This window comes from Ptychodera flava, chromosome 19, assembly GCF_041260155.1.
Source record: "Ptychodera flava strain L36383 chromosome 19, AS_Pfla_20210202, whole genome shotgun sequence".
Classification (NCBI taxonomy): Eukaryota; Metazoa; Hemichordata; class Enteropneusta; family Ptychoderidae; genus Ptychodera; species Ptychodera flava.
The window spans coordinates 26751274-26823362 of record NC_091946.1 but is presented as its reverse complement, the minus strand read 5'-3'; the positions used below and the strand labels follow the sequence as shown (position 1 = coordinate 26823362).

General features: G+C 38.7%; 4 protein-coding genes and 1 long non-coding RNA gene across 6 annotated transcripts in view; 4 read left to right on the top strand and 1 right to left on the bottom strand.

Moving 5' to 3' along the window:
* Window positions 1-3632, bottom strand: part of LOC139119103 (ankyrin repeat domain-containing protein 39-like) — a 17257-nt gene extending 13625 nt beyond the window's left edge. Inside the window, exon 1 of the mRNA XM_070682738.1 lies at window positions 2787-3632. Coding sequence (XP_070538839.1) covers window positions 2787-3008 — 222 coding nt within the window. The 5' untranslated portion in view covers window positions 3009-3632. The remainder of the gene's footprint in view (window positions 1-2786) is intronic.
* Window positions 3633-6589: 2957 nt separating this feature from the next.
* On the top strand, window positions 6590-10944 carry LOC139119102 (uncharacterized). Its single transcript, XR_011548849.1, has 3 exons — window positions 6590-6835; window positions 8969-9135; window positions 10280-10944. It is a non-coding gene; the product is annotated as an uncharacterized lncRNA (long non-coding RNA).
* A 2862-nt stretch (window positions 10945-13806) lies between these two features.
* LOC139119116 (Y+L amino acid transporter 2-like) lies at window positions 13807-26628 on the top strand. Of its 2 annotated transcripts, none has more exons than XM_070682759.1 (10): window positions 13807-14487; window positions 14963-15088; window positions 15590-15689; window positions 17187-17231; window positions 17643-17766; window positions 18712-18815; window positions 21202-21298; window positions 22013-22165; window positions 22613-22790; window positions 23396-26628. In XM_070682759.1, exons 1-10 carry the CDS (start codon window positions 13971-13973, stop codon window positions 23464-23466), a joined length of 1515 nt encoding a protein of 504 aa, XP_070538860.1. In that variant the 5' UTR covers window positions 13807-13970; the 3' UTR covers window positions 23467-26628. The 2 variants fall into 2 exon arrangements, with proteins under 2 accessions (XP_070538860.1, XP_070538857.1); XM_070682756.1 differs by having other exon boundaries at window positions 13815-14487; window positions 23334-26628.
* Window positions 26629-36795: 10167 nt separating this feature from the next.
* Window positions 36796-43352, top strand: LOC139118118 (uncharacterized). Its single transcript, XM_070681413.1, has 2 exons — window positions 36796-38314; window positions 43038-43352. Exons 1-2 carry the CDS (start codon window positions 37517-37519, stop codon window positions 43350-43352), a joined length of 1113 nt encoding a protein of 370 aa, XP_070537514.1. The 5' UTR covers window positions 36796-37516.
* Window positions 43353-47836: 4484 nt separating this feature from the next.
* Window positions 47837-61862, top strand: LOC139119101 (tryptophanase-like). The gene is made up of 2 exons (XM_070682737.1): window positions 47837-48984; window positions 58529-61862. The coding sequence occupies exons 1-2, from the start codon at window positions 48768-48770 to the stop codon at window positions 59767-59769; spliced, it is 1458 nt and encodes a 485-aa protein (XP_070538838.1). The 5' UTR covers window positions 47837-48767; the 3' UTR covers window positions 59770-61862.
* Window positions 61863-72089: the final 10227 nt, after the last annotated feature.

The following is a 72089-nucleotide window of genomic DNA, read 5'->3' as shown; positions in this document are numbered from 1 at the left end:
GAAACTGACTCTGTTCTGGAAGCGATTTGCAGTATTTTGTCTTAAATAATTCTGGCATCCACTAATCTTTTGTGAAATTCAAGTTAGAGCTAATTGAATTAAGCTTTAAACCCTTTCCTCCAACACAAACAAATTTCATGATTTGAAACTCTGCAACAACCTAACAGCAACAACCTAACATGTACCCTTGTATGTATTGCTTGTGGGCATCAATGAAAATTTCACCATTCTTCTTGAATAGAAAACACTGCGTACTAGTGTACCTTGTGATTGTCAAGCAAAGAGAATAAATTATAGTTTAGGAAAACCAATGGTTTATGACAGAAAATGGTTTACCCACAGGCAACATGAGACAAACGGGCATCTTATATGACAAATTATCAGCAATTTCAATCTACATGCAGCTACTATAAGCATGACAAAGTCATCAATTACTTTGTGACCGAGCAATCTGCATGTTCGTGATTTGCTGCTGGTTTACCGTTTCTAATTACAAACGCGCTCATGTCATCCGTACAACACCTGACCTCAAAATCAGGGCTACTGCATTTTCAGTGATTTTCCTTTGTTTCCGTCAGCAGTAATAATTTACATAATAAATTATGACCAAGATGTAAATTATTACGGGCTAACAATTTTTACAGGTAGTGACTGTATGCTCCCAAGACTGCACACTTACATGTACATGTAACTGCCCAAATTACAACAAAAATTAGAAGCTGAGCATTTTTTTTTTTTTGACAAGGTGACAATGAATACTGGTTTTGAAAGGGACTTGCGTGTAGCAGGAGACAAGATATATGCAACATTGACTATAAAAGAAAATGAAAAATCCCTACCTATGCTGATATTATCTGTTGTACATTCCACTGGGAAGTCAAAAACATCCTGTCCCTCTGAACCAAAATCATAATGTACATTGTACATACCATTGTGTGTCCATACAAGATGATTCAAATTTGGCATCCGGTAAAACATCAGTGCATGTTCTACCTGTCCCAGAATTCACACGTACCAACATGGGGACACTGAAATTCTTGTGTGTTACACAAGACAAAATTTATCTAAGAAATTGATAGATTGACAGCTTTCTTTATACCCTAATATAGGTGTGAAACTGAATGTTCGTTTTTAGCCAATGAGCAGCCAAATCGACTGGCTGTATATATTTCTGTCAATTTTTTTCTGTAATATACATGAAAAGGGATGGACCCTTAATTTGCATCCATCTCCCTCCCTTGGCAGCGATCAATCAAATTTTGCAACCCATCTGAAAATCTTTCTTAACACCAATGATCCTGAGAGTTCACGGTTTCAATAACAGGTTACAGTGTGCACGTGCTCAGTGACAAGGTCATCAAGGTCAATAGGTAACGAATGAATCTTCCATCTCACTATCAAATTAGCATGGCTTGGATATTCCGACTCTGTGAATGAGAAATCCTACCACTGAGGTAAGACCTGAAATTAAAAACACAGGGTTCACTCTAAACCATTCCACAAATCACCATTGTCCTTCTTGGTATGTTTACATATTTTATTTGTCAAGAAGGAACTGCAACCCCCCACACCCGAAGAACGTACAATGTTTTAAATTTACTATATAGCGCCTTGAGTGATGATATATTGACCTATGTGTCTTTTCTGTTTGCATTGTTTTATTTTAAATAGCTTATACACCAAACCAATCCTTTAAAATATACAAATATTTTAATCTCCCAATGAGCTCTGCGAGTAACATCCAAAGGAAATGAAATTGTTATAGAAGCAGTCACATAACATTTATCACAGTAAATGTATAAATGCTGCAAACATGTTTCTCAAAACATTTTTTGTTTGTTACCTAAAGACACTTTTTAGACATATATTTGTGTACCTGGAAAATCCTATGGTATACATGGGAACAAGGCTGTCACAATGCTTGCACAATACAAACATCAGAACATATCTATATGCAAAAGTACATTGACCTCTATGCCACCCGAGAGTGACCTTTTGTGACCTTTACCTTTTACTTTGAAATAACGTTCACTGATTCGAAACAAAATTTTAGAACTAATTAATTTACGTATTTTTAGGGGGGTTACTATCAATTGGCCCAGAGCAAAAGACAGAGATCTTATCTGAAACGTACTCAAATTACCTCCTCTCCTGCCCTCATGGGATTACTGCAACGAGTAATTTTATATTCAGAATGAATCATAGAGATTGAACAGCAATTTTCACACAAAAGCTTAGATAAATTATTCACATTCAATCTCATTTGCAATCTGACAAACACAGGGGAACGACATTGGAATATTCCAATAAAATTCAATGCAGATTCAAGAGTTCCCCCCATGATTGCAAGGTCTGAAACATGGACAACGGTAATCTTTGCCAAAAATTGTCAAATTTACTTTATATTTGCATGTTGTAAATAACCATTAAATCTTGAAGATTAAATGCTAGAATGTGGCGTAATATGTGTGGATAGTTTTCAATGGTTTGCACTCGCCACTTCGCTAACAAAGAAATAAATATTCACCCTACTCTCAAAATTATGTCAAAATGCGAGAGACGAACTTTACAGTTTCATGCATTCATTTTTATAGATTTACAGACATGGGCCGAATCTCAGAGGTACCATTGCCAACCATGGCTCAAGGTCAATGATCTTGCACGCAGAGGGAGGAAGAAAGATGGCATTCATGCTTATGAAAAATCGTGGTTGAACTTGAATTTATCTTGTAAGAAGCTTCAGGCCTCTAGCAAAAATAAATTCAGGCGACTATAACATTACTCACCAAGGCCGTGTATCCGGACGAGTCCTGTGCGTCCGGGTCGCCATTGTCTACGTCCAAATATTTCTTCACTCTCTCAATCTCTCCGTTCATTGCTGCCGACCAAACACCACGTTCGAAGTCCATTTCGTCCAGAGTTTGGGCTATGGAAGAGTATGTCACCTGTCCGTGGCTGCAGCCATTCGAGTGGTCGTGTTTTAGAGCACTATCGGAGGCAGTTGCCATGTCTCTAATCAAACGGCTTGACAAAACAATTGCAGTTTTCTGGTAACACAACAGTCAGGTCTTCGTGCGCTACATTCCAAAAAGGTTTTCTGCAGACTGCTACAGCTTCTGCAGATCCGCTAATCAAATTCCTTCAACAAGAACAGTCGACGGATTGTCTGAAAACGGCTAGCTGTATGCCCTGAATAGGACGGGCTGTTTGCACGGTGCAAAAGATACCACTGTTGGTAAAGCTACGGATTTCTGATCACGTACACCAACTAGACTCGAACTATTGCTTCATGCATACCTTCATTGCTCTTGTCATTTGAAAGACACTGAAATAATGTGTTCCCTATTCCCTGGGCTTGAATACACCAGTGCCGACGCGGTACGTACCACACTCGCGACGCTAGTGCAGGTCTGAAGCGAAGTCTGTATCTGACGACATGCCAACGATAAACAGTTCCCTTTCACCTGGTTTGTTTAGTCGAGGGAAGCGTGCCAAGAAAACCCACAGGATGACTGGGCGCACACGTGATTCAATAAAACACATGTGATTCACGCCGTACAGTTACTTACAGTCTACACGATCACAACATGACGGCTGAATTCACGTTTTGCAGACGAAGTTACTGACTGGTTGAACCGGAAGTACATGTTTAGGGGCAAGTGGTGAGGGCGCCATCATGCGCCCTGAAACTAAAATAAAACATTCGACATGTGCAAGAGGAAATTAAGAAAGAGTATGAAACACTCCTCAATGCTATTCCAGATTCCCAGAAACAAATCATCACTTCTAATATCCAAAATGAAGAGATCTATGATATTTTAGACTTAGAGAATTATGGTCTGACAAAAAAGTGATGTCAAAACCAAGTCACTTTATTGGAAATTAGTTGATAAGAAATGGCATGCAGTCAAAAGTCAGATTGGTCAAAAATGGGCTGAGAATCTAAGTCTCACTGACAGCTACAAAGCTACTTTATTCAGCCGTCTTAATTCAATAGGAATTGTTAGCAATTCAGTAAATGATTTAAATTGGAAGATTTTCCATAGAGGCCTAGTCACAGGAAGCTTGGCCAAAACTTTCAATTGAAGTGATGGGAAATGCCATATTTGCGGCCAAGAAGAAACACTGGAACACATCTTATTTGAGTGCAAATATGTAAAAGAAATCGAGCAGAAATGTATTTCTTTCTTTGTCAGAACACACAACTTTGATAATAATATCAATATCAAAAGATTAGCAATTGCAGGAATCGAAAATGATAATAATGCAACATCTGACATTATTTACTGTATTACTTCCTTTGTAAAATATACAGTTTGGAATATTCGAAATTCGGTTAGTCTTGATGGGATTAAAGTTTCCCTTCAATCCTATGTTATGCCATTACAATTTTATCTTTTCTCAGGGATGAATACGTTATATTTCACTTATAAGATGATGAACAAAGCTGAGGATTTTATCGCAAAGTTTTCAAGCCTTGTAAGACTTGAAGGAGAAGAATGCATCCTGAATGCATTCATATGATGATCTTTGTAATTAAACAGCTTATTATTTGTTTGTTTTTTCAGACAAGTTGCATTGTAATTTTAATGCATTCACAGTTCTGTAGATTTGTTTTGTAAGCGACTATGTTGAAATAAATTTATCTTTATCAAAAAAATAAAAAATAAAACATTCGTCCAATCTCCCCTAAAGAAAGCTGTCAAGCATTCTCTTTCAAAATCAAGAACACCGTGGCAATTTTGGTACTAGACAAAAAAATACTCAACATACACATTACTGATATTTGAAGTTCAAAATAACCGCTATCCCTGTGTTAACGCAAATTAAATTAAGCTTAGATACTGGTCTTTCTAAAATGTAGGGGTTTTTTTTAATATGACGTCATAGAATTGGGTGACTTAAAATCAATTTTTTCTGATATGTAGGAATAAATAATCAAAACACGAAAAGCTGTCAAAATTCTGCGTCATTAAAAGTACGTCACAATGGTATTTGGGGTAAACAAAATCAAAATTGTCAAAAAAATCATTTTAAAGTTGTCCTATTCTATGTACACAAATCTATTTTGCTAAAGTTGGTGTCTCTTATAAAGAACAATGTCTGAGCTTTCCAAAAACGAGACTAAGGTTTATGTTGTTTCATGCTAGTTTACTCAATGTAGGGGAGGATATAGTACCCCTACCCCTATCCATTTTTCGCCATTCTTCGCGGTACGTGCAAATCAAAAATCAAAAATATCCAATGTTAACATCTTTATTCTTATTCAGCAGATCTTAAATATTACCCATGTAGTAGAATTATTTGGGGGTGCACGGTAGGGGTCTCCAGCCCACGGACTATAAAGTTTGAGAGTCCTGCGGAATATATGTCTCCGGGGCGCGCTCTCATTTTAGCAGTACATGGTACACAATACCGGCAACATGCAGCAGTTGATGAGTGAGTGATTGCGTGCTTAGTAGGCCGCTAGGGCTGATACCTGTGATTTAAGTACTCTAGGGGGTGGTGAAGAGCTCGAGAATTCCGTTCTGATAAAAACAAAATAACGATCAACCAAGGCAGCGAACCTGAAGACAAGAGGGACGGTGTGATATTCCACATACATAATAATTTCCTACAGTGCTTTTTCTGCAATAAAATATTCAAAAGCTCTTTACAACAAATATACAATAACAAGTATGCAATGAATAAGAAAAATATAAGGATACAAATTAAAATCGATAAAAAAGATCATAAAATGTTTTTCCGATACAAGGTAATCGGCAGAGATGATCATACAAGTAGTTTAAAAGGTTGCTGTTTGATTCAGTGTGAAAAAGTAAGTAATTCTTTGAAGACGTTTCTACAATTATTCATATTTTGGAGTCACTCAAATAATTATCAAGACAAAAGGAACATTATAGCGGACATAATTTGCCCGAATCAGTTTCGCATAAGTAGTCTATAATACACATAATAATCATAATTTTGAACACGAAAGAAAGCTACTCCAAATTAGAATAGCAGGTTCGCGGGAAAAAAGTAAGCGATTTTTTGCAAATTTCCACTCAGGCCTTCCCGCACCACCCCCGCGTGTTGTATTTGTGACCTCAAGTCAGGACAATAACATGTATATCTGTGTCAACCGTTGCACGCCACAGTGTTAGTTTTAACCTCGTTTTAATTTAACTAATAATACTTGAAGGTTCATGTTAGGACAAATTGTATGGTCCTCGAGATGGAACGAAAAGAACACTATGAGCGGATGAGCGGATCTTAGATGAATGAATGGATGTTTTCAAAGCAAACGACTCAAATTTAAGTTTCCATGAGCTACGACCTACAGGGTTTTCATTTTCTGGCGCGACTGATGATAGGAAGAGAGAAATTCATAGCGATATTACAGTTCACTCACGGGATACATACAACAAATTAAGTCAATGGTGTTGACATTGGCAAGTCAACGCTTGTCCTTTACATCCATTCAGCAGGCATGGCTGCAAATTATCCATACATGGCTATTCCATCTCTTTACCAGGATTGCGAGAACGCAAAATCAGTACTATGCAAATGCGCAGGTTTTATTTACATACGCTATTCATCATCGCACGGTTTTCCAACCAAGTACCCGCAGCATATGTTACATCCGCGATGCTGATACGGGTCGTTGTTTGTAACGGGAAAAAAAATAAGGTTCTGCTTGCCTAGTTCTCCGAAAACGACACTGCACCATTAGTACCGCCGTCACGGTACATTCTATCGTATGTCGGCGGGATATCCGTATAGCTTCAACTGAAGGCTTTCTTCTTGCAGAGAAATTGGAAATGTGCATATACGCCCTGTTTGTTCATTTCAGGTACGTACTGTACGCCTTGCCAGTTACTATGTTATTGCATGGATAGCACAAAAATGCATAACATCATTTACATTTGCTTTGTGCTAATAAAACACCCATGATCATTGTCATGTTCAAGCTATAGTTTAACATTCAAAGCATTTAAAAAGAACTTTAAGTGAAGGATCATGAGTACGCGTACATATTCAACATTTCCACCAAGATGAATAATGTTAACAGGTCTGGCATTAATTTTGCCCTGGCAGCGCGTCATCTGGTCCGCCCCTGCTCTGTTTATGTACGCTATTATGCAACACGCAAATCTCCAAGTTTATTTTGTCGGAACGTGCCATCTCCCGTTTGGTTTACTCGCTCAAATTAATAGCTTTCGATAGATACATGCCAATTTCTGAAGGTTTGATGCGGTTGCGGCAAGTATATATCACTTAAACAAACTCACCTATACACCTGCGATGGGTAGTTTCATACAATTCTTCCCTAAATGCTGTCACTGTGTTAAATACCTAACACGACCGACGAGATGCCCTCTCATCTCACCGTGCTGGCGATCAATTTATGACGCTTACATGTTTACGGTAATACACGCAGCATTGTCTTTGATGTATGACAGCCGCACACTCGAGTACATAAAAAAACAATAAACGGTTCAAAATTACACCGCCAGTACTTTGCTGCCGCCTGTTCCACTGGAACTAACAATGTGAACTTAATATGAGTCTCTCTCTCTCTCTCTCTCTCTCTCTCTCTCTCTCTCTCTCTCTCTCTCTCTCTCTCTCTCTCTCTCTCTCTCTCAATTATGACCTCTCAAAAAAGCAAACAAACAAACAAACGAAACCGAACATCTCGTGAATATCATTTTCCGAATGCAAAGATGTCGGAAATTGGTTTGACTCCCCCAATTAAAAATTGCTTTGCCCTTCCGTTACCATATGCCATTCCCAGCTTTTGACATAATATTACTGTGCCATTGTAGAGGTCCGTATGGGGTAGACATGTGTCATTATTACATAGGTTGCTATTTGGTTTGCTGAACTGCAAGTCATTGAAAGATCCCTTTCAAGAAAGTATCTGCGATAGGATGCCTATTTTCGTCATATTGTCGGCTCTATTTTCTTTTAATTTCATTATTTTTGAATATTTCCATAAAATCTGCAATTTATTGCATTACATTAGTAAGCATAACTTCCCTTCGCAACATGTTGTACACAAAGCCGGTAATGGCTGATAAAATGAAAATACATTGATTGTTATGGCGCCAAAACTGCAAAACCTGTTACAAATATAAAGGGATTCGTAAACAAAACAAAGTCTTTCGTTTAAATTTGCGATATAATTTACACAGCGGTTGCGACTGAGATACAGCTAACGTTACATAAATCTATCTATAGAAAACGATTTTTTTTAGAAATTTATGTTGCAAAGTGCAAAAGGTGCTGGCTGACACATTCAGGGCAGATAATTCTGGCTGAGTAATATATCAGTGGTAGCAAACCGCCATAAATGCATCAAAACGTGAAGTAATTGTATGGATGGTGCTACTTAATGAGTGTCGTCTGTAATATGTGCGCAATGTAAATTGCCAGCAGTTTTTGTATTCTCACACGTTAGAAGTCGGACCACTGGGGCACATGGCCATTTAAATATGAGAAAGAATAAAGAATACTGCCATTGAACCTTGTTTTGTGTACGAACCTTTTTTTCTTGTTCTCTTCTTTCTTGACCTATATGTTTCCTCGCTTTGTGCATCGAATCCCGACGGTTCAGTGTTAGCATACTGTATGCAGTATGTCAGTATGAATTTACTTGTCGAATGTTTCACAAAGGAATAGTTTTCTAATGCAGTAAAAGCCCATATCCCTTTAGAGGGTAGAATTCAGAGAAAACCAGGAGAGAATCGGGAGACATTTTGAGGTCAACAAAGTTTAAGAGTTACAGCTTGTGAGGCTTTCAGGGGATTTTGTTCAAATGACGGATTGTCACGACAATTTTTTTTTTCAGGGTTCACGTCAACCACTGCGCTGATATCGTAGTGTAGACCAGAATTGAACTGATTCAGTTTACCTGAGCCCACATTACATTAAAATCACACAAATATAACATGGTCATGGTTTTGTTTTTGTGTTTTTTTTTCAGTCTCCACGGAAAAAGAAAAAGAAAGCGCCGTCGGTGTCAAAAAGCAAATGAAACTTTGACGGTCGATACCGTCAGCGGCGGTAAATCGTGCGAAAACGCGGATGCTCATGACGTTGTTCCAAATTCAGGCGATGAAACGGTACAACAGACAAGGGTATAACGTTTCCGTAAGTATTTTCCACAAAATGACAGTAATATTTCAATTTTTGAATCAAAATATGTGGCGTATTAGTGTGCATGGTATCTTCTCGAGAGTTAAAGTCGACTAATAATATGAAATTCAATCATAATTAGAGCGATTTGAAGTGAAGCATATGGGTTGTTCGAACTAATGTATCGTTTCATTGGTATTACTGTCCTGCAATCGTCTAATTATGCGTGGGTTTTTTCATCTATTAATCAGACCTTTGCAAATAAAACATTTGTGTTCGTTGATAATAATGTACTTAGCTTGCGGGAACCGCGTGTTTACAGGGTCTCTGTCGACTTTATCTAAGAAATGGTCAGCCCGAATTATTATAGATTGTCACCCAAACAGTTTATCATTTATTCAAATACTCATAAAGTCGAGAATATATCAACTCTTGTCCTCCATCATTATAGTCAGCCAATTCTTGGGATATGAGCACAAGGGCGCCCCTAGCGGCAGTTCACTGAAATCTTTCTACCTCTCAATCATTCTGGGCATTTTTTTTTCAACCAAACAAACATTTAACACATTTTTCAGTCACAAACGATGTTCTGCTTGAACTTTAGATATTTGCCTTGGCTTTGCCAAAGATTTAAGCATTAACTAATTGTTGGCCTCAGGGCTACTAGCTATAGCTAGACGAAAAATCGTGCACAAATTGAACGATAAATAACATCATAAATCGGAGATAAAAAAATTACGGTAAGGTTAAGTAAACAGGAGAGTTGATGGATTGAAATGTGGACTGTTCTTTTTGTTTTGAATGCATTCTTGTTGATGACAGGTAACCTGGCAACAAATTTACTGATTGGACGCCGCATTTTGGGTCATGGCGTTCTTTGACCTCCAGGGAATACTCCATTTTGAGATTGAAGATGAAAGCATATTGCTCAGAGTCAACGAATTCAAAATATAGTAGAAGAGAAGGGCTTCAAACTTGTCAATTAGATCACACTTACAACTCTAATATTATCTGTATCTAATTAAAGATTACGTTACGTGACATAACGAGAATAGTTACCTTGAATCAGATATCATCAAACGTCATCACTTTTGATAATATCTATGTCGGTTCTTACTGATGTAAGTAATGCGGAATACTTTAAATCTTTACTCTATAGGAACCTGCATTTTCTCATCACTATCGAGATGGACTGAGTTGTCCGGAATTGGAGCTATTACATAATTCCATAACAAGATGACGCTGCAGGTTCTAGCGCCCAGTCTTTTCCAGGAAAAGGGAAGTCACATTTCAAAATCTGCCTCGTCACGGTCATTCAGTCTTTTCCAGGAAAAGGACCGGAGTCACATTTCAAGACCTGCTTCATCGCTGTCCCTTCCTGGAAAAAGAGTCACATCTTAGCGTCTGCCTCGTTCGCTCAGTCTTTTACAGGACTAAAGAAGAAGTAATAAAACTGAATCTACTAGCACGTAGACATGATGCACTTGTTACTAGTTTAGGGGGCAGAGTCCAGCATTCTTTGCTACACATGATATGATTCACCATTTTGAAAGGCTGACAGCAATATAGTATGTCATTTACCTTTTATCGAAGATTTCGTTTTTGAAATGAGCTTGAAAGAGAAAGAAAATATAAATGTATTTACATATATCTTGGTTTTCTCACGAGTCTATATGAAAAAATACAAAGTTTACACTGGCAGTAGTATTTCATTTCCTTTTCTAGCTCACCTCTGTTCTATTCCCAAAGGGCATAATTATTATAATTTACAAGACCCGTGGTTTCTATTGCCATTGGTTTTTTGTCATGTTCGAGACGTAAATGAAATAAAATACAAATCAAAAACAAACAAAAGCATCTTGATTCTTTGCTGACCCTTCCCCCTGCTGTACAAATTTGGCAAATCCGGAGATGTTTTCAGAAAAAAATATCTGAACTCGGCCCATAAGTGCTACATATTATTTTGTGATTGATTATGATTTACGTTTCAGCTGTAAAGTTACGATACTTTGAGTTGTTAATCTTATTATTCATATTCACGGGCAAGTAAACAAACCATTACTGTGTATCTGTGGTCAGTCACGTGGTTGAGCTCGACCAATCGAAATGCGACGGGCAGGGTATGGTAATATAATGTTTAATACTGTACCCACTGACAGGTCTGACGATAAAAAGCAAAATACAAAATGTATGAAACAAACTGTTAAACATAAACAATCACACCCTTACCGATACAAATACATCGTTGACAGTTTGACGGAAGGCAGACCTGCTTATTTGTGAAGATGTCAATAGAATTATATTTTCACCTATCATTGCATGCATACATACAGACACACACATACATACATACATACATACATACATACATACATACATACATACATACATACATACATACATACATACACACACACACACATACATACATACATACATACATACATACATACATACATACATACATACATACATACATACATACATACATACATACATACATACATACTTCCGTCTAAATTCCGTCTGACGACTATCGACAAATATTTATTATCCTATATTCTTGGTGCTAAGATTTAAGTAACGTTAGCTAAATGTACATCTCAGTCGATAACTGTCATGTAAGTTACATCATTAAGAGCAAGACTGTTTTGTACGAATCTCCTTATATTTGTCGACGTCAGAGATTTTGCAGTTTTGGCGGCATAACAACGTATTGTCACTTTATCCGCCATTGCCGGTCTTGTGCATAGCTCGTTCACATTGCAAAGCAAAGTTATGCCCATTGTTAGATGTGTTGCACTGAATTGCAAATTTTATGGGAATGTTCAAAAACTAAAAAAGAAAGAAACTAGAACAGAAAATTTGACGAAAATGGGCACCCTATCATAAACACTGACCTAGATCTATTTCAACAGTAAAAATAACAACTATAATTATAATAGACACATTTCTGCTCCATATGGGCCTTACAATGACACTTTGAAATATGTCAAATCCTAGGAATGACATATGGTACCAGAAGGGAAAATAGGAGGTTTTTTTTTTTGGGGGGGGGGGGTTCAAAATAATTTACTACAAGGGAAATAAGTTGGGTTTTTCTGGTTTTGTTCTGTTTTGTTCTGTTTTGTTGTGTTTTGGATTTTTTGTGTGTAAGAGAGAGAGAGGAGAGAGAGAAACAGAGAGAGGTCATATTAAGTTCACATTGTTTATCCCAGTGGAACAGGCAGCAGCAAAATAATTGGTGGGGAAATTTGAACCGTTCCTTTTTTCATGTACGCGAGTGTGCAGCTGTTACATTCAAAGACAATGCTGTGTGCATTTTATAAGTATGACAAATTGCTCACCGGCGCACCGGTGAGCTGACAACGCATCTTGTCTGTACGGGTGTAAATTGGAACATAAATTAAGAGAGTGTGATCGATCTCACAATTGTTATGAATTAAAAACAAAAGGTACCTATCCAATCAAAGTATCTATTATGCGACCATCACGCGTGTATATCACGCGTGTTCATAAACTAAATTACCAAAGAAAAGTTCTTGATATTGTCAGTCAATGCAACAAACAATACAAACCACTTAATTAAACTGTCATCGTCTAATGATTCTCGACTGAGTTTTATTTATACCAAAATATAACGAAAAAGAACTAATTTTGGTGTATTTGCTGTAGTTCTGTTCTATTCTGATCTGCAAACTGCAGTCTTCACAGCTGTTCTCCAAAAGTAAGGTACAAAGCCTAGAGGGTTCAGCTGGTCAACACGGCATGTAACATGTGTGTACCGTCCAAGGTCATCGTTGACAGCCGGGTTCTCTACCATCTGACTAGAATTCAGTGCCCCAGCTATTGTTCCTTCAATCTGTTTTCCATATCGAAGGGACACGACAACTCAAAAAATTGAAACTGAAGTTGTTTTGGACTGGGCCAGGACGGAATCGTCATCTGTCGTGGGTTTTACTGTCAACCCTTTTTAAAATAATGAATACACCCGGTCTTTTATTAACGGACACTTCAATGTCAGCACTCAGTGGGAGTGGGGTGGGGGTAGGGGGTTAGAGTAACCGTGGTCAGCATATTGAGGGATGACTCGACTCTAACCGTTTCCGATATCGACTTCGGCAAACCGAGATGTCTAAACATTGAAATAATAGAATTCTTTTTGTACGGAATATGATACTTGCCCACAGATTAATCACCATCATCATTATCATCATCATCAACATCAAACTATCATCACCATCATCATCATCAATCATCATCATCATCATCATCATCATCACCATCATCCCTTTTGAAGCGAGAAAGGACAGTAAACTGCAAAAAGTAAAAAATACATAAAACAATACACATTTTAAAAGACCAACGTGCCAACGTTTGGACGAAAAAATATAGAAAAAAGTACAAGAAAACACACTCAGAAACAGAAACTAAAAGTCATAATAAAAACTAATTAAACTTAGACATAACAAATCTGGTGATTTTGGCTAGATTCGAAACTTCGAGAAGATTCCTGCCGCTGATTAGTTTTCAAACATTAAAGTGTTTGATTTTATATAATAATAACTCTTAGCTGGTGTTCAGCGGGTCATCAAAGCGCATAAACATGTGTTTACCGTCTGTATTAGATACAGTGATGACAGATTGTGTGGGGAAACTGCTGTTAGGTGAGATGCGCATGCGTGCGGCGAGCTGCTGGCATTTACCTTCAGCTGCAAACACCAGTTTTTTCTGTCGAACCCTCTCATGCGAGATGTTTCGCTTACGGGAAACCTATCTAAACACCACAGGAAGGAAACATGTTCTTGACAACTGGTCTGAATAACTGATGATTAAAAGAGAAACTCAAGATGACATTCCGTTGGTGTCCAAAGAGAAATGGGAAACAGACGGAGCACAGTAGACTGTTGGTTGGCAAGTCCGACCCCGCATTGTCACCACAACAAAACGAGAACAACGTAGTCCTGCAGAAGACTCTAACGACGCTCGACAGCGTGGCAGTAAGCGTTGGTATCATGATCGGAGCCGGAATTTTCATTTCGCCAACAGGAGTCTACAAAAACACCGGCTCCGTGGGAATGACCCTTGTCGCGTGGACCATCGGAGGATGCATCGCCCTGCTTGGAGCTCTCAGCTTCGTCGAATTGGGAACAACCATCCCGAAGTCTGGAGGGTTCTATTCTTACATATTGGAGGCATTTGGACCACTGCTGGCTTTCTTGACCCTCTGGATCACTCTAATTCTAGCCGAACCGTGCTCCCTCGCAATTCGGTGCCTAACCTTCTCTGAATACGTGATCAGGGCCATATTTGCAGGCCAAACCACAGACCTACCGGTAGAACGGATGTTGGCTGTATCCACTCTGCGTAAGTACACAACCCCTTGTTCCATGGCATAGTGTGTACTGCCTTATGATACATATTTGTATTTTGGTCCGCCAAGCCAATAATGGAGAGTGCAGCAGCCACAATATAGGGACAATTAAGAGCTGACAATGCGACTGGGGAATACAGACGTTACAAATCCGGACTTTGTATTTAATAGGTCGAGTTAAATACCATGCATATGGCTAGTGTCCTACATGGTGACACAAAAATTAGTTTTAAACTACATCGACTTTTAGATGACTCTGTCGTTCACTTCTAGGTAAAGAGTACATTTTCAGAACGCAGTCAATTGGCCCTCTCTCATACAATAGAATTATTTCTCTCTAAATTTCTTTCACACGTTCGCATGATCAATAATTACACTTCAACACACTTTAGGCTGTGGCATCATACATCTCTCTATCCCAGAAGTAGTGAACAACAATAGTTTTATTGACCCCTATCCTTCTCCCAGTATTGGTCACCTACATTAACTGCATCAGGGTAAAGACAGCGGCCGTGTTTCAAATTGTTCTCACCTTCATCAAGATCGGGTCTCTAATGGTTATCAGCACTATAGGACTCGTCCACCTTTGTCAGGGTAGGTTTTGCGTTCACAATTACTGCGTTCTTGGGATTTTTTTTCGGAAGGGAAGAACCTAACGTTGGTATAACACCAGCTTCATCCATTCTTACACAATATGGTGAGTGTAGTTGTCCGCATGAATTACAAGTGGAAACCTATCAAGAACTGTGGCGCTGAAGATAATGTGCAATTGTAATCCACTCTTTTTGTTACGAATACGTGCATTTTCTCAAGAACAGATTCTTACACCATGGAAACAAAGAATGAACTTTGAATTACGGTACCAATAAACGAGCGAGTACTGCGCAGGTTGCATTACGTAAATAATACACGGTATCTAATAAAAATGTTTACATCAAATCAATTCTTAACATCCATCTATTTCCATTTTGAGTATTTTTGGGCTAATTTCAATCAATATTAATATCTTATTTAGCGGCAAGTTGTGGTGTTGAACGAAAGAGACCAAATATAACTTATACATTAATTGGGCTTTTTGTTATTGATGTTACACAGGGAACACTGATAATATAGAGGAACCTTTCCACGGAAGCACGGCCTCACCGTCGTTGTTTGCCACAGCCCTACTCCATGCTTTGTATGCCTATGACGGCTGGTAAGCATGAAGACCCCCCATATAGCAATATTAAAAGGAAGCGGTCATCGGAACTGCCCATGTGCGACTTTCTTGTTTACATACGATGTATTACATGCACTATATGTAGATGCATCATGTCAACATAACTGCAACATTTAAATTTTATGATGCACATTATGACAACCATGTTCATTAGACACCAACGTACCTTGGATACAGTGTTTACATCGGTCGTAGGGGTCGCCAGCGACCTATGAGCACAGTACCGACGACCGCCTCCCATTAACCGACTCGATCGCTCCTTTTTATGGTGGTCAACTATTTGGGACTGAGCAAAATGTCTGCTATCAAAGTCGTGTTCAAGTTGTGCTATTATCTTCATTATGGTTACGCCTCTGTCGGTATATACGTGTATATATATATATATATATATATATATATATATATATATATATATATATATATATATATATATATATATATATATATATATTTAATAAAATAATATTGACCGTGCGTGCTATGAATGCCAATGAAACCGCAGGACATCATACATCACGCCGGGGTTCGCAGTTTACGTGCATTGCTGGTTGCCACCTAAACTTTTTCATGTTGTATATATGTGGGAGACATGGAATATCTACTTTGTCAAATAATTCCTCTTTATCAGGATGCCACCAGATTTAGCCCGATCTCAAGAAATAATACAAATAGGAACAAAAAATCCTTCTTATGATGTGGGTATTTGGGGTTAGATGAGCTGCTGGGCAAGGGTGTACAAGGGGTTTCGGCATGCGAAATGGTCGAAATATACTTGTATGTCATCAAAATAGTTTCAAGAGCAAAATGCTGTATTAGATCCTTTATATAGGTCCTATAATTAACCCAAGTTGAACTTTTATATGCTCATATGCGGGCATACTTAAACGAGTTAGCATTTATTTTCATGAAGAGCAAACATAATATAAAAACACCAAGGATATTGTTGAAATTTGAATAAAACTGCTGAATGTAGAAAGTGTCATGGGTGCAACTTCGCCCTTAGTTTGATATTTGTTAGTCTTTTTTATTTAACAGTTCAGGCTGTTCGTGAGTTTTGTTGTTTTCATCGCATGTTTCCCACCATTTTTGTATTTATTACTCTTTGTTTTACTGTTTTTGTTGGTCACTTGTTCAAGCAGTCTAGACTTCTGACCAAAGCCTAAATAAGACAAAATAACATTTTATCCAAATGAAAAAATCCTTCGAAGCCCTTCAATAAGTGGAACACTTACATCCTGATCAACTTGCGCGAGGAAATCATTGCAAAACATACTTTAGAAGTTCAGTGTAAGTACGTATGACCAAAAAACTGCGGAACGAGCACGATTTGAAGACTATTGTCTACTTGACAGTATGTATATGTATTTCTCATTTTCTAGGGAACGCTGACATTTTAACTGACTTGCACTTTCATGAATGTATATTTTATCTTTTCATTCTTCGTTTATTTTGTTTCTTTCCTTTGATGTTTAGGTCTTCTTCGATGTTTTTTACAGAAGAATTAAATAACCCCAAAACGTAAGTAACATTTGATTGGCATCTTCTACATCAAATGCGTAATATATTATATATATATCTCTTGGGAAATTACAGTGCTCGATGCTAAGCAGAGCGTCATAAATGATAACACATAATAGCAATAACAACAATACTAATAACACTTCTGACTGAAGATTGCAGGATGCTTGAAACTTAAGTAACAGATTTCATTACTTTGTACTTGAAGTAATTTGTGTTATTATTATATATATATATATATATATATATATATATATATATATATATATATATATATATATATATATAACTATTGAGAGACAATTTGAACACTTACTACAGATATTAAACACTTACAAAAATGAAAAATGTATCCACATCTCAAGCAACTTACAGTTTGTGACTGTTCTTCGTTTGTGTTTTTCTTTGCAGCGTACTTTTCCGATCAGTTTGTATTTCTGTGCCGTTGGTGACACTTCTCTACATCATGACCAACCTGTCGTATCTGGTAGTGATGACGCCACAACAGATCTCGTCCCATGAAGCCGTGGCTGTTGTAGGTTCACTTCTCTGATGAGACCTTCCTTCACCAGCAATCCCGGTTCATAATATCCCAAAGTTACACGTTTTGTTTTTTTTGTTTGTTGTTCTTTCGACACAGAGACGTGAGCTGTTTACAACTTTCATATCAAATTACGGCAAAGAGTACGTTTTCTACATTTACAAAAGAGAAGGGTTCGGATGACATTTACAAACTTCAAGACAGAGGATAGGTTTAAGTTGGGTTCTAATCGACCTTCTTCCATTGCATCTGATATTGCAAAATTCAACATAATTTACATTTTGAAATGGCTTGAAGGAAAAGAGGACCGCTTTCAAGAGCTTTCATATTTTCTCTTAGATTTCCATATTTTGTGACTGACCAAGTAATCAATCGTATAACAACAGCCTTGTATTATCAGGTTATTTCATTTTAAGGTAGTATGGGCCTCAAAAGTGAAAGACTTCAACTTTTGCTCAAACGTTCCTTAACGAAACTTTCAACCATTCTCTTACCCAATCAACGATAAAAATCGGGGTCGCAGTGCAAAAAGTTGGAACTAGCGAAACAAATTACCCAACTTTTTGCGATATTTCAAATTAAAAATGGCCGCCATTCCTGTGTTGACGCTATGGGTGAAAAATGAAAGTTTGGATTTTCGAAAACCTAAGAAGGTCAAAGTTTTCTTTCCCCTAGAGCTTTAAAATGGGCCCCACAAGTGGTACATTGGAAAAGAATTGTAAAAATTTGAGAGTCCGACTATCTGTCCCCGAGATGCGTTCTACCCTAAATGTCAACAGGCAAAGGTGTTTCAAGTCGAAAGTTTATGAAATGTCATTACTTTCTAACAATCCGTCTAGACTCCTTCGACATTACTCTCTATATAACTTTAAACTGTCTTGTGCAGTTACAAATCCATTTTGTAGGTTTGTCTGTTTTATTGTCTGTTTGCTTTGTCAGACGTTTGGCAACATCACTATGAGTTGTGTGCCGTGGATCATGCCCACGTTCGTCGCTATATCAATACTTGGTTCGATGAATGGTTCGCTCTTTGCAATCTCAAGGTACGTACGCGGAGACTCTATTTCAGAGACACTAAATTATAATCATGCCGTTGGTAACCGTGAAATTTTGTGTGGTTAACTGCCAAGTAGAATGATATTTAATGTTATATTAGAGCAAAATTCCATTTTATGCGTCTCAGGGAAACATGTTCCATCATGTGGACCCAATACCATGGTGCATGGTGGCATCGCCCGTTATGGAAATCACATAAGCTGCATGCTGAACCTATGTTTCTAGATATTTTGACCTTTTTATTGCCATCAAAGGATACATAACCGATGTGAATTATTCCGTCAAACAGCTGAAAATTTGTCCTACTTCTATTCCCGGACGCCGAAATTGATATAAATTATGATAACGACAGGGGTGAACTTTGGTCTGCTATAGAAAGTTTTTCCACAATTTTTTGTTGTTTTGTTTAAATGAGTGTAGCATACTGACATTTCTTCCGGATAAAAATAGATACCATTGTTGGGATTTAGACCAATACGAAAATTATCAAAGGATATAAATATAGCATAGTATTATTGATATGATATCAAATTAATTAATGAAGATACAAATACCGGTATACCAGCACCGTTAATGTGCATGCCATGTATGAAAACCATTTCTTTCTTGTTATGTTTATAAGTTCCGATTGAACTTGTCTTATTTTTCCTTTCGGTTGATGAATAGTTTATTTTTCACGGAAGTAATTTACATACCCCGCCCCTTTTGTCGTCAACCCATGCTATGTTGTCTGGAAAGTGAATGCACCATAGAAATATGTTATTGTCAATCGTTGTCTGACCATGTGTTTCAGTTTAGATGTATAATATGGAACCACATAGCTATCGGCCGTTCAAGTGTTAGAAACGTGCAGGCAGGATATCGCCAGTCATTGCGAACCAAAAAGCAGCAATTGTATAACAGAATGACCATAGCTTTTCCACTGTGGTTTGTGAGGCTTAATTACGTACCGTTCATGTCACAGGAAACAGTTCTTGGAAGTTCCCCTTCATCGTAGCATGCACTACATTATGTTTGATGGAGAAACCAAAAACTTGTGATGTAGACAGTCTTAAGATAGACAAAGAAATTGCAAACATTGTCTAACCCATGAAGAATAAGTTTGTCTTGTATAGGCTTGCGTTTGGAAACGTCACTTATTCCCTTCTTTCGTAACCGCTAGTTACTATTAACGCTCGGATTATGGAAGTCGTCAGGAAATGATTTACACCAATATACTACCAGAATGAATACAAATTTGCCACACTTTTGACTGACATTAAATAGACCGGGCATTTGTCACATATATACTCTAAGGAAAGGTTAATGCTGTGTGGTCAATCTCTCTCAACGACTGATGAGCACACGTAAATGCCCGCCCTTTAATACAGCTTTGCCAAAATCCCAGCTTCTAGATATCTGTAAATACAAGCGTAATGTAAATTTGCCCTTAAGAATTTTCGAGAAAATAATGTTCTCATATTACAAAAATAGCGTTCTAGTTGTGAAGTCCACCGGTTATCGAGGTTATTTGACATTGGTATTGACATGCCCATGAGATGTACTTGAAAACCGCATATCTCCACCCAAGCAACGTGTCAGTGAATGACCCATCACACGTATATGAAAAAAACCCGAAATATATTGAAATTTTGTTTTGGGAGCATTAATTAGACGTTTTGGTATAGGGTTTCCTTGCAAGTAGATGTTTAATACGGCCACGACAACATGTGTTTCTTTCGGTATTCAAAATCCCTCGGTACGTATACCACGAGAAACGACCAGAATCGCTCGCAGTTTTAGTGGTGTCACACAAAATGGCTGCTGCGTTTGTCAGCTACTTGCAAAAGAGCTAATTTAACTACGACCACTTTGTAAAAACAATTGCCGGACAAATTGCACGACAATCGACCTACTTACACTATTACTGAAAGCTATGCCGCTTACAGGATGCCTACCGTTTTATTTTAACCTCACTGCAATATGTGAGGCATGTTTAAACATGTTTTTTTCTTTGACTTGAAAACATTACGAAGCCTTGCAGAGTTACTGGTACTTGGTGTTCGACAAATACTTCAAAAGCAATGTTTCGTTTTAGATATTAAAATTTGTTTATGCATATATACATGAAAGGGTACACACGAATTTATGATTTGCATATTCTGTCACGTGTTTAGACAGCGTAAGATGTTTTGCAGTATATGTAGTTGCGATCGATTAAAATTGTTCAAGTTGTCCAAGTGACTAATGATCTGCTAATTGTGCACTGTATATTCTAATAACCATGTCGATTCTATACCACAAATGTCATATTTACTTACTGGCCCTGACCATTAATACTCTCTGCGCTGCCATATTAAACCGAGATCAACATTTCCGCGTTTAACTTCATAGACTGACTTTTGCCGGTGCAAGAGAGCGCCACCTACCAGTTTCGTTGGCTATGATACACGTTACCCGATTCACGCCAATACCGGCTGCCATTTTCAATGTGAGTAATTGCGTTATTAATGTCATATAATGCCGTTGAAGTTACGTATGGTCAAGTTGGTTTAATGGGAGAATTCCATAACTCAGAACATGTCTATATAGGAAAATGCTGTATCTCAAAAAAGCGAAGGTCGAGCCGGACAGGGTTTTCATTAAAAAAACAATTGAAAACGATCTGACATGCATTAAGAGCTATGAATTATGCTGGCAGATTTTCCAGATGCAAAACTATAAATGGCATCCGTTTTTCGTCGTTTGTAATACAATATGTCAATACGCACATCGCTATGGCAACTTGATGGCTGGCTGGCGGGCTCTCTCTCTCTCTCTCTCTCTCTCTCTCTCTCTCTCTCTCTCTCTCTCTCTCTCTCTCTCTCTCTCTCTGGTTTTGTAATAAATATGACAAGGATTAAATTACTGATAAAAAATAAAAACAGTGAAAGCGTCACTGAAATGAATACAATATCCAATAATCCCTGTCAATTCGAAAAGCATTTCCTACTATACAGACAGTGCCGTGTAATCTTCAACCTGAAAGTTGCTAATTCTTCCTCCATGGCGCCACTTTTGAAAATAAATGTGTATCCAATATCTCTCTATATCTGTGACCAATGCATTTTCCTGAAAGCACCTTAGCAGAAAAATCGACATCACAAGGTATGAATAAATACATATACAGCATGGGCTCTGATAGACTAAATATATCCTCTTGCAGTGTATCTGTGCACTCATTATGCTGACAATCGGTGACACAGTATCTGACATTCTCGAATATACCACAGCCGGGGGTTTCATCGTTTTTGGGGTGACTGTGGCTGGTTTGATCTATCTCAGATGGTCCAAGCCGGAAATGACGCGTCCGTTCAAGGTAGGTACATGTATTAGTTGCTGCCAGGTACCTTGTTGCTCCCTTCACTTGTCGACCAACCCATTGTGTATACACAATGGGTACTGGCTGTACAAATCCAAATGTCTTCCTTGTATATGACGTTTCGCTCCCTTTCATCACTGAAATTACAAATTGTCCCAATGCACCTTCATTTTTATAGCCTGAGGAATATGATGTACAGAAATAAAAAACATAGAATTATTAATGCCATGTGTTTTCATGTAAATTAAAACAGATATGATTAGGTGCAATATTGAACATAACGTTGTTAAAAAATCAAGTATGTGAACTTTAATCGTGTACTCTTAGCACTGGAATGTATAATTAGGACAGTTTATGATCATAAATTTAGCTATCTGCACTTTCACTTATGCTTCGTCAACATTTTCGCCCTTTAATGGAATCTCACTTTATTTTTGTCTTCAGATGCCTCTCATTTCACACATCATTTTCTTTGGGATTTGCATTTTCGTCTCCGTCGCCCCGATGTTCAAGACACCGAAGACGACGCTAGTTGGCGTTTCTCTCATGCTAACTGGAATACCGTTATATTTCATGATCACGCGCGAAACAAAACTCAAGGTTTGGTCTCAGAAATATGCAGGTACGGCCTTCAGGTTTTGATGTTCAGCGCAAGAACCTTGCCGAACGTTTGCGACATTCCGCTGTTTGTAAGCGAAACAACATGCCTAATTCGAATTATTTGCACTGATTGCAAGAAAAAAAGAGCTAAGTTAGAAATTCCAGTACCATTAAATTGACAGAATGTTCAAGGCAGAAAATCTTACACAGTAATTCCTAACCATGAACTTGAAAGTGCTACTAAACGTTCAATTCCTAAGTGTTACTCAAGGCAAAATACTGAACTGAATGACAAATGAAACTTTGAAGTCGAAGTCGTGACTGTTCGTTACTTTCGTTACAGTAACGGTACACCATCATTTGTGACTAAATTTAAGGTTGTTAAAGGTCTAACTTAGGACTATTTGTGGATTCAACAATTTTGATTGTCGGAAAGATTTGAAATTGGGATAATCTCTCTCTCTCTCTCTCTCTCTCTCTCTCTCTCTCTCTCTCTCTCTCTCTCTCTCTCTCTCTCTCTCTCTCTCTCTCTCTCTCTCTCTCTCTCATGGTCCATAACAAATAGATAAATTCAAAATAACACGTGACATTTCAGTCCTTGCCTATATATATATATATATTTTACAGATAAATTCACTAGGCTCGTACAGTTGCTATTGGTTGTCGTTTATCCGAAGGACGAGTTTCATGTCTCTTAACAGCAGTGAAGCTTTTATCATCGAGTTGGAGATTTTCAGTGTCGTGTACATTTACAGTCGCGTGTAGAAGTGATATATGGTACAGGGGATGATCAACATAATTCATAAAGTAAAACACAAGTAACCGTGGAAACATCACCATCTCTACAAATGGGTTTTACAGCTCTATTGGAACTTTGTCGCATTTTCCAGAAACGACAACAAGTCATCACATTCACCGAATAGTTGTTTTTTCAGAATTTTGCTCCTGTTTGTAAAATGAAATCTCTGATTTTGCTGCCAAAAGCATGTCCACATACCCATCGTTCAACTTACCAACACACTCTTGCATAATTACATGTAATATCTGATGTTATTGCTGAAAACTGACCGGTCCAGACCAGAGTTCGTTTGAGAAGATAATAACATTGCATATTGCGCACAGCGCGATTTGACAGGACTGTTACTTTGCGTCCCATCTGACTTCGGGAGAATAATGTTGTTTTCTTGAAACAAAGTAGTGAAAATACCATTAGAGGTTAGGCTGCATTCACAAACACCCCTTGAAGGGGGAGGAATTGACGCGGATGGACTTGAAGGGTAATACTATGCAGGGGGGGGGGGCACTTGAAAGGATTAGAAATTTAAAACGGACCCGAAACAAAACTGTCTCTGATTGATATGAAATATGTGTTTGGTGGTCAATTTAAGCTATAATGTCTAGCTAATTTTGGGTGTTTTTTTAATCCATTGCAGTTTCTTGTTCTACTCCCTAAAGCGTGATGAAAAGTCCAGCACAGCTACATTGTGTACAGTAGTCAGCATTGTTATTGTTTAAAATTTAATTCGAGTCCGGACTAGAATTTATTTGTCATCAGTAACAATGATTATGGTCTTTACATCTGCGTATACAGAGTATTTGCAAAACATAATTTCATTATTGCTGTGGGAGTAGAACAAGAAACGTAACAGCATTCGATACACAGCCTCGCACAAAACATACTTGATTGGCCAAAAGCTACACCTAATGTCCCTTTTATACAAGTATGTTATTGTGTCCGGTTTTTCTGACAGGTGAGGGAAGTCACCCTGTTTCCAAACCTTTCTTATGTGATCACAAACGGGGCAATATTTGTAATGTTTACCTTCATTTGTATTTGGCTTGAAATTGTACAGAGGGCATTAGTATTGTTTATCGAGAAACTTATTACAGCCTAAAAGTCAATATATATCAACTTAAATATATACTTATATATCACAGATATCATGGCAAGTTTTGTCAGTGGAACACTTTACGCGTAAATTACCATGAGAAGTGAAATAATGGTTTTGAGTGAAATTCCAATATCATATTTGAACACCTTATTTGATTCAGGTACACTTGCATCAATTGTCAAACTATTATAAAAACACAGATTTAGTCAGTTTAGTATTGTAAAAACAATATTCATAGTTTTCTCATACACGCCCATGTATGGTGTATCGAAATTTTCGGTGGAATTCCAAAATCAAATTTCTTGTACACATATATGCACTTGTAACCACCCTATTCTAATCGAGTACAGTTATGTCAATTATCCATCGTCTACACAGTATAAACATTAATATTGCAAGTTTTATATTGGGAAAAATATTGTTTTCTCATAGACTCCTATCTATAGTGAATCATCATTTTTGGTGAAATTCAAAAATTAAATTTCTCGTACAGATGTGCACTTGTAACCATCGTTTACTAATCGAGTACATTTATATCAATTCCAATACCTATAAATGAGCAAATATTGCTAGTTTTACATTTAAGCAATAAATCACACCAAGCAACGGTATACCACACGGTTTTGACCAGTCCATGTCATATTTGCGAGTATATATATGAAGTGAACTGGTCAAAATCGAGTGGTATACCGTCGCTGGGTGTGATTGAAATTTTGGTGTGGAACATCAAAATGGATCATTTGCTCAAGCTGACAGCTCGCGCGTATGCCAGTCGTGGTATATCGCGAATATACCACGGTTCTTTTCGTGTCTCGATCAATCGCTGTATTTGCGCCATCCATATACTGGTGTGATATAATGGAAATTATATCATGCCAGTATATTGATGGCGCAAATACAGCGATGTGATTGGTCGAGACGCCAAAAGAACCGTGGTATATTGGCGATATACCACGGCTGGCATACGCGCGAGCTCACAGCTTTAGCAAAAATCTGTTTTTGACGTTCCTCGCCAGAATTTCAATATACTGTTATGATACAATAGCAATAAATCACACCCAATGACGGTATACCACTCTATTTTGACCAGTTCATTCCATATATGCACTTGCTATCGCTCGTGCATATATGTCGTGAACTGGTCAAATTCTCGTGGTATACCGTCATTGGGTGTGCTTTATTGCTGAAATATTGTTCATAAATACATGTATCTCATAGATTACCATATGCAGTGAATCAACATTATCGATGAAATCCAAAAATCAAAGTTTTTGTACACACATGCACTTTTACCTGCTACTTCAAGCAAAGTACATTTACATGAATTATCAAACACATATAAATGTAGAAATATAGCTTGTTTTAATGGGAAAATGTTAATAGCTTGCCCAAAAGACTTCGGTATATTATGATTTGAAATTTTTGGACGCAGCACTATATCGGTCACATTTTGCCTTCCTTTGAGGGGGACTTCAAAATTATGGCAAGTCAGAAGGGAGGACTTGAACGCATTGTGAGTTTGTTAAGGGGCACTTGAAAAAATCTACACATTTCTTTTACAATCTCCCGTCCCCTCTCCCCGTTCAGAGGTGTTTGTGAATGCAGCCTTACAAGTATTTTCCCTGGAGTCAGATTGGCTTTTGTTAGGACTTCAATTTTAGATCTGGCCACAAAAAGGTTTTAATACCGCCCTCAACAGTTCAGTTTCAGTCATCATGGAGACTGTACTATTATCACAGGAGGGCACTAAATATACGTGTACAGCCAAGGGCATACTTCATTTCCGGCCAATTTTTATTTGCACACTATTTGCATATAATTTCGACCTTCCTGCTACATCAGTGAGCCTAGATTTGATTTAATTTATGGGAACCAGCTAATATATCAAAGACTACTTAGTAATCTGCGTTTCTGTCGATTTTTTGTTTATGGATGTATATTTTCAATAAAGTTGTTGAATACTTCTAATTTTTTCCATCGTATAGTTGTCATTGTGAAGAGGTGATTGCACAGTGGAGTTAATTAGTACAGCGCCCTCATAGGAAGGGGATAGCACATTGAGATCACTCAGCTCTCTGGGTAGCACGACAGTCATGCTAAATGGGAGTCTTGAGCGCGCCCTTGAGATTTTAGCTTTTCTTAGGTGGCATAGGCCTAAATGAGGCAGAGTTCTGTTACAATGGCTGGAAATAGGTCGGCATATTCTTCTTCCGTCTCCGTTAAAATTGTGAATCCACAAATCGATGACCCCTTTAAGAGATGATAAAAATATGTCATGTCCCCAGAGCAGACTATTGCTATGCTAATTTTTCATGCTTTGAATATCGGTAGCTTTGGTCTTTATGTTAAAGCTACAGAAACCGTGACCTAAGAATTATTTATTTTGAAATACCAAACAATTTTTTGTCAATTCGGCGTGGCTATCGAATTCAAGTCCGGACCTGGCTTTGGCCGCTGGTCAGTGTCATCAAGCTGAGTACAGGGTATTTCAACACAACGTTGGAAGTGCATTTTAGTCCTAGAAACTGTTTCCCACACATTACACACAAACCTTTAATATATATATATATATATATATATATATATATATATATATATATATATATATATATATATATGTGTGTGTGTGTGTGTGTGTGTGTGTGTGTGTGTATGTATGTGTATATGTATATATGTATGTATGTATATATATATATATATATATATATATATATATATATATATAATATTATATATATATATATATATTATATATATATATATATATAATTACGAGTTTATTGTACAGTACAGTTGGACAGCAAACCTAAGTTCCGAATTTCCAGCCATTGGTATTTCCCGCCACTTTCGGTACGCGTTGTTACCATACAATACTGTGTTTTAGTCCGTTTACCCCTGTATGTACGTCCCTTTTATACAAGGGTCTAATTTTCACACTACAAAAAACGTTTTTCACGAAAACCACGAAAACTAATAAGGAACATCTAGCACCATTGTTGAGCGTTATCATGGCATTATGTAAGTTTGTTCTTTGTCATGACTTGCAGTGTGAGTTGCTACGCCATTACGATTGGGTTTGAAACAACAGTTCTTTCTGAAAAATAGGAAAACAGACACTCCTTCCAGTAGTGTAATCTTGTGAAGTACGTATTTCTATGGAGGGACTATAGATGTTGGACAGCTTCGTTTCAGTCTTTGTTTAGCCCTCTTAATCTGCAATCTTAGGTCTGATTGGCACTTTTGCAGACTAAGGAGTCGACATAATATAGGTCGATCATCGTAGTCTGCTTGGTCAACGATAATCATCAGCATCGAGTTAAAAATATACAGTGGCTCATGGTTCCGCTACACGTTCGTTCTTGCTCTTGCCGCTGGCTTCAACGTCTCATGAGAAAGTTAGGACAATTTGATTGTTTATCGCTCAACGGATGCAGTTTTGGGAAAGATGCTCGTATCTGACAGATAATGCGAAATCTAAGAGATAGAGCCTCACAAGACGAGAGAACGGTTGATCAGGTTTATCGTCGAAGTGAAAAATTACACAGTTGATGTGTCAAGATGGGGATGATATCGGTTTTCCTGCCAATTCTCAATGTCCTCATCTTTTCAGAAAGAGTCATCTAATTGTACATAGAGCGATTTGAAAATCCTTCAAATCACTTATGAACAAGCAATTGTCCATTAATCGGCAGTAATAAAAAGACTCTTTCATTGGCAAATGTATTGCAAAAACATCTTCTCATCGTGCATAATTTTCTGAAATTTGCATAATTCGCATCTATTACACGATTACTTAATTAAAAGACTTTTTTGTCATCTCTTATTGAACGTCCCTGGAATATTAGTGACTTGCAAGTTCATCATGTCACGGTTTGCACCCTTGGGAGTGAGGTGTGAGCAATGAAAGACTGCCATTATCCCATAATAAGTGTCCCTAAATGAATGAAGAGTTTATGGCCAGGGTCAAATCACTGGGAAACAACCAACACCAGAACAAATATTTACGTGTTTGAGATCTCGAGGTTCATATCTTTAATACATCGTTCACCGTTTCAAACCCAATAATTTACCTTTACCAAGAATTAGAGAAAGAAGTCGATATTCAAACTAGAGGAGAACTTTGTATGTAATATTGCAGAGAGAGAGAGAGAGAGAGAGAGAGAGAGAGAGAGAGAATATATGTTTTCAAAGAAACTGCGTCCATCTGAGGTAAAATAATACCTTCGTTGGACAAGTTATAATTACTTTCAATGAAAGGAAAGTGATCGTCAACATCTCCATCTGGAGAAAACTATCGCCATTATTGTTCAACTTCTATTAGGGTCATGATTTCAACTGCTATGATAACAGCTTAGGTTTCCAAATTTGAACATCACTAAACACGTTGATAATTTAAAAGTCAGGAAATTATGTCGAGCTGTCGGATGCAAGCTTTTCCCGACATCTACCAGAAAGGGTGTGACCTTGCCGAGGCAAAAACTGCGGAAACTGTCTCGTCCGACATCTCGATGCGTAAATAAACTTTCGTGCGCATGAACCTTAACCTTACGTGACGTCACTGCATTGCTGATGGGTCGGCAGTTTAGTGTACGCTAATCCAGTTAGCATTGAAATACGTCAGAAATTTGAATTTTCTCACATTGAATATCGAAGAAAATTCAAACAAAAATTATCGACTTTTTTCTCTTTGGGTCAGTCAATCGACACATGTTCATCCCCTGGTTAAAATTTACTGACTTTTGTTCTCTGTCTCTGTTGACCTGCCAAAGTATGTTTATTTTCAATATTCCGTCCTGATTTGACTTCACATTATAGTCTGACCTCCTGTGATTGGTTGCTGGCCAAAACACACAGACGCGGCCCGTGCTCCACGGTGGATAGTTTGCGAAATGTTTGCGAAAGGAGGGACAAACAATATTTAAGTACAGCAGTGGCCAAACCAAGTCTTTCTCGACATGAGGGAGATGCTGCCTGATGGCAGAGTTACAGAATGGAAACGGAAATGTGAGGGCGATAGCGATAGAGGCACCGTGAATCATTCAGTTAAATAAAAAATATTTTGAACATCATGTCTTTTCGTGTAATTTTTGTAACACGCAATCCTTTGAAGTGTGCGCGAGATAATAATTATTTAACCTTAAAGCATTGTTTTGAGTTGCTCCAAAGGCTCCCTCGAGCCCCTGAAAATAAGACGCACATAATTTATGCAATTCATCATGACTTGCCTCGAAATGTGGATCAGAGAGCTCGGAATTGCACGTTGTTTTGACAAGGATTTCGATTGGAACACCAATATAGATGTGTGCATCGGCCCCGAATAAAGTGACTTGCTTATATATGTCATTGAAACTTGCCAAAATTCCGCAACAGACCGGTAGTGAATGTCCATGAACCCGGGTTCACGACCATTGTTTTTGGTGCGTTCTGTTTATGGGTAATGACTGGCATATAAAGGTATCGAAATTTACAAATTCACGTGACGAAACAATCATGGTTTTGTTAGTTTTTTGACGTTGAACGGTCAGAGGTGAACGTAATACAAATCTGACCAAGGCCCAAGCAACTGCCAAGTGAGCACGTACTGAGAGAGCATGCTGTATGTCACACGTTGTTTTCCGAAAGAACCGTCGTTTCCATAGTTACCACAGCGCCTTGACCGATATTCTCATCTGGTCTCCCATGATAACTTGCGATTGCCAGCTGCGGACTAGTAATATTGGGGTTTAGATGTCCGAATAATTTCGTGTGCGAAATGCTTCTAGATAGAGATAATACTTATTTTAACGTTACCACGCTGCCATTTTCAATCAAAAATTCTAGCAAAATATCATTATTTTAAGACTCACTCTTCTTTCGGATACATGTAGGTTTGAACATTTGCACTGTACAGATTTATACCTCCCCGAAATTTGACTCCTGACCGGTTTTTTTACATGCCCCGATCAAAGTCAAGAGTGTTGTTGTTACGCCTCGAACCTACTTGTAGGTTCGTGGTAAGACTACGAACAGGAACACGGTGGCCATATGATAGCCTTCTGCGAAAAAGAAAATCTGATTTTTCAACACTGTGTTTCTTACGATCGGTGATGTCACGTTTATTTTAAGAAAACGCTGAAAATCAAAAGGTTGAATATCTATTATCTTAACTCATGGCGTTACTATTTATTTCAAATGCCCGGCTTGCACGATACGCGTTGCTGGCTCGGATGTACGTTGCACTGTGCAGGCTGATCCGGGAAGTCGAAGTCATTATCTGTATCGTGTATCACTTTTTTCGTCATAGCGCAAATGCTATCGAATATGAATATTTAGTTGCAATCTATTCTTCTGAAACGCTCCTGTACGTCACGGCCGGAGAGTCGAACTGGAACCGGTCACAGGGTGCGTTTTGAGAAAACTCGGGGCCCTATGTTCGAGGTTAGAGATACCTAGAGCCACAGAAAAGTATAGACTGTCTATGTTTGTCTGTGCTAGAGCGTACTACCACACGTTTATGTGTATGTTTTTCCTCGGTGTTCGTTTTGTTTTTGTTTTTGTTTTTTGGTGGGGGGTGTATGCCATTGTTTATATTTTGTTTGAATGGTGTGGTTTAACAGGCTGACCACAAATACACGGCTACATATGTTCAACACGTAACCACACTGTACGTTTGAGATAGCAGCCAGGGTCGAGGTCCCGACAACCGCGCCTTTGAACACTTATCTGCCGACTGGAATATCAGTGGAAAGTTTGCAAGGTTACACGTATTTTCCCTGACTTCCGCGACCTGGCTTGGCGATTACGACGGTCATTTCGATGACGTCGTAGCGACTGAAGTTCCGCCTGTTCCACTCAAAAAACGTTAATCTATTAAGGCGCTTTAAATAAAATTCTTCGTTTACCGTCCACGTGCTGGTAGGTTTTCAGTGAAAATTAAGAAAAAAACCACAATGTTGAACACTATTACAAATAAATATATAGTTTTTTGAAAAGAAACCGACTAAAAATGAACTTATGTTAATACACCTTTGTTTTTTGTCTTTGTTTGGGTTTTTTTCCTGGCTGGCTGGTAGGTTTTTCAAAAATCCAAGGATGGCAAACAAATAATTTTCTTTAAATGGCCCAAGCAAGAAAACATGGCCTTTGCTTGCGGACACGAGCGTAACTTGAAATGCACACTGAATGCCACTTGTCGTAATGCGCCAGTCAATGTAAACCCCCACCCCCCCACCTCGGGGTTTAGTGGGGGATTTGGAAATTAGTCCTGTGAAATCTGCCAAATGCCACCTAAACCAAGTAAATCCCCCACATACGGGGGTGGGGAATTTGTAAATTCCTACACACAACCACTCTTTGGAATTTTCATGTCGTAAACAACCTGCATCAATATAAAAAGTTCATGTCCAACTTCAGAACAATTTTAATCATTTAAAACAGGGTTTTGTGACATTTATGCTGTTCACAAATGTCTATCACAATCAACACAAATAGATCCAGGATAATGACATACTTTTCGCATTTGTTTTCAGCCACTTATACTGTGACTTTAAGTGTTGAGGTGTCACTGTCACGTCACCTATTTTGGAGCAAAAATTTACAATATTTTTCAGTCTAGTTTGCTTGTATGTTGTCAGGCATAAACATATTTCAGGCTAGAACAATTAGATCAAAACACCAGATGTATCATACAAGACCTGTCGCCTCAATAAACTAATTAAAGCTGATAATTAAACAAGATACATGATGTCCAATCTCACAAGTGCAGCTTTTTTGTCTTCTCGCTCTCATGCTACAAGCACAATGACACATTCTACATCAGTCATGCACTGATTTAAAACAAGCAGAGGAATGAAAATTCACAATGGTCCGTGTTTATTCATCACAAAACACACCACAAAGATACTGTGTAAACTCAACAGAACAGATGATCAGAATGATCACACTGATGAAACAGAACTGTTTCCCTAGCTATATGGGTCATCATGAATAAATTTGATAATACATTTAGCGGACATAAAAAGGAATCCCGTCGTGACCGAACATGTTTTCCAAATACACAAGCAATTTAAAGGGCCATTTTTCATGAATTTTGTTTGATGTGAGATACTACTTATATTGTTTGACATGTCGAAAGATACTGAATGAATGGGTGACCCTGCTATATTCGACCCCGGTTTTAGACACGATACATGCAAACCATCACGAAATGATGAATTAATGGTCATGACCATTAATTCGTTTTCGCGATGGTTTTACTTAATTTGTATAAAACTGGGGTCGAATATATGTATGGTCACTCATTCATTCAGTATCTTTCAACATGTCAAACAAAATAAGTAGTATATCGCATCAAACAAAATTCATGAAAAATGGCTGACTTTGTCCCTTTAAGCTTTATCAAAAATAGAGTTGACCCGGAGGTCTTTTTAGTGCTGGACCATGTCGATGACGCATCGTGAACATCCGAAATGTCACGCTCACGTGGGAAAATGTGGGAAATTTTGCGTATGGTATGTTCAGTTTTCCAAAAAATAAGAATACACGGCGGATGAAAATCATTTATTTAGTTATCGATATTTAAGCCATCAATCACAAATATACTTTCATGTACACCTCTGAATATTGCTGCATCGCGTTCATCAATAGCCAGTTGAAAAGCTGCTTACCGGCCCACATGGCCTTGACATCCACCTTTCGCCATGCTACCGCTCTGAACAACAACATACCATTACCAGGGCCTGAAAATTTCTGTTTTTTCCCACTGGTCCCAGGACCAGTGACCTGGTTTTTTTTCACTGGTCCAAAGGTAAAATCCACTGTCCTCAAAAATTTGCATAACAATACAAGAATGATTCATTTCTCATACTCATGTTATATATGCATTTCTATCAGATTTGCTTGGGATTTACATACAGCATAAACTACCAATCTTTTTAATATAGACACACTGCATAAACATTTACTTGGTAATTTTCTCAAGTTCTTGCACCACATACTTAACATGTTTTTTTACTATTGCTATAAAGTTCACTTCATTTTTATAATTGCCCAGCGGTTGATTCTTTCCCATTTAAATTGTAAAACTTTGAAATTGGTTTAAAACACCAAATATCTGAGAGGGACTTCTTTTTCCTTTGATAGCAATATTAAATTGTCATAACGCTGTTTTGACAAGCTAGGCGGTTCTTGTTAAGGTCAACTACAATCGAGTTAGGGGGTCTTGACTATATAAGGAATTCAGCATGGTGACCTTCTAAATTCAGAAGCTTGCTTGCCACGGACGATCGGAAAGTTGTAATGAGACTCCTTCCAGAGAATTTTACTGCAAAATACTACTTTGATAGACAGAGATATAATATTTTCACACAATTTTGGGGTTGCTGATATTTTTAGCTGAGGCTATGGTCTGGTTTTTACCACATTAAATTTTACATGTAAAATGAGTACGTGGCCCGTTATTTGATTTTTGCAGTGCAGTGGCTAGTGGACGCTCATCGCCTGGCTCATATCATGAATCGCAAACTGTAATAGAGTAACTGATTTTCCTTTAGAGTTTATGTTGTGATGAAAGAAATAGACTAAATTTTAAATGTTTGATTGACTTAAAGACGCGATAATTATTGTAATTTTGTAGCTAAAAGACGTAGTCTCTCAATGGAATGGGCCTCTTGGTTTTAGTGTAACTGGCTTTAGTGCGTCTCTGCTACCACCTTGGTTTCAGTAACTTCGGTATTTTGGGGGGACGTAGTTTCTAATTTTTCGTCAAAAGACACTAGAACACAATCTGGGAAAAGCACTGGACATTCCCTTGCAAAATAAATTGGCTCCTTTTTTGTATTGGTCTGCGGACTTTTTAGGGGTAATTAGTACTGGTTCGGGATAAAAAATCACTGGTCCGGGACTTCGGGTAATTTTCAGGCCCTGCATACGTGCGCATGCGTAGTTATTTACGAACATCTGGGCCTGTCCGTCAAAGGAATAGGGGGATCAAAACGAGGCAATTGCCCCACCCCCTCGGGCACAGTTTCATGGCACACACGGTCTAATCCCCCACATTTTTCCCGTGTCGCCCGAGGTGGGGGGGGGGTGGGGGTTTACATTGACTGGCGCATAAGAATGATCACGAGTATTCTACCTCAATAGTGGACAAAGTGGGTATTGTGCTGGCTACAGTGGGTGGGCTATATGACCAATATTTCATAACAAAACGTTTCATGGATGTTTGACAGCCGAATTAAACGACGATACCGGTATATTAACCGAGAGAAACTTTATTGCAATCCGCAGCCCGCAAAATACCACATCCAAATATTGGACAAACAGAGCTGAACTTGAAGAAAAACCGTAGAGCTCACGTATGTAAAGGCCTGATCACCGATAAAGCACCTGAGCACAGTCCCTCCAACACCGTCGTGCCTTGAGTCCATTACGTTTTGAGCTACGTTCACTAGTGAAAACAAACACTAGCGCATATAATGAAATTTGAGATTCTTACAAGTGTATTACTGCTGACCTACTTTTGTGGAGTGACCGTGGTTAGCACGAATTCTAAGTGACAGCTTTCTTTTTAACGATTATCATCGGATAGGGCGATGATAGATCAAGAGTAAGCAGTTACATTCCGCAAAGAAAGTATAATATTGACCGGTGTATAACCTTTCACATTATCGGGCATGCTACTGTCCCGCCGGCCTGGCACAGCATTGTACTTGTATAGTTTGTATACGCTTTACTTCTTTAAAAATACCTATTTCGTGAGTATTCGAGTCGTTATACATCAAGTTACGGAGTTTGCAGTTTCCGAACGTTGATAGGTTGTTTGTCGATGCGATCTCAACCGTGTCAGGACTTGAGCCAGTTCTGAAAACCACAGTCGTTTGGAGAGCTATTCAGCGCTGGGACTATTCGCCCCATAGACGGGTGTGCAGAAGCGAGAAATACCCCAAGTCTGGAAATGAAATGGCTATTTCGTATAGGGATTGTGCCACCATGTCATCTTCGACGTTTGATTTTACCGTGAAAAGTAGCAAGTTCATCTATCATGTAACCGTCGACCGTTCCCTAGCATTCTCAAAATTCATACCTGGTACTTGATTTGCTTCACAAACGCTCGTTTCGTGTGATTTTCGGCCGAATTCGACGGACACGTCGCTAAAACATAAGCGTGAGCAACATTCCGGTCACCTCACAGTGGACGTTGGGCACCTCCACTTTACTGACGTTAGGGACTGGTCAGTTTCTTCAGCCTGGGGGGGGGGCGGTGGATTCATGGGGGGGGGGGGGTCACCCTGTTTTTGACTTTGGTGATAGGGGGGGTCACCATGTTTTTGAAATGCCCAATAGGGGGGGTCAGTGTGTTTTTGAATTTTGACATAGGCTCATCATTGCCTAAAATGCTAGTGTCAGCCACAAAATTCATCAGTCAGTTGTATTTTTCGGCGCGCCCTTCGGGCGCGTAACTTTAATAATCAGTTATATTTTTCAGCACGCCCAACTTAACATATCAAGCATACATACATCAGAGATATCTGTATGTTCAATATTTTTCAGCGTGCTCTTCAAGCTCATTACTTTAATATATCATACATCTTTCAGCATGCCCTTCAGGTGCATGACTTTAATATACAAGGCATATATATCAGAGATATCAGGATGTTTCATATTTTTTGGCGCGCCCTTCGGGCGCCATACTTTCAGAGATATCTTGATGTTTGCTAAGTGAAAGTGTACCATTATGAAATCTGCATTCATATGAAAAGGATGACAAATTCCTGATACTTTTCTGTTCTCTCTGTGAGAATTCAGTATGAGAAAGCAACATGCACAAATATTTCACAATATATATTTGATACAGTGACTTATTTTAGAGATAGAAAAATGACAAGATATCTTTCCTTCTCATTGATGCAATTATTTTCCTTTGTTTCATAGGTTTTCTGTAGAAAGATGCTTTTTTATGAACAAAATAACAGTTAAAAAAGGCAGTTTTTGTCATTATTAGCTGTGCTTTTATGGTTTCAATGTTACACAAGAAAAGGTCCTCTCAGACACTGTACACATCAGATTTGGCTAAAAAAGCTCTCTATGGCTCCTCAGTAGATTTGATTGGATGGTTGGCAAGTCTTAACACCCATCAAAGTTTTTGATTTTGTTACAGACTAAATTTTCTCTGGCTTATTGATATTGTTTTTGTAATTTCGGAATCTGTACAAGGGTCAATGAACAAGACGGCTGAACTTTCCAAGTCTGTGTAAGGGTTAATGATCATTACGAATTTTCCTTCATCTTGGTTAAAACTCCGTTGTCAGGGACATTCAATGTATTTGCGTCATTGATACCTAAGTATCAAGGATAAAGATAGAAACTTGTACTAGTGACATCTATTGTCAAGACAGTAAAGTGAATTCTTACCATCAATATCTAAATTCCAGACAGGACCCTGGGACGATTACGTAAGGGAAATGTTGTATAACGATGATGTTACTTATGCAGATCATGTATGATTTTATATGATCAAGGGCCTATCAGAGAAAGTTTAGTAATGTATTTCTTTAATTGAACCAATCAAGAAATACTAGTCGATTAGCGATTGGAGGCTTAACTAATTTAATCTAATTAGGATACTACAATTTCTTTTAAAAAAAGGGATAGTCACCCACTATCTTCAGTCGGAGATAGCTGGGCATCTGATGTGTAAACTTTACACTTCAGTAATAAACCACCATCATTGATATCCAACAACTCTGTGAGTCTCTACTCTGTCAAAGATCTCGAAGTACCTCTCAGCAGTGAGTGCGCTCCCCAGACCGACGAGTAAGACAATAACACTTGGTGGAGATATCCGACGGGTAACAAGCAAGCTCACATTGTTGAGTGTATGACAACTCGTAGTGGAAGGCACTACTCTAGAATGGCCGACGAGGAACAACAGCAGCCCCAGCCAGAAGCCGGTGAAGAAACTACTGAGTGGCAGCGTAATATCGCCACTCAACTGACTGAAATCCGCCTTAACAACAGCGATGATAATGGTATTGGTCCCGGCATCTTTCGTGGTCGAGAGGATGAAAACGCACGGAGATGGTGGCAAAGGTACAAAGACTACGTAATCTTCAAAAACTGGCCAACGGAGAAACAACTGAGGGGAATCAGTCTCTACCTGACTGGTGAAGCAGAAAGATGGTACCATGGCCAGCCTGATGATGCAAAAAACGATATGGAGGCCCTAGGGACTGCATTTCTGGATCGATTCGGTAAGTGCGGCCCGATTTGGCTATACGATCAGATGTTGTTCAAGTTAAAACAACAACCGACCCAAACTGTCGAACAATATGCAACCATGTTGAAGGAAAAGGGGGAGAAGGCTCAGAAAACCGACCGGGAGATTTTATCCTTTTTCATCAACGGACTGCGACCACCCATTCAAGCCTTCGTCGCGGGAAAGGCTCCTGCGGACTTTGCCTCTGCTTATCTACAAGCCAAAACAGCCGAAGTTGTAACAGCAATACCCCAGGAACCGTCAAAGGACAATGATGAATTACAACAAATCATCGGAAAACTCGGCGGGCTCCAACAAGAAGTGAAGGACATAAAGACAAAGATAGACGATCGTCGACCTCTAAGGGAACCACAGCGACCAAAGCAAGTCTACGGGGGACGGACCCTCCAACATGCACAGGTACGATGCAACCGTTGTTATCAAATAGGACATAGTGCTCCAAATTGCCCTCAAAACCAGCATAGTTTTCAGTTAGATTTCGTAAATGTTATAATTGTGGGGAACAAGGGCACATTGCCCGACGATGTCCACGGAGTCATTTAAACATGTAAGGCCCCGTCGGAGAATAAGTTCTAGAGAGTCGACCGATTATAGGCCATGTTATAGTGATGATAAGACTCTGCTAGTTATAAATCAAACAGGTAGTGATTTTTCTGATGACAAAGGCTTTGGTGTTTTTCATGAGAATTTAATTTCTGTGTTAATGTTTAATCAAAATGTAAAGTCTTTGATTGATACAGGGGCTCATATTACGGTAGCACCTATTCGATTATTGGATAAAGTTCCTGCTTTGCGAAATTATCCTATTCTGAAATCACGATATTCCCAGGTACAAACTGCAAATAATGGTAACATGAATATAATAGGATTTATGAAAGTTCCTGCTTTTATCGGTAATAAGCGTGTGATGCTGTATATTCATTTTGTTAATTCATTGTATCATGATTTGATTTTAGGTTTAGATTTTATGAAGCGTTATCGAGCTGTTATTGATTTTAATGCTAATAATTTACGTTTGCGTTCTAATGTACCCCTTCGAGTTAGTAGTGAGGTAATAATTCCTCCTAAATGTGAAATGGTGATTTCTGCCAAGGTGCCACATAAGTACTCTGATGGAATTTTGGGATGTATTTCTGACAAAAGGACCCGATTGACGCCTGGTATTTTAGTAGCTCGTGGTTTGGCCTATTCAAGTAAACGATCACTCCCAATTAGAATTGTAAATTCATTTAATACTGAAGTAAGAATTAAGAAAAATGCTGTTGTTGGTACATTTTCTGCTTTGCCTAAGGGAAGTCAAATTCTCCGTTTAACAGATCCCATGATTAATACGTTCTTTGCTCAAACTAAAGATTGTGCCAGTGAGAAGTCTGATTTGTTAGATCAAATGAAATTAAATGAATTAGATATCACTCCAAAACAGAGGGAGCAACTTAAAAATGTATTGTTACGAAATTCTGAGGCTTTTGTTGATTCTACGGGTCAACTAGGCCATTGTGATGTTATTAAACACAACATTAAGTTGAAAGAGGGTGCCATACCGTTCCGCCGCCAGCCCTATCGTGTTACCCCAGAGAAGCGACATGAAATTGAGAATCAAGTTGAGACCTTATTGAGACAAGGTATTATTGAACCCTCCACCTCCCCCTTCGCCAGTCCGGTGGTTTTGGTCGCAAAACCAGACTCTTCCTTTAGATTCTGTACGGACTTTCGTTTATTGAATAATCTTACGGTTCCTGACTCATTTCCCTTGCCCAGAACCGATGAATCATTGGAAATGTTAGGGCGAAACAACCCCCAATATTTTTCAACTCTAGATTTACAATCAGGATTTTTTCAGTTAGAATTAGATGAGGAAAGTAGGCCTAAAACTGCTTTTGTTACACATCAGGGGTTATATCAATATAGGAGACTGGCCCAAGGGTTAAGAAATAGTCCCAGTTGTTTCCAACGTACCATGCAATTTGTATTACGTAATATTATGTGGAAATATGTTTTGTGTTATATTGACGACATTATTATATTTAGTAACACCTTTGAAGAGCATCTCCAACATCTTGATACTGTATTGACGCGATTACGTCAAGCAGGGTTGAAACTAAAGCCCAGCAAATGTCAGTTCATGCGAAAGAATGTTAGGTTTTTGGGACACATAATTAGCAAAGATGGGATCTCTGTGGATCAAAGCAAAGTAGAAGCTGTTCGGAACTATCCCCGCCCACACACTGTTACACAATTGAAGTCATTTTTGGGGTTGGCAAATTATTATAGAAAATTCATTAAGAATTTTTCAATTATTGCGAGGCCATTGCATAAATTGTTGGCAAAGGACACTAAATTTGAGTGGAGTGATCAATGTGAAGAAGCATTCGCCAAGTTGAAACAAACTTTGTGTGAAGCGCCCATTTTGGGTTATCCTGATATGAATGGGGAATTTATAATTTACACAGATAGTTCCACCTACGCTTTGGGATTTGTGTTAGCACAACAGCAAGAAGGTGTCGAGCGGGTTATTTTGTATGGGGGACGAAGTTTAAATAGGCATGAGAGAAATTATTCTGTGACTGAGTTAGAGGCCTTAGCTGTTATACATGCTGTTCGATATTGTGATCCATACATACGGAGTAATCATATTACCATAGTGACTGACCATTCAAACCTAACGTATATGTTTAAACAGAAGGTCCCTAGTGGTAGACTTGGTCGTTGGATAATAACTATGCAGCAGTACAATTATGATATTGTTTACCGACCTGGAAGGAAGCACATGAATGCGGATGGCTTGTCTAGGAGGCCCTATCAACAATGTGAGGGATACCCCTCTGATGTAACTGATTTAGAGCAGGCTCCACAGATTAACAATAATTTAGATGACAAGGTTAAGTTGGTTGACAAGGCTGTAAATACAAGTCAACTAGAAATTCCATTGATAAATAATGTAGAGAGGGGTACACAAACAGAGTCGGAAGCGGAATCTCTAACAGAATCGTCAATACACAGTAGATCCCCTACAGGGAGTGATAATGAGGATAATGGTAATGATTTAAATCAAGAGGTAATAACTAGAATGAAAGATGAGCAGCGGAATGACTCTTACCTGAAACAGGTAATTAAATATCTAGAACAGAGTGAATTGCCCCTGAATGATAAATTAGCCAGGAAAATAGTTAATACGACATAGTTGATGGAGTGTTGTACCACTACTGGAAACCTACAGGAAAAGCAGCTCGTAAAACTGATTGTGTAAGACAGGTAGTAATCCCAGCTTCTTTAAAGAATTATGTAATCAAGAGGGCCCATGACTGTGTTCTAGGTGGACACTTGGGTTATTCCAAAACGTTGGGTGTTTTACGACAGAGGTATTTTTGGGAAAGGATGCCACGGGACATAAATTTATATATCAAGACGTGTGCACACTGTCATACAAGGAAGAGGGCTATCCCTCCTGTACATGCTAAATTAATGCCCATTCCCGTAACTGGGCCCTGGGATCAGTTAGGGATGGATATTGTAGGCCCCTTGCCTCGGACTTATAATGGTCATAAATACATCTTAGTTCTCACTGATTATTTTTCTAAATTCCCATTAGCATATCCATTGCGAAATGCAAGAGCTGAAACAGTAGCTAAAATACTTTTTGATGAAGTCATAGCTACATATGGTAGTCCGAGGGTCCTACTAAGCGATCAAGGTACAAATTTCCTTTCTCAAGTTGTGAGGGAAACTTGTAAATATTTTAATATAGAGCGTAAAGTGTCCTCCCCATATAGACCGCATACGAACGGATTAACGGAACGTTTTAACGGTGTGTTAGTTGACATGTTATCCATGTTCGTAGATAGCAAACAGAAAGATTGGGATCGATATATAACTTCCGTGTTATTTGCTTATCGAGTTAGTCCACAAGAAGCGACAGGACTATCTCCCTTCTTCATGTTATACGGAAGGGAGGCTACTCTCCCTATGGATGTAGAATTCCAACCAGTTGAGGGACGAACAAGAAATATTACCACACATTTGGAATATTTGGCAGAGAAACATGAAATAGCTCATAAATTGGCGAAAACGAATATTGCCAATTATCAAAAGGGTATGAAAGACCGTCACGATCGGGCCATAAAGAAAACTCAGAATTTAAAGATAGGGGATGCAGTTTACCTTTTTAAACCAGCAGTCAAACCTGGGGTAAATAAGAAATTTATCCACAGATGGACGGGCCCCTATATAATTGCAGAGCAGGTATCTCCTGTTAATTTTAAGTTACGTCATTTAAATAGCAGCCGGAATTATCGGAAGGTCATTCATATGAATCGTTTAAGAAAGCTTATTTGAGGCCTTCTGAATTTAATTCGTCTTCATCTGAAGACCTGAATGAGGAACCTGAAGTTTCTATGAGGTCCCTTAGTGAGCATGCCGAGCCTCCCATACCCGAGGATAGGGTTTCCCAGAGTAGCTCTGAGGAGCCTACACACAGGGAAGTAGATTCGGATCGTATAAGCGTTAATACTGATAGTGAAGTGTCTCAGGCGAGAGTTGATGATTTGTCACAGTCCCCTGCCCCTTATTTCGAAGTTGATAAAGTTTTGAAAGGTCAATATCGAAATGGTAAATTACAATATCTGGTAAAATGGAAGAATTATTCTCATAAAGAAAATACATGGGAATATGCTGAGAACTTGAATGATACTTTGTTGGAATATCTTCGAAAGAATCCTGTAAAAATAACTGGTAAACCTGTGATAGCTCATTTCCACGTATTTTAGATGAAGTAGCTTCAAACAGGGTCTGTTTTAGAGTTGTGGTCATGTGAATGAATGAAAAGAAGTCAGACTTCGTGTGAATCACTGTATGTTGTTTGTGTAAATGGAGCGCTCCAGTATGTTTGAGTGTATGAATGGAGTGACCCAATTCCTTGACCCTGCGAGTTACGTAACCGTAATTGCTACTGTATAGGAACTCAACTCTAAATTTAGAAGCCCCTTAACTGCTTTTATTGAGGGTAATTAACTTCTAAGTGTGAACTGCCGGCTGAGGTTAGGAGTAGGCTTACCCATTGTGATTTAAATTTGGCTCAACCTCAGAAGTTTATATCGGGAGTTTTTTCTTTTCTTTCTTTTTATAGGGTTCTCTCTGCATGCTCTGGTTGGTTATGCTAGCCGTTCTCCTTTTGTCGACTAGGGTAAGCAGCAATGTAAACCCAGACATAATCGTTCGCCAGAATTTTGGAATTGTTTTTGAGCCAGTGGCCTTGGTTGAAGTGGCTCATTCTTACTGGCATGTAACTTTTTCTATTCCTCGTTTAAATTTTCTTGGCCTGGATACTATTATTACCGTTATGCCTACTGAATATCCTTGTAGTGACGTGCCCATGCCAAAGTCATGTACACTCCATGACAATCAATCCAATCTTATCATAAGGAGGCAGTCCAGTTGTTAAAAGACGCCCAGCGTGTGCGTCGCGAAATAGATGATGTAATGGGAACTAAAGATTTTGAAGATGATGTACGTTCTCGGACAAAACGGGACGCCCCATTTTCCTTTATAGGAAAATTGTCAAAAAATTTGTTGGGACTGCAACTGCAAAGGATGTACGGATTTTGGCTGAGCATGTACAAAAGGTAGAACGGTCTCAACAAAGAATAGTCGGTTTATTTTAAATTTCGAAAGAGACTTGAGTTCCATTGTTCAACTTACTAATCGTAGAATTAATCACTTGTGGAAAACCTTTACAAAACTCATAGTGATATTATGGCTCTCACTTATACAGTTGAATCTATTAGAGATGCCGTTAATGTTGGTATAGCTGATAGAGCAATGTTGGCTAGTGAAATTAATCTTATTCATAATCTCTTGCATACCTATATCGAATTGGATCGACGAACCACCTACTTAATGCGGATCTTATTTCTCTCTGAATCTCGTTTAGCAGCTTTAAAAACATTGGTCCAAGGTCGATTGCCCCCTGAATTAGTGAGTACCTCTGATATCAAACATGCTATGGGGTCTGTTCAAAGAATTCTCGACCGGAAGTATCCCCATTTCGGTTAGCCCACGAAAATCCCAAATACTATTATGAACAAACTCAAGTCCTCCATTATCATACAGCTACGTATCTTTATGTTAAAATGGCCGTTCCTTTGACTAACATGGATGCCCTTCATCAATTGTATCGGGTTCTCTCTTTTCCAGTACAAATACCAGACTCTTTTGAGAAACGCAACAATGCGACCATTTTATCGACAGGGTACACAGAAATTGTAGAATTATCATCCTATTTCGGGGTGGCTACTGATAGTTCAACTTATTTTGAGTTAACTACCGATCAATTTTCACGATGCAAGGGAGATCGAGTTAAAAGGTGTAATACGCCCTTTAAGATTTATAAAGCTAATTTTAAACGGTGTATTTGGTACTTATACATCAACGATATTAATAATATCCAACGTAATTGTCCCACCACTTTGAAACTGGCCCCTGAAATTAATGATGAAGTAATCCAACTTCCACAGTCACGAGCTTTAATTCAAGGGTCTAGTAAGGATGGGAGTTACGATGTTCTAATGACACATTAATTCCTCTCGTCCCTGTAACTTTTGTATTATTGAAATACCTTGCGATTGTGAACTTCATTCTACTGATTTCTTTCTCCCGGCCGTAATAACTAGCTGTCAACCAAATGCGACTTTATCCACATATCATGCAGCCAATGCAATATATCTTAAGGCTTTTTATTCCTTCGACCATGTTGTGAATTTCACTGGAATAACAACTTTTAATAAGCCATGGTTAGCTCAGACCCCAGATACTTTAGTTATGCAGAAAAGCTGGAATCGCTCCTTGGCCGTAGATCAGACGATTAAACTAGATATAAAAAGAGCAGCTGATGTTTTACGTGAGCATGAGCAAGTTTTCCTTTCTCCGCTTGACGAGGCAGCGTTTACTTACGATTGGGATGACATTTTTTCAACATCTTATTCTTTGTGGTTAATAATTCCGATTGTAATTGCGTTTGTATTGATAGGCTTGGCACAACTGTATCTGTTCTTGAAGTATAAAAGTTTACAACGCTTTCTTTTATTGTTGCAAATTCCCAAGGGTGTTCAGGCGGTAGAAAATTTAAACAATCTCTATTGGGATCCTTTGCCAACAATAGCTGTTAACTGGACCAACACCTTCCAATCGAGCTCTTTTGACTTTGAAGATTCATCGTTTTTGAATGTGATCATCGCTGGGGTATCCCTGTTTGTCTTGTATAAATTGATAAAACGATTAAGACTATGTTGCTTGGGTCTTGTTAACAAAATTACCCCTCATAAGACGAACCTTTTATCACCTACGCCCAAAACTAATATCTTCCTCGAGCTGTCATCTGACCTCCAAGTAGTGATGCTCTTCGTTCACACTATTATTTATACCCCTTGCTCATTACGAACCACTTGTTTGACCTCGTTAGACATACGCGTAATAACCAAATATTACTTTAAAAGGTATTTGCACATAAATTGGGACCCCTTGCTCATCTATAGGTGTGACGGTGACAAGCTGCTAATTAAAAGGCATTTCTACTTACCGACAGACATCCCACTACCGTACTTTTCCTTTAGACAATTAACGAAGATGCCCCTCTCAAAACTACGTTTCCGATTGTTAGCAGGCAATTCAAATAGTTTGATATATACAGAAGTGAAAATTGTCTCTCCCGAAGGCAACTCACCTACACTGGAGGATATTTCTTCTGATTTGTTGAATTTGACACAAGAAGTGTCAGAGGTGAAAACAATGATACAAAAGACCACCCCCTCTCTTTTAAGTCCGCCTGACCAAGATATTAAGGTAACCGAATCTTGCAGTGCAGTAGATAGTGGCGAAAGCAGTGTCGAAAAGAAACGATTGAAAACGAGAAAAAGGTCCATGGAAACTGCTGGGGGTCAGGACAAGCCCATATACCGTAAAATATTGGCCCCTCCAGCAGCACGGTTTTTGAGCTCTAAATATTCCCCTCTTTCTAGTATCGAAGAGGCCCCAATGGATGAAAAAGTCGAACCGAACGTATCAATTGAACTACTCCCTCGACGAAATCCATTAGGAAAGAGTAAGAAAAAATCGGTAAAGATAAAAGAAGAAGGTAAACCTTTAGCGGCAGTTATGAGAAGGGAAGAGTCCCCGGGCCCTTCTGACGATTTCACGCGTGTGGCTATTGAACAGTATGGCACTCCCCCATAAAATAATGAATTTCTACGGAAATTTGGGTTAAAGTTAGAACCCGTATGATAATTATTAGTGGGGAATAATGTGTGAAAATTAATTAATGAATTTATTATTTCTTAAGGCGCCATATATATACACATATATCCGTATACTCGATTTTTGAATATTTAGTTTATTACTTATCGATATCTATCATTCTTTTAATTGCATTTATATCTGTATGTATTTTTATATCCATTTTATATCTTTTTTATAATTGTATCTTATTCGTCGACGGTATTTATGTATTTTAGTCGTTTTATAATATATATCTTGTTTTACTTTATATATATGTATGCCATTTATACTTTAGTCTTAGCATGTATTTAATGGATTATATTAATTTTTTTGAGTTATGTTGTATGTTATCCAAACATTTAATCGATTATGTATTTTTTATTGCATTTATTCACTTTATCTAATAATATTTACTTGTATGTTAAATTGTTTTGGTATACTCGAATGCGGGACGCATTCCTTGAAATGAGGGGAGTGTTACAGACTAAATTTTCTCTGGCTTATTGATATTGTTTTTGTAATTTCGGAATCTGTACAAGGGTCAATGAACGAGACGGCTGAACTTTCCAAGTCTGTGTAAGGGTTAATGATCATTACGAATTTTCCTTCATCTTGGTTAAAACTCCGTTGTCAGGGACATTCAATGTATTTGCGTCATTGATACCTAAGTATCAAGGATAAAGATAGAAACTTGTACTAGTGACATCTATTGTCAAGGCAGTAAAGTGAATTCTTACCATCAATATCTAAATTCCAGACAGGACCCTGGGACGATTACGTAAGGGAAATGTTGTATAACGATGATGTCACTTATGCAGATCATGTATGATTTTATATGATCAAGGGCCTATCAGAGAAAGTTTAGTAATGTATTTCTTTAATTGAACCAATCAAGAAATACTAGTCGATTAGCGATTGGAGGCTTAACTAATTTAATCTAATTAGGATACTACAATTTCTTTTAAAAAAAGGGATAGTCACCCACTATCTTCAGTCGGAGATAGCTGGGCATCTGATGTGTAAACTTTACACTTCAGTAATAAACCACCATCATTGATATCCAACAACTCTGTGAGTCTCTACTCTGTCAAAGATCTCGAAGTACCTCTCAGCAGTGAGTGCGCTCCCCAGACCGACGAGTAAGACAATAACAATTCACTGCTTTTTCCTCTTTGATATTAATGATTGACATCCATTTCTGTACAACAGTTCGGGACATCTGGTTAAGCAGAGAAAGTGTGAAATACATTCACAGCACATTCAAAATACAGCTCATTCAAAATGTACTGTATTTAAACTTTAAGATTGACACTCTGAAATTCCTATCTTACAACTGACATGTCAACAATTTCACTAAAACATAGAATGACTATTTAAAATATAAATATATGTAAAATGTAATATATATATATATATATATATATATATATATATATATATATAATTTATGTCAATCTTTTGTTTTACCTTTGTCGCGCCCGGGGGGGGTCACCCTGTTTTAGAAATTTGGAATAGGGGGGATCACCCTGTTTTCAAAATTTGGAATAGGGGGGGTCAGCCACTTTTTGACGTCGGCAAAAAATAATCTACCGGGCCCCCCCCCCCCAGGCCGAAGAAACTGACCAGTCCCTTAGCGCCGCGTACCCATGAGGGGTGACTGGAAGGTTGTTCATGCCTTATGTTTTGGTGACGTGTCTTCTGAGCTCGGCCGAAAATCACACGAAAATTCATACCTGATACTTCATCTGCTTACAAAATGCTCATTTCCTGTGATTTTCGGCTGAGTTCGAGATAAACCTGGCCAAAACATAAGCGTGAGCAACATTCCAGTCATCCCTCATGGGTAGGCGGCGCCAACGTCAGTAAAGTGGAGGGACCCAAGAGGTGACGGGAATGTTGCTCACCCCCAGGTTTTGGCGAGGTGTCCGTCGAATTCGGCCGAAAATTACACGAAACGAGCGTTTTTGAATCAGATAAAGTATCAGGTATGAAATTTTAGAATGATAGGGAGCGATCGACGGTTGCATGATAGATGAACTTGTTAATTTTCACAGTGAAATCGGACACGGAATGTGACATGGCGTGGTTTTTATAGCCATTCTGTTTCCAGACTTGGGGTATTTCTCGCTTCTGCACACTCGTCTATGGGGCGAATAGTCCCAGCGCTGAATAGCTCTCCAAACGACTGTGCTGAAAACATACTAGTACTGATATTGTAGTGTGGTAAACGAAAATGGCTAAACACACACCGCGCGTGATCTCCTTTCCATGGTCGGCAGGGCTAGCGTCAGTAGCCTCGTATCTCACGTGAGGACATGTCAATATGATCAATACAACACAGTCTGGACTAACATAACTTTTAACGACGTCGATGCACGTGATGTAGCTTTTTTTCCCAACTCTCCCTTGTCACTTCTGTCTGACTCGCCGCACAGCTGCGCACTCGGAGTTCAGACGCCCACTGCACAGATTCACGGACGCCGTAGCCCCAACCTCCGCCTGCAAATAAAAAGACACAGCGAGCATTTAATTTCACCAGACATCAAAATAATCAACCCAAAACTCATTTACCGGTAAACTGACTACAATGGCAGACAACGGCAGAAAGTTTCCCGCCATCGAACCATACAGGGTGAAGACAGTCGAAAGGACAAAAATAACGACCCGAGACGAAAGAATGAAGATCCTGGAAGAGGTGAATTTCAATGTTTTCGCCATCAAGGCAGAAGACATCATTATCGACCTGCTGACTGACTCTGGAACAGGTGCTATGAGCACTGAACAATGGTCCATGCTTATGCGAGGTGAGAATTTCCCTCCGACCTTCGTTTTTGTAGCTACAAGTTATTTTATTATCGAATGAAAATTTTCAGTGTGTTCCGTGATGCGAAGCTCAAATGAAAGGCCCGCCGTAGCGCAACGTTTAACAAGTTGAACTTTGCTGCTCGCGATGATGTGACTTTTTTAAACTCTCAAATATCGTGTAGCATTCACTTAAACCCAACTTTAGAAATATTGTTGCAGATATTTCTATAGTGGTTTGATAAAAACGTTCACACGGTAGGGAAAACCAGCGATTTACAGATATAGACGGCACTTCAGAACGAACGTGTTTGCCGCTTGGTGAACGGGACTAATCACTCGTGGGTGGAATCGCGAATTAGAGATTTTAATGTAGACTACTTTATTAGTGCCTTTTCCGCTGTGCATCAGATAAGAAACGGTCAGTGGAAACGACCTATACAGTGGGTAAAGGGGGACTTTTATTGCCCTGTTCAGTTTACCTGTGCGGTAATCAGCACTCAATGGATCTTTCGGACGAAGGTTGAGTAGCCTGTTAACCCTTTGAACGCCTAAGTCAATTTTTGTCGCCTTAAAAAAATAGAAGCCAGTAAATTTTTTAAAGATTTTTGCCAAAACTTTGATAAGATATTGAAGCCGATAAAAAGTAATGACCATTTGGTTCAAAATCATCAAAAAAAAATACAGAAAAAATCACAAAAATTGGTAAAATGTTGCACTAAAATTTGGCGGGAAAAATTACAGCACTCAAAGGGTAAAACACTCAAACTTAGTGTTCAGACTCGAGAAACATCTTCTTTTAATCGGAAATTCGTGTCAAGAAGTATATATTTGAACCGGTTTAGCTTCACCAGTATTATTATTGAATACATGCAAGCAGCGGGAATCAAAGTAAAAATAAGCAATACATTTTGGCGACTGGATTCTGCTAGCTAACCAACCTAGTCTACGGAGTCAAAGAATATGTTCAATTGTAGCAAGATTCATTGATGGGAAGCAGATTTTAATTTTTGTCCTAAATTCGGCCTATAACCGGTGGAAACCGGCCAACATCGGCCAAAGCATTGACCCGATTCCTTTGCTTTGGTCTTTTTATAACGGATTACTTGACAAAAGATAAACCGAACAGGCCCTAGCTCTCACTACAGGCTGTGCACGCGACTCGGAAGTTTCGACCCGCGGAGTTTGTTACCGGGCTTTGACAATGACAAAAAAGTTTGATGTCGGTAAAATTCCGAAGATGACTTCGAAACTTGCTAAATATTCACCTTCAAGAATGCTGAAGAGTAAAACGCAAGAACACCAGCAGAACGAAAAGTGCGTATCCGTAAAAAAAGTTAATCCGAGTGTTAGCTAGTTAGAATATGGAATGTATACAACTGAGCCAACGATAGTGAATCAACCAGACAGCCTCGTCCCAGGATCGTCAACTTACGACCTTGACCCCGCCCCCATAAACTACAATATAGCGAGTATTACGGTATTGAATTAGACTCTACAAAGGTTGAGGCATGATTGGTAACAAATACTAAAAAAGGTAGTCTGGCCTCCGTTCCATGGCGTTCACCCAACGATCTACGCATCAGCCTACCTCTAACGCGACAGTGTGCTGAAGTTTACCTTTTCAATTTGCTATGTTTTGGTAATCATATGACCACAGACTTGAGCAACATTATAACGGAGGTAACACTCAGATCGGACCGGATACCTTTCCCGGCTATTCCTTGAAACACCATGAATTGATACTTTACATAAGCAAATCAACGGTTACTGCACTTCAAAGAAAGTGTAGCAGAGTTGAAGACAGTGACGTAGAAGCAGGCACTATACTTGCTTGCTGGAAGACAATTCTGCCAATGAGAATGTCCGAGATCGTCAAAAGGGTCACCGGATTCGCGCTGACCGTAATCAAGTTTACTTAGTTTAAGTGCTCTGACCCTAGGGAAACAACCGTGGTTGCCTACACTTCGCCCGTTAACTTTTACTTCCTCTCGCCAATGCCCATGTATTTATAATCCATACATAAAGCCCCCGCGTCGCAATCTATTCTTTCAATATGAGAAGCCGCCATTATGACGCCGTGATTACTCCAGTCGCATATTTGAATATTCTACAAAACAACTTTTATTCACCCTGTACCATATGTTACTAGACCTTTTTTTATGTTAGACAAAGCTTTTTATCACAGTGCTACGATTATCTGTCATGGTATAAATGTTTACAACTAAAAGAGTACAGTATGACGGCAATAACGCTGAAATTTCATTAGTTGTTTTATAAAGGGTGCATTCACAAACACCTCCGGAGGGGGTCCGGAGATTTCAGGGGGGACTTGAAAATTTATTGAATATCAAATTCAATTCCGAATACCTTCTGGCACTTTCCTTTCCTTCCATTTTTATTTTCGACGCATGATTTCTACTTACCCAACCCCTCTATTGTGCAAAACTGTCCTCTACAATAACTAAAAGTTTCAACTTAACCTTACATTAATTTGGGAGATAACCTATTTGATTAAATTCTCCCATTGACAATACATTTGGTCTAAGTCGGTGACAAACATTCATGTTGTCGTATGTAGATTTTTATTTTTGAGGACTTTGACAGAATACAAACTATTTAGAATAGTGCATGGTGTCATCAATAACAACTGAACGCTTCCGGTCAAACAACCTTTGAAGAACAATTCCGGGAGATGATAACCCTTGTATTATTCGTAGTTTCCTCGTAGACTACAATGTATAGTGAATCAACATTTTCAGTGAAATTCCAAAATTAAAGTTTTTGCACACACATGCACCTGTAACTATCCTAATCTAATCAAGTATATTAATATCAATAATCGAGCATCTAGAAATACACACTGCAGATTTAGCAACTTTTGTATCCGAAAAAAATTATTCGTAGTTTCCTCATAGACTGCAATGTATAGTGAATCAACGTTTTGGTGAAATTCCAAAATCATTTTTCTTGCACACACCTGTAACCACACTAGTCTAATCAAGTATATTAAAATCAATAATAGAGAATCTATGAATAAAGAGATTTAGCAAGTTTTGTATCGTAAAAAAATTATTCATAGTTTTCTCATAGTCTACAATGTATAGTGGATCAACATTTTCGGCGAAATTCCAAAATTAAATTTCTTATACACATGTGCACTTGTAAGCACCCAATGCTAATCAAGTACATCAAACGTCTAGAGATGAACTATATATTGCTGGTTTTATATTGGAAAGTATGATTTCATAGTTTTCTGATAGACTTCCATGTATAGTGAGTCAACATTAACGATGAAATAAAAGAGTCGAATATTTTGTACACACATGCACTTTTTACCTGCCTAGCCTCTTCAAGCAAAGTTCATTTACATGAATTATAACACACGAGTAATAATGTAGAGATATAGCTTGTTTTTATGGGACAAATATCAACAGTTTGCGCAATAGACTCCCATGTATTGTGATTTGATATATTTTGACGAAGTTCTATATCGGCCTCATTTTGCCTTCCTTTGAGAGAGGACTTCAAAATTATGGTAAGTCAGAAGGGGGACTTGAACACATAGTGAGTTTGTTAGGGGCATTCGAAAAAATCTGGGAATTTTTTTGGAATCCCCTCCCCTCAAGAGGTGTTTGTTAATGCAGCCAAATCATCATTGGGAGTCAGCCAACGTAGGCAACACGATACACTGTGACTAATCGTTTTTCCTTCATGGTAACGTTTGGCCTCCATGTTACTATTCGTTCCTTCAGGGGGGAGTTTGTTTCGTGAACTCGCCTGCCCGCTGAGATATACCTGGAGATCTTCAGTGTATTGACTACATGAAACGTTCAGAGTTCGTTGGTACTACATAGACTTTATTTCTCTGTAGACAAGCTTGAAAGTTGCCATCGCCCAAGATACGCTTCTCCCACAGTCTAAATGTCTTGGGTCCGCTGTGTTCCTCTCTCTCTATTCCAATCTTACTGGTATTGTTTTAGAATGGGATTTTAAACGTTATCTTTAAGGCGTGGCTTGGATCATACGGTAGACATGAATTACAGATAAAATGATACATCCAATCATAAACATCAATGCAGGTCTTGACAGGTTTCCATTAATATGCAAACTTAATGGACTACCTTCATGATTCTTAATATAATTCAAAAATATTCCAGACTTCCGTAAACATCCTCGTAAAACGTAATTAGCGTTATTGCGCGTTTGTCTCAAATATGGTTTGTACGGAAATAGACCTATAATTGAGATCTTGCTGTTTTAATTAACCATTTTACTGGTGTCCATGACCACTAGGTTCATTAACCTTTGTGTGGGATAAAATATCTCCGTAACAACACATCAGATATGTTCACTGATGTGTTTAAAAATGAATCAATTTCAGAACTTCCCTTAGGAATTTGACTTTACAAACTGCTAATAACAGGTAGTGTGCGAACATTTGTGAGCAGAACTGCCCAATACATGTCTATTTGCTCTGCGCACACATCCCATACAAATCTCAGGGCTTGTGATAGTTGGGGGGCTTGAACTATTTTGATTATGTAGAGGAGGGTTTGAAATTTTTTGTGATGTTATTGAGGTAATCTGGAAAAAAATGAGATTTCAATCGCGATTTATCAGAGTCATCTTATCGCGTATTACCCACAATTCCTGATGTGTTCGATTCGGCGTACGCGCGATAAGAACTCTGGTTCGAGAGTGCAGACGACAGTTCAGAGGCGCTCGCGTGCGTAGCTGTCGTCGCGTGCACGTTCCATTCCAGCCACCGCGCTCATGTACACGGCAGTCATAGCAACGTACCATCGTCATTCTACGCGCTTCATAATTGCGGTAAATACGCGCTGGTAAGAACTCTGCCGTGCATGCCGCGGTACAGAGAGACCGGGCGTGAGAAAGAATAATCAGTTAGGTGAACAAGCAGAATGCGACTGTTTCTTTTGTATTAATACCTCATTTGTTTAGGCTTTTATTTTTTTTTAAATCACGATGTAAGTTCTCCAGCGGCAAACGGAAACTAAAATACGAAATCATGTTTACACGCTTATACACCATCATTTAAGAACAACAGAATGCCCGTGCATATTCTAGATGTTTTGTTCGACTTTAATATACATATAATGCGGATACACTACGCGTAGCTGTGTTTTTTGGAAGCTTGCATACGTGAGCAAATTGTTGATAGATTATACGCGCGGGCTGCTGTGGCAATGCGGACTTTTAAGAAATGTGTTTTTGGTTCATTTTCTTGGTTAGAATCTCAGAAGCCAAGAAACTGCAACTACTATTTCTTCATTAAATTTTTATTTATTTATTTATTTATTTATTTATTTATTTATTTATTTATTTATTTATTTATCTATTTATTTATTTATTTATTAGTATTTATTTTCACTATTTAATGAGCGTCGGATTCACTCCGAAATTTCCTTCCAACCAATAGACAAGAAACACTCAATTCAGTAATGATGATAATTGTCAGAAATCTATTCTTCAAAAGAACAATACGGTCTCTTTCTGGCATCACCGTTAAGTCTTCTCCGCCCTAACTCGATCTCAAGTTAGTTTTCCAACAGTCCCTGAGATCTTATCAAGGTGGCAACACACAGAAGCAGTTACAACAGGGCTTTACATACCCTCTCAAGCTGTTCTTAATGTAGATATTACCGCCGGGGAGCAAGTTGACATTTATTGTTTACGTGATTTTGATCCCGTTTCCCTTTGAAAGTTGTAATCAGTAAACCATTCGTAAATTCAGAGATAAACGTAATAAAAACTACACCCGTACATGTAGCTTGTGGAAGGAGGTCACAGTGACCTCGACCATGATGCGATTTGTGGGTGCGGGACTGGTATTGGGTCCTTCTAAAAATTGACTTCTCTGTAAAAAACTGAGCACGTAACTCGCCCCATTTATGTGTATATTATCTGAAAGCATAGACACTGGCAAATTCTGTGATTTGTATTTTTTAATCGTTGACACATAGGAATCACGTGACAATCAATTCGAATAATCTCAAAGAAATCGTTTTTTCTCCTTCCTTGTACAAACGCCGCAGTGTTTCGGGTCGAAAATATCACCGACGTTTGAAGGCAAAACTAACTTGAAAAGTGTGTCTCTGATTTATTTGATCTGTACTTGTTTTTAATAAGGAGATTTTTTTCTTTTGCTTTGAAACGGACTATCAAAGCTGTGATAGATTAGGATTAATCACCTGCCTTGAAATTATCGCGGCCGTAGAAAAAACGACCTGAGCCTTGAACAAAACTTTTTGTTTAGACCCATCTTAATTACTGAATGTTCTGATCAGAAGTACCTTATTGTGCCACTCAAACCACACATAGTAGAGGCATTGACGTAGGTCATTTGTAGAGATGAAGCCGCTCGACGTCCCATGCTCGAGCGTCGCTGTAGGGGTTTCGCGCTTTCCAGCATATCCATCAATCACCATTTAGAATCTGGCAGCCATTCTCCGGCGTCTCATTAAAGGCAAAACCTCTTATGTTTACCGGGGCGTCTGGCATTACAAAGTGTTTGCGTGGCATCAGTCAACGATAATCATGCATTCCAATTGTCAAATCCACGTTCACACCATTTATCTTTTGGAAGTTTGGAAGTAATGTCGATTCAGTCTGCAAATGTAAGCTCATCTACTTTTTTTTAAAACTATACTCTTGTTTTTATGAGTAATTTGTAATGTTGCAACATTCAGCCATAGGGCACCTAACGCTTTTGTGAAATTTCAAAAATATAGATCCAATTGTCCAAAATTAGTTACAATTTTTTTGATAATAAGTCAAAGCTTCGCGGGAAAAATTCGTGTGCTGTACAGCATTCCGTTTCATAGTTCGTCCTTAGTCCCCCGCGCCCTTAGTCCATCCTCCATAATTTCCTGTCTCTGTTCAGGGTTAGTCTGTGTTGAGGTTATAGCTATATATGTACGGACATGAGTAAATCAAGAATTATACCAATGCACAGGCGGGCGTGAGAGTGGTATTACGATATACACTGTGTCACGACCACATAGAGGTTGTTGCACCGATTAAGGGAATGCTGCGGATGTCTTTTTGTCAGTTTACTTGGAAAAGCGAAAGACAGTGTTGCATGGCGCCCGGTACCGCTATAATTTCATTGTCTCGTTTAATCCTTTCCTGTGTGTCGTTTTTGCAGCCGTTTTTATACATTTAAGACCATGTCAGAGGAGGTGGCACACAGACCGCCGCGTTTTCTGTTTGATTTGTTTTTGGGGTTTGGGGGTTGTTGTTGCTGATGTTGTTTTGTTGCTGTTTTTGTTTTCTTGCACGTTTATGTGCAACAAATTTGAAATTGCTACGCAAGGGTGACGAGCGATCATATATGGTAATCAAATCAAATATCCAAATAACACGATTGGAAATAATTTGGGATAATTGGATAGTGAAGTGATGTCGGTTTCATCTGCAAATGTAAGCTCATCTGCTTTTCTTTTTAAGTTATACACTTGTTTTTATGAGTACTTTGTAATATAGTATCATTCAGCGATATGGCACCTAACACTTTGAGAAATTTGAAAACTATGAAGATCAAATTAACCCAAACTAGTTTCAATCGTGTTAAATAAAATCACCTCAAGAAATCGAAAGTTAGAGACATTCTGGCATCATTGACTTGTGCTGTGGAAGTAGCGCGACATTCCAAGTCTTGTTTTTAAATGCAAATGAAAAGCTTAAACTTTTGCTAAAACTCTCCTCAAGCAATCTTTAAACCATTCTCTTTCAAACTCGAAAATAAAATTAGGGGTCACCTTACACCATTTGGTATAAGAGAAACAAATTACCCAATATTTACTTATACTTGAAATTCAAAATGGCCGCCACCCCTGTGTTATCTCTATGGGGAAAATGATATTCCTGATTTTCACAAAACTAAGCCGGTGAAAACTTTATTTACTCCGTAGGTAGACCAAAAGAACATTATAAAAGTTTGAGAGTCTGAATATCTCTCCCTTAATTCTGGTAGATCTCAGCAAGCTTGAGTTATTTACCAAGAAAGGACATTACAATCTTTCCTGGCAACACAGGAAGTGTCCTCTGCCCCGGGTTCGGCTGTAGGCTGAGGTCGAGACTGCTCACAAAAGCATGCCAGTCACACCTCTCTGGATAGTCCACTGTTCACCATTCCTGTTTTAGCTCACAGAAGCTGTCAAAAACTGGGATAATCTTTTGGATCGCCCATTGTTCATTCTTTCTCGGTTATTAGTTGAATGGCTATATTGCGTCCACCGCATTCCCTCGACTGTGATTATACCGAAATCCCTTTGGCACTGTGACCATCACACAGGGCAGTAGAGAAGAATGTATCAGTCAATAAGTTTAACAAAATTGCGCCTTCTCACTGCGAAGCGGGTGGAATAGCGTCCACCCATCCACATTGGTAACAGTCAAGTAACATTTGATACGGCTGGCGAATAAGTTTTGACACGCGGCCAATAGAGCCCTGCCGTTTGCTTTTTTGCTGAAAACAACAACTATACAATAGCTGCATAGCACTGCAAAACTTAAGTAAAAAATATATGTGACATGGCTGGTTAAGAAGTTGCATTTTCTGTAAAACCGGTGGTATAGGGTAATCGAAGTTTAGACAAAAATGAATAAATTAGCCAACAAAAACATTGTGTATGCAAATTTCATCAGCATTCGAACAAAACTGAATGAGGTCATCCTTAAAGCCCCAGGGCTGCTAACTTTGGATGATAATTTCACCATTTTTATTTTGAATGTGAACCATAATTCTTTATTCTTCTCCCCAGAGAATGTTGATATACACAGTGTTCAGCTTGTCAACTCCGACAGCCCCTGTTGTTGTAAACTGCATTTTATTATTGTTGAAAACTGACTTCTGGTCCGGACTAGAATTAAAATGTAAACGATAACCATGCATTTTACCCATATAGACCCTGAGTTGACAAGCTAAATAGTGGGTTTTTCAACATTCTTTAGGGAGTAGAATAAGAAGTTGCAATTGATTTATAAAATAAAAATAATGAAAACATCATCGACAGTTAGTAGCATTACTGGGGCTTTAACAACTTAGCAACAAAGATTGCTATTACAAAAACTTTCGAAGGTTTGAAAAAATGAGCAAAAAAAGCGAGAAAAAATGATTAAACTTTGAATATGTAAATTTTATGCCAATGTTCATACAACTCAATGAAGTCATCTTTAACACGTAAAATTTGAAAACTGTCAGACCAGCCATACCCGAGAAAATGATATTTGAAAAAAAATAGAATATCAGCCCCAAGAATTCTGCATATGCAAATTTGCTCAGTATACGAACAAACCAAAGTACGATCATATTGAGCGACTCTATACCTCAGGTTTGAACGAGGAGCGCAAAATTGCGTACAACGGACGACAAACGTAGAGTCAACCTATCTTTATAGATCCACGTCGCTGAAAGCAGACCTCAACGGTCGAAAATTTTTGCACAATTAACAAAAAAAGATGGACGCTTTAGGTGTTTAGTTTCAAATTTTAATGTACTGTCATTTCTTTTAACTTCAGGCGATGAATCGTATGCTGGGTCTCCTAGCTACTACCGTTTTGAAAACGCCGTCAAGGACATCATGGGTTTCAGTGAGGTGATACCAGCTCACCAGGGCAGAGGTGCCGAGGACGTGCTCTTCTCCACGATCATGCAGCCCGGGGACGTTGCCATTAGCAACGGCTTCTTCGATACCACGGCGGCCCACGTGGCGAACAACAAGGGGACCGGGATAAATATCCCGGTTCTGACCAAGGAGATGTATTTCAAAGACGGCAAGTTCAAGGGAAACATGGACACGTCGCAACTGATCGAGCTGTTGAACGACGGCAGCAAGACCGTTCGCTTCGTCCTGATTACCGTCACAAACAACATCGGCGGCGGCCAGCCGGTAAGCATGGCGAATATCAGGGAGGTGTCGGCCATCTGCAAAAAGTACAACAAGCCACTTTACTTAGACGCGTGCCGCTACGCCGAAAACAGCTACTTTATCAAGAAGTACGAGCCGGGCTACGGCAACAAGACCATTAAAGAGATAGCGCGAGAGATGTTCGACCTTGTTGATGGTTGCACCATGTCCGCAAAGAAGGACGGCATCGCTAACATCGGCGGATTCCTCTGTCTCCGAGACAACGAACTCGCGACCCTCTGCCGACAAGATCTAATATTGAAGGAGGGGTTTCATACTTATGGGGGTATGTCGGGGCGTGAAATGGAGACCATCGCCGTCGGGCTGTACGAAGCCCTAGAAGAATCCTATCTTGAATCGCGCATCGGCCAAACTGCATATTTGGGTAAGCTGCTGGCGGACGCCGGAATCCGCATCATCAAACCGACGGGCGGGCACGCAGTCTATTTCGACTCGACCTCCATCGTCCCGCACGTACCTCCACTCCAGTATCCAGGCGTTGCTGTCACCGTTGCCATGTACCTGGAGGGTGGAATCCGCGGCCTTGAAATGGGTTCAGTGTTTCTCGCTAAACAAGCAGACGGAACTGAAGTCCCACCGAAGCATGAGCTCATCCGCTTGGCCATACCGCGTAGGGTGTACACGAAATCGCATATCGAGTACATCGCCGCCGTGATCAAGTACGTGAAGGATAACGCCTCCACTCTACCTGGTTTCAAAATCACGTGGGAGGGCAACAACCCTAACTTGCGCCACTTCACCGTCAAGCTTAAACCCTTGGCTCCCATTAACAGCGGCAAGAAACACTCCAGGAAAACCGAAGACAACAACAATATGATTAAATCGGTATAAAACACACAGCATTACAAAATACTCCCAGACAGAATCATGACTTTCATTTTTGCTGATTACATATTTCACTATTGACAGATCATTGAATGATTCTGGTGCCAAATACTATGCTAATTTTAAACATAAGATGAGCTACAATGGTAATAAGCGGAAAATACAGATAAAGTAACGATGAAAACAAACTCGGAATTTTCTTCCGAACTGGACCAAATTATATGTCGGACACATTATCGCGGAGGTTCGACAACCAATAGTAAAATGCATGGACATTGTCAACATTCGTGTATGTATCTGCAGCGCATATTGGTCGAAAGCAGTCACGTGTCAAACGTAGTCATCACTTTGTTTCAGAGTGACGTGTGATGGCGAAAATGGTGCGATACTTTGGAAAAGTTCACTATACAGAGAATGTCGATACCCCTCCTGCACAGGATTGCCTACTATAGCTTACAGCTTATAACGAAATCGTGACATTGTATTTCGAAATTATTCTGATCTACTTGGCCCATTGGCCAAAAGTTGCCGAGTGCAAATTTAGACGTCTCCTGCGGTAGTTTCAGTGCCACTCTGTAACACTGCGTATATTCTTACACTAAGTATGGAAAAATGATCAGAAACAAACTCAAAATGTGATAATGCACACACCTCGTCACTCAACAGATGCAAGGTGGTGTTTTTGCATATATATACGAAGCCGTGCCAATGGCGGAACAGTTGACATTTTCTCCAGTTTTACAAAAAACAGTGACTCTTTCAAAGTCCTATTTAGGAAGTAATTCAAGGCAGCTATTGTACGTTTTCAGATCCTACTGTTTGTTTTTCATCAGTGAACGCATTTTCTAAGGCATTCATCGTTATAAAGAGGAACTTTAGGTCCAAGTTACCGCAGCGCATTTAGTGTATATTTTATATTCTTTATGCAACAATTTTTTTGACTAAGATGACAAGGCAAAAATGAAATGAGCAGACCCAATAATAGATCTGGGCGGGTGATTAGGATCGAAACGACGCAGTTGTGCATCTTTGTTTATTGGGATTACTGCATCTGTCGTTGTGTTAGTGACTCTGAGCGACCTAGGGTCCATGCTAACTTTTGATGACAAGCAGAAACCATGGTGTTATGCTAACGTTTGCACTTATTTTGAAACCATGGAACCAATTAGAAAACAGCTATCCAACGTGACCAACCAATAGATCCACAGGAGCTGTCGGTTTGATATTAGGCATGCGAGATTTGACTTTATTTGATTAAGCCATGGGTGTCGATTATATTAAGACATTCCGTAGGTTTATAATTTTCTCCGTTTTGTTTTCGTGACAGATGCTAAAGTTCCAGCTCTCTCGGCAATAGCTGTCTCGGCAGTCTCTGTGCAAACCATCGATTGCAATCAAAAGTAAACATGTGAAGTTTTTTCACGGCAATGAACACTATATTTCTTTGCATCTATTTGTTCTATAGAATTAACGTCATTGACTCGCTCTCATAATCAGTGTGTGTGCTTGTTGATTAATCAAAATATCTTATCTTGTTTTTTTTTAAATATTTTCACATATTTTAGCTTAAACTGTTAAAGCTCGATATACGCTCTGTCAATTTGCAAGGTAAATTTGAGTATTTTTCTTCCGTTCGCATTTTTTACAGTTTCTTTTTCTACTCCAGAGATCATTCCTAAATGCCTCAGAACTTTTCAATTTGTCAACACAGCCTTTGGGGTCCAATGTTGTTTTTGAAAAAAAGAATTCCAGTCCGGACTTCAAACCATTTGTCAACAGCAACTTTGCATATTGTGTTGAAATTAACATAATTTACGGAGGCTGCATCACAAATTTCATGGAACATAATATAATAAAAATATTATCAATACTATTGTACTGTTATACAGTACCAATCTGTTTATATAATTTTTTTTATTTTAATACTTTAGCAAAGCTTGGGAAATTTATTTTTGTGCTCTTCATGTATCAGGCTCTTTATATTTGTAGGTTTGTGTACACTAAAGTATTTTGAAGAATGACAGAGTTCGTATTCTTTCTCAAATCAGTTTGTATATGTTTAAAGATTTATAAAATAAAGCCATCATTTCTGATGAAAAGTTGTTTTGTGAATGACTTATTGACAGTCGTAAATATTAACATTAAGATTGGCTGTTATCTGTCATTGGGAGCTGGAAAAGACGAACCGTAAAAACTCAATAATAAAAAAGGAAAACTAAGCAAAAGCACAAGTAAAAACCTTATTTTCTGTCGATGATAGACAAAATCATGCATTTTGCAGATATATATGGAAATGAAGAAGCTCCGGACAAAAAACAAATTGTCGTGGAATTATTGGCAGACAAGATAAATTGTGTCTCGCAGTGTCATTTAGCTTAAGAAAGCTTCGCCCATAAATATTTCATGGCTATGAAAACTTCACTCGAAATGTTGATATATATTTGCTTTCCATTAAAATATAATAATAATAGGCTACCTATATGTGAGAAATGCGATGCAACGCATATGTCCACAATGTTTGGATAAAAACACCGAAATCAGCCAAATGGAAAGATATGTGGGTTGAAAAGATTTAACAGCGTGCAGGTATACTGTATCGGAAATAGCAAGATTAAATTATGATATCAAGCTTTGTAACTATCATATGAATAGTGACATCTCAAACCAAATATTGTTCATTTTCAGAACTGTGAAATACGTAAAAAAAGATATAGAATCTGGAAGCCTTTTCTGTTCAACTGTAACCTTCCATCCTTCTGAAAAAAGTTTCAACATATTAGTCATTGAAAGATATGGAAGCATATGGCTACAAACCTACACTGTTTTATGGTTTTTTGTTGTTTAGTTTTTAGGGTTTTTTGGAGACAAATATTCTGGCTATCGATTGACCAATTTATTAATCCGTTAATCTATCGATCTCTCTTTCTGCCTCTTTATGTATTTCAACATCATAAAATTTAAAAAGCGAGAATCCGTAATTATTGGTCATGCGTCACACGCACCGCAACAATCATTGGACGCTCTTGGAGTCAGTATTAGGGGAGAACCATTTGATTTCTGGGGGGATATGGAGGATTTTGAGAAAAAAAAAATTGTCACCAGGTGAGAGAGAAGAAAAAAAAAATTGATCCTGTCATGGCCTGAGAAAAGAAAATTGTCATAACAGACAGAAGAGAAAAAAAAATTGTCACAATGCAGCAGAAATAAGCAAAATTTGGAAACCTTATTCTCATGTATTCTTTGCCAGCGCGCCGCCATAGGCGGCGCAAATGTTTTACCACAAGCAATTCTTATGTTTCTTTTCCCAGCACTTATGATATAAGCATGCACTCCATAGGTCTACTTTACACCTCAGTACACTCAATGTTTTCCTTCTATTTTCTGACCCAAGAAATCATTTTCAGGATTTCTGTTGCAATATCTCAATGGCATAGGCACTATCTAAAGGGGACTATTTGACTTCTGTAAATTGTGAAAATTTAAAACACAAGACAGGAGTCAATAAACTAGTGTTAAAACCAATATATTATTTTCTCAATATAAATTTGTTAGAAAGATGTACCTTGACAATGAAAAATTGAGGAAAAACAAAATATAATGAAATACAATGTGTGAGCCTTGTTTTTCTGACCACAAACACCGGATCGCAAACATACCATATTCAGGCTTTTCATTAGAAGCTGGCAGCTGGAGAAATGACACGAGAAGGTCACAGATTTTCCGTTCCTGTATATTTATTTGTCTTCAGTCTCTGGCAAACAGAACTGTTTTTCACAAATTGTATTGTCATTGTTTGGTTTTTGAATATTGTGACTCAAAAACTGATCATGCAAAAAATGTAAAAAAATATCAGTGTTCAATGTCATTTTCAAACAGTTTTACTGAGTGCTAAATAAACTGAAACTCCTCTCAGATTGCACCATTAAACACATCAATTTCTCAAAATTTCCAATACGAGAGGGGAACCCCCTCTCATGCTCTCCCCCTTGGGGTATTCTAACAGTTTCACTTAGTGAACAAATTAAAAAACCTCTCAGATTGCACCGGACTGCACCATTGCACACATCAATATCTTAAAAATTTCCATGCAAGATAGGGGAAAGCCCCTGTGACACTTTCCCCCTAAGCCTCTCTCATGTTCTCCCCCTGTACTTTCAAATTCTGCCCGGTCAGATATCCTAGTGAAAACCCTGTCATAATATCCATCCAAATTAAACAATATACTATATGATTAGATACTGCGTGATCTTTTATATCTTTATTTTATTGTGACTTTGAATTTCATTTTAATGTGTTCACCTTTTTCGAACCATCATGAGATAGCTGATGATAGTCTAGCAGGGCACATCAGGATTTGAAGGGTCTTTACTGTTGCTGTATTTTGTAAATTTTACAATTACATGTATTGGTATTTAACTTTTCTAAGTGGAGAATGGTCAAAATTTCAGAGTTAGAGAGGAAGGTTACTCAAATTCATCATGGTTGGTGAAGGGGGGAGGGTCACTCGAAATTTCGGAGTTTCAGGCCGTCAATAATGACGGCTCCCTTATATACAACGCATTACAAACTTGATGACCAATAAAAAAAAAAATTGCACTGCTACTCCATTTGGAAAAAAAAAATTGATGCAGGTCTGACAGTAGAAAAAAAAAATTGCTGTCACTCTGACAGGAAAAAAAATTTGCTCCCATACCCTCTTCCTCCATACCCCCCCCCCCGAAATAAAATGGTTCTCCCCTTAACAGTATTCGATTTGATTCTCTGTTATGACTCTCTGGACGTATTTGAGATTTCCTGTCTCTATCAAGATAAATTGAGGGAGGGATATGACATAAAGATATGTTTATTGTGTCCGTGACATGTTCATGTAACATGTTCATCTGTCAATCGGTTATGCGCAGGAGCCGGTCATCAGATCGCGAGCGACCAAGTAGTCCATTGTATACTCCCTTGTCTCTGACCGTTCCTACACCACTTCAGCGTCTCGACGTCGGCCGCCGCGCTATCTAAGCCACGCTCTAGGTGCTGTCTTCGGCTCGAACAGACAAATGAACTTTCAGTTCTTCGGATATGCAAATGTTTTCAACTGACGTGGACTGTGGAACTTGCCGAGAGGCCGCCCTTGCGTATGCAGGCGTGAGTGTTGGCCTCAAAACGTGATGTCTGCCGCTAAGGGCCAAACTAGGGCGTGTTACGCTCAAGTCAGGTAATATTCCGAATTGAGACATTGTGTATTATTGAAAAACGGAAAAGGAACTTATGAACCCCGTCAAAGGTATATATTGAGTGTACACCATTTGAAGCTTTTCCCGCTTTTCTTGGTAATGAAGCCACCGACAAACGACGGAAAAGCGATTAAATTTCATGCAACATATGCTGTTTATTGATCCTAATATCTCCTTCGGCGGCAAAGTCTGTAAGGTGTATCACTTGACTCTCGGACCTATAAAGGTTGGTTTGACGGGACACCCATGTCGTCATGCCTTCTATCGTTGCCGGCCTATAAACCCATAAATTTCGTCATCGCCATTTTTGAATGAGCACATTTTTTGCGCATTAGGGGTCACAGTTGTCCTAGTTAAGTTATCGCGGTTTTCCTAAGCTGGTAAATTTACAACGCAAAAACACTCGAGGAAAGTTTGTTTTCAGCTTGAAATGAATGTACGGAAAAGTCTGATGAACAAAGAGGGTAACTTAAACTGAAGTCGGAAAGGTCGTAATCTAGATTGTAACGAAGACGGCGATGGAGACGACGATGACGATTACAATGATGGTGATGACGACGATTATGATTCCGATTGTTTTGTCATTTATCGCCCGTCAGGAGTTGCAAGGGAACAAATCAACATCGTTTAACCTGTTACTTGCGTCTTTCATCTTGGTCTAGATCTTTGAAATGTTGTAACCGATAGTGGCTCCTCCAACTTTACCGCCCTTTGTGTCATCGTGTCAATCATCCGTTTATCTAGATGATCTCCCCCTCTATCTTTCTATCGCTATCTCTGTCTTCGTTCTGTACGTGTCTGTGTGTGTGTCTCTCTCTCTCACACACACACGCACACACACACTACCACACACACACCTGAGAACTGTTATTATGCTGTGTATGATTATCTTCGCTAAATAAGGTACCAACTTATTATTTCTCGGCGTTATTTTTGTCGATATTGTGCCATTTGACCTTATGGTCGCTCTCAAGCGAAAGAATGTTCGATAAACATACCCTGGTCTGCTTGCCGTTAGAAAAGATAAAGAAAACGGCAACGTTAAGTCAGAGATATCTACCAGAACATAGGACGCTGCGACGAACAGCTTACCCTAGCCATCGTCTCTTTGGTGGACTGACTGTACTGTCCCTCACATCATGTATCATTAGCTTTAATTGGGGATCTGTGTTTGATTTTAAGAACTGCATAATGACATAAGTAACATTGAAATTTGAATTCGTCCCATTACAGTTTTGAAGTACTACAACGGTCATTAAATCGAAAATTCCCCACATCAATAGAGTCTACAGAATTATATCGACACGGTCATGCGCAGTATATATGTATGCCAGGCATAAGGCATTCAAAGACTTCGCAATCGCTAATAGCTGGAAATGATAACCTACTGACTCTATTAAGACTACACAAAGATGACTCGTGTGAGTAGAGTGGTGTGTTTACCTTAACATCATAATTTTAAGTCTTTATGTATCTCACTATCCGGCGGATCAGCGCTGTACAGATAAGAAACGCGGCTGCGTTTCCATGACCGATTAAATCAGAAACACTGAGAATTTTGAGTATCCATGATTTGATGTCACCAAGGAAGATGTTTTCGACCGAAAATTGCTTTGTAAGCTGTTTTATATTGGAGGACAAGGTCAAAGTGCAAGAACAGGTCTGACCAGGGAGCCCAAGTGTCGTTCAACGTTGACTGTTTCCATTAAAAAACTATTCCCCTTTGAATAATAAATATTGCATCATAGATGCCTGTTTTTTAAGACTTGTCCAGCGCTTTCCTAAAGTCTGCTTAAATTTCTTACATTTTTGTTAAACTTTGTGTAATGGAATCTGTGCGTGTCCATCATATGAAATTTTCGCTGATAAGTTAATGTTGTGTGTTTTGTTGATGGGGAACAATTTGTAGTTTATTTTTGAATCATCCGTAGTCTGACGAAAGTACGAAAAACATGCGCCATTTGTTTCAAACACCTTGAGTCGAAATGAGAACAGAGATGCGCCAAATGCTTTCAAACAAAGCTGAACACCTTTTAAAATGAAAGATTGCTGTAGTATTGTCAAATGCTCTCATACAACGCCAATTTATTAGATTTAATAGGCGTATATGTCATCAAGTTTGTAGAATTATTGCGTTCACAGTACACAGTTGCATGGCAATGAGTGACAAGTCGCCGCTATATAGATCTTACATGTTGAATTTAGACATTCGTTTTGCCATATTCTGTCATAACTTACCATCTCTGAATCCAAACGTCCGATTGGCTAAGGCAAGGGGTTATGTTCTGAAGTAAAGACTATCTGGAGTGTGAACAACAAACTGAAAATCTAGGCATGCCATTAGCAGCGATGTGAGAAACAGTTAGGTATGCATAGCGTAGTCACAATGCCCTGATTTTGACATTCCGATAGTTCAATACTTGCAGTCCCTGCTATTTAAACTTGAAAAGCTCGACGAAAGCACAGCCATAGAACACGGTCCATCCGTGGACGAGTGAAATTGCAATTGAGCGGCCACTGCGTCAGTGAGCAGTAAAGAGTGTTAAACACGAGTGCATGAAGACTCGTTACTTAGGTCTTCTAGAACTTGGGCCCCTGAACTTGCATAATGTATCCCCACCTAACTTTTGAAACTCAGTAACTGCAAGTGTTATCACATTTTGTTATATAATGATGGCGTTATTCACAGTGCACCTGGGTATTTCGTATAAGGATGTATAGTCTCGCCGGTAAAAAACAACATATTTGGAGGGAAGGGATCACAGAGCGTAGAGAGGGCGTTACGTATGCTATATATGCTAGCTTTCCAGAGACATCTCACATCAAAAATACACTTGTTCGCTTTTTAAAAGCGCTTATTATATTACTTGAAATGCTTACTCTGTGTTTTATGAATTTCCGTCTTATCAGTATCAAATCTTATAAACAGGGGCGCCCAAGTCGATACAATGGCTGAGGCAACAAGTAGCGGACACGTTGAACCGTTAATAGTTTTGTATCTGCCGCGGCTTAAAAGTTGTAACTTCCGATCTATTTTCGAGTGATTTTAACCATTTTCAAAATGTGGTGTGCCGTTCCGCTCCAAAAGCTTTTTTCCGGAATGCCAAATGTTCAGCTCATTAACACAAGCTGGGCGAGGGCAATCTCCAAAGAATATTCTTGTTGTCATTGCGACTGAATTCTTATCTAATCCAGACAAGAATCGCTTTGTCACGGTGACATAGCAACTTGTACACAACTGCGTGTGTTGGAAAGGCCAGTCACCGCGTATAGCAACACACATAAGTGAGAATAATTAGAATTCGAAAATGTACACGTTTGCCAGAACACATGGCACAAATGATGAAAGCACTATTATTGTTACTGATATTGTCCGTTTATGTCTTGACCAGCTAAAATCTTCGCTACCAACAGAAATATTGCATTCGTTATCTTGCTGTCACACGACTAATAGCTACGGGGACAAATGCGTCGACCGGTAGATATTTTAGGAAATACATGCGTTTGTCGGTGCTCACTAGGCGTGCCTTTGTGTGTTTTTCATAAGGTGTCGATAAATGAGAGCAACTGAGCAAGTCGTTTATTACTTTTAATCGCGTCAACGACATGTTCTTCAACCGCGCTCGGTATATCTCCTGACCGATGTGGACTCGCGTGTCGCTATTTGACCGATAAAGGAATTCATTCCCCTCCCTTGATATCGCTCGGATACAAGAACCAATCACAGCCTGAGACCTCTGTTCTGATTTCGACTCACGATGTCACAACAGAAGGGTGAATAACTGAGTCCGAAACCTGCTCTCCCATTTTACGTTATTTGCTGTTAATCATGAATATAGCTACTATATAGAAGTTGCTTCTGTATCTAAGTTAGACTTTCTCTTAGTGTGTTGGGCATATGAATATCACAGCAGACTAAATTGAAGGAATAAACTTCAGCAGACTGTCACGTTAGTGGTAGGCTGTTGCGTAGATCGTGGGGATGAACGCGATAATTACTGCTGTCAAGGAAAGCAAAGCGACTGGGCCAGTCTACATGGAAGTGTGCAAAATGAAAAGTTTCAATAACAGGTAGATAAAATCAATGTCTAAATCAATAAATCGGTCGAATAATAATTCAGTTGAGGAATGAATGAATGAATGAATGAATGAATGAATGAATGAATGAATGAATGAATGAATGAAGTGATGGATGAATGGATGGATGGATGGATGAATGGATGGATGGAGGGATGGATGGGTTGATGGGTGGGTGTTTTGTTGGACGAGCGGACGGGCTTGCGGGAGCCTCAGGGTGGTCAGACTGATCATCGGAATGAATGAAGGCAAGGCATGCCTTGACTGACAAGCAGTACATACAAAACACCGTCTGTCAGCAAGTATGGTTTTCTGCTCCCCTCTAATGGATTTATGAAATTGTAAAATTGAAAATTACGAAGAAATGATCGAAAATCCTCCGTTTCAATTTTTCAGGCAAGCAATATGGCGATGTGTATAGAATATGTTTTAATTGGAGATTCTGAAGTGACTGTGTGCTTGAGGGACTTTTCCATGACAGTTTCGTTTGCTTGGAGGTCTTCATGCATTTGGTAAAATGTTTCATCAAATTTTTGCTGAACGTTACAAGTCTGCTGCTCCTTCTAGGTTGACACCGAACCTGAGTCGGGATTAGAATTTGCTGAGTGAGACACGTTCAGTCTTACATTTTTCGCAATTTATTTTTTTTCCTTTGACATTTTCACGCGTTCTTATTAAACATTTTAATCGGTCGGATTAAGAACGAGCTCTAAAAATTAATCCTTCTAAAAATAGCACCTGTTTGACAACGTGTAGTATCGCCGTGCCCTTTCGGGTGAAAATCTTAATGGGCGATAAAGATGTAAGCCCAACCTTTGATTCATTTGCGATCACCTTACCAATAAAAAAATGCTGAACTCATCAAAAAATTAATTGTTTCGAGTACAAACACGACAGCTCTCGCATCACACGAGTCTATTTTCGATTGTCGCTCGACAGGTCACGGGGTTATCGTCCGGGCTTCCTGGTTGCTGGCCGGCGGGACTGCGATCACGCTCCGGACAATAGGATAGGGACTCGCCTTCCTTTCAGCTTAGCTGGGCACTTGTGATAGAACCGGCGCTCCAGCATTCCATGTGGCATTGTCAGTTGACATGATATGTAGTCATTTCAACAGGATAAAGATCGCATATTCTTTTCCAAAGACGAAGTATTTTTTGCTTTCGTCGCGTGCATGCCGAATATCCCTTCCGAATACTGTCACACATTTTCCACTGACAGTGATATCCTGTCAGGAAATTCTTTACATTGAGCAAAGAAGACTTCAATATACAAAAGTATTTCACTCTTCCTTTATTGAATCTTTAAAAACAGATATTGTGATGACGGGGACAATACGTTTCCTAAATTTCAGAAGAATTATGCAAAACAATCTAAAACTTTCAAGACAGTCTCAAGCTGAAAATCACCTCATGAAATCATAGATACCATCACCAAACACTCGGTGCTGGCTTGATGTGGCGCGTTGGTTGTGAATGATCAACACTGCCGAGCATCAGTAATAAATTGATTTCAAATCCCCAGTGTAGTCATTTTGGTGAATAACATATGGCCTCCTCAATATTCAGGTTAATTGTCCAAATCTTAATTTGTCTGCAACATCTTGTTCTGCCGCATGCACCAATTAGCCTGTCAACTGTTTCAGTAATGAGTATTACATGTCTGGATGGTTATCATGAACTTCACGCTGGCATGCATACATACACACTTATATATATATATATATATATATATATATATATATATATATATATATATATATATATATATATATATATATATATATATATATATATATATATATATATGACAACCGTACTCAACCGTACCTTGTGCCCAAGTTCAGAGGTTGCCATAAAGCCATTATGGTAATAACCGGGAGGGAACATTGTATACATTTTGTGTGTGTGTGTGTGTGAATATATATATATATATATATATATATATATATATATATATATATATATATATATATATATATATATATATATATATATATATATATATATATATATATATATATAATATGTATATGTATATGTATATATGTGTGTGTGTATTTATTCATACTTAACTGATTACATATCTATAACGCAGCTTATCTAAGCCACATTGTGATTTTATATGTAGAGCTATAATTGTCGATCGCGTGAATTTTAGATGACATTGTGTAACCAATATTATGACTATCGCATGGTGTTTGCTTTTAATCTCAGTTTCCAAAGACGGGCAACTTTGTCGCGCGATTTCAAATCGATAGTTCAACGTATGACCCACTTGTTAACCTGAACCCAAAACTTTCCATTGTGGGATGATATTAGAAAAACTGTCGTAGTATAGTGGACTGGCGTATAATCTTACACATGTGTGCCACATATGTAATACGTGTATTGCATGAGCCCTTCATTTAACGATTATAGATTTCGCTTATATGGCAAAGTGGCAGGAAGGCAGTAAATACGTAATGAGAATCTGAGGTAGATTAAACAGTTCACAACTGCCTTCTCATGACGATTATGAATATCCCCCACAAAGTTTTCTCCTCTCGTCCACTCCCTAAGGGCGACATTTTTTATTTTTGAGTTTCTCATCTGCCGACCGACCGTAAATTTCAGCTCCGACATGAAAATAAAAAAAGGTTTTTTATTTGCGCCGCCTCTTAGGCGATCATCCTAGCAACAGCGCCACCATCATCAAATTGTGAGGTTGCAGCGACTTAGACTGAAAGGACAGAGAGCACAGAACACTGAAGTGAAAGACATGAAGTTGCAGTGACTGAATGGACAGAACATTGAACTGAAACAAGTACACGTTTTTCTGTACTTAAAAATTGTAGAGACTGAATGGACAGAACATTGAACTGAAACAAATACAGATATTTTTTTTGGTACTTGTTTTTTTTATTGCGACCGCCCGCCCTGCCCGAGTATTCCTCTGGAGATGAAAAACAAAAAAATAAAAGGGTCACCCTAATAGGAAACCTTCCTGCTTGTCCTCTCCGCTTTTTATTTACAAATTACATGT

Coding starts and splice junctions, on each gene's coding strand:
- LOC139118118 (XM_070681413.1), top strand. CDS start 37,517: ATGACAACTCGTAGTGGAAGGCACTACTCTAGAATGGCCGACGAGGAA. Junction 38,315..43,037: donor GGACCCTCCAACATGCACAG/GTACGATGCAAC, acceptor TTCTTTTTATAG/GGTTCTCTCTGCATGCTCTG.
- LOC139119101 (XM_070682737.1), top strand. CDS start 48,768: ATGGCAGACAACGGCAGAAAGTTTCCCGCCATCGAACCATACAGGGTG. Junction 48,985..58,528: donor ATGGTCCATGCTTATGCGAG/GTGAGAATTTCC, acceptor TTTTAACTTCAG/GCGATGAATCGTATGCTGGG.
- LOC139119116 (XM_070682756.1), top strand. CDS start 13,971: ATGACATTCCGTTGGTGTCCAAAGAGAAATGGGAAACAGACGGAGCAC. Junction 17,232..17,642: donor GAATTAAATAACCCCAAAAC/GTAAGTAACATT, acceptor TTTTCTTTGCAG/CGTACTTTTCCGATCAGTTT. Junction 18,816..21,201: donor TCGCTCTTTGCAATCTCAAG/GTACGTACGCGG, acceptor TTAACTTCATAG/ACTGACTTTTGCCGGTGCAA.